We start from the raw sequence: 66,951 nt of genomic DNA, 5'->3' as shown, positions 1-66,951 counted from the left end.
AATCGTTTGAACGAATGAATCAATGACTCGCTCATTAAGATGGTCGCCTGGCGACACCTAATGGCGGTTTAGTGTTATGTTTAAAAGTATCATTTTTTTCAACGTGCACCATTATCAATGTCCGTGCGGACGTCCGTTTTTTATTTTCACTTTTATATTAGCGATTTAAAAGCACCCGCTCGTGTCACACGTCGATTAACCGATGGGAAAATATCCTCACAGTCATATACCTAATAATTTATATTTAAATACAATAGGCCTACCTAGTAAAACGTTTTAAATACTATTTTGATATCCTTTTGGACACAAGAGGGCAGTATAGCCCTATGTTTGCTTTTTTGTTGAACCAAATAGCACTAAATAGCCTGTTTTTAACTTTTTCAAACTTCTTGAATTGCAAAAACAGAATAAAATAGGTTTAGTTCTAATATTTGTATAATTTTATATAAAAATAAATGGTGTATAATTACATTTTTAGAAGTTATGAGATGTTTCCTGCTTCCTTTTTGACATTAATTTAATCCCTCGCCATAGCAAAACCGTTTGAGATATTCAATATCCGTTTACAATTTAGCATCATTAATATATTTTTATCATGTTGAAAAAGTTTGGTGGGAACAAAATAAACCTTTTAGGAGGAGTAACTAAAAACTCAGAGGCTGATTTAACAAAAAATCCATATTCAGACCAAAATATCTGACACCCTGTTGGTCGTAGCTAATAACTGTCAATTAGAAAGTTGTCCGGCTCGATGAGACCAATATACGTACTGATTTTTGTAATTGTGGGTAAAACTAACCCCCCCACTTTTGTCAAAAACATTTTGAAAGTGACACACTCCCTGTGCAAAAGACCCTGAAACCTTGAAAAACAGGAATTTTAAACAAATCTCACTCAAAAGACAAATCCCCCCACCCCTCACACACACAGAGACGCAGAGGCAGAGAGAGTGAGGGAGAGAATTCTCCAAAAAATCACATTCAAACCAAAATATCTCACTTCCTGTTGGTCACAGCTTATGACTATAAATTAGAAAGTTGTCCGGCTTGATGAGAACAATATACATAACGATTTTTGTGACTCTACTTAAAACTAAGCTCCCATTTTTGACTAAAGGTGGCGCTACTGAGCCCCTCACCGCGCCCGTTTCTGAAACTGCACATGTCTACTGGATAATAAATGTGATGTGTCTGTCGAATTTCATCCAATTTCAAGTATGTTAAGAGACTCAAAAGCATCTGAAAAGAATATTAAAGTTTGATGCGTTGCCACGGCAACAGTATTTAAGATATCAATAAACCTTTCACAGGTCTACATCTGCCGTGTGTCTACATTATACACATAAAGTTTGAAGCAAATCGGGTAAAAATAAGAGGGTGATTTCAAAGCATTTTGAAAGTGACACACTTCCTGCTGCCAGTTGGTGGCGCTATAACTTTGACTCACAATAGTCACATCCATGTGATCGGCCTCTTACAACGAACACACTGCTGAAGTTTAATCAAGATCAGTTAATGTATGCAGAAGTTATAACACACTTCCTGTTTCCATTATTCGCCATAAATTCGTGTCCTCGCCACGGCCAAACCGTTCGAGATATCAAAAATCCGTCCGCAATTTAGCATCCTCAATGTCTTGACTTCATGCTGACTGAGTTTGGAGGCGAATGGATGAGTTCCCTAGGAGGAGTACATTAAATTCCACAGCATGCGTTTTCAAACAACCCATAATAGCCGACTTCCTGTTGGGCTGGCGTAAAAAGTAAAAGTACGAAAGTTGTTTGGCCCGATGAGATCTATATGTGTATTGAGTTTCATATTATTACATGCAAGCGTGTCTGATTTATGGACCAAGTTTCCGGACCCCGTTCAAGGGGGCGCTGTTGAGCCCCCCTGCCACGCCCGGGTACCAGCTTCAGCCCGGCCCTGATGGCCGCAGGTTCTGACCTGTGTGCAAAATTTCAAGAGTTTTCGAGCATGTTAAAGGCCCCAAAAGTGCCCGAAAGGTTGACAGAAAAATAAGAATAATAATAAATATAGCTGCGAGCAGCGATTACGGGCCCAAGCCGGTGGCACCGCAATCCTGGTGCCAGGGTGGCGGTGCCGGCGGCTTTGGCCCTCCATCGCTGCTCGCAGCTATATTTATATTTATATATATATATATATATATACACACACACACATATATATATATTAGGGGTGTAACGGTACGTGTATTCGTACCGAACCGTTTCGGTACAGGGCTTTCGGTTCGGTGCACGTGTGTACCGAATGACTGAATGCAATATTTTGTGTGCGGAACATAGGTACATTTTCGTGTTTCCACACGAACATATTAAGTGGCGGAAGTCTCCGCGTTCAGCGCAAATCCCGCCCTGCAGCTGATTCTAATGTTTTTTCCTATTAGACATTCTCTGGTTTTACCCGTGTTTTACCCGTCGTCACTGTAACAATGAAATAGACTGCATGGCGAAAAAAAGCTTTTCCGCTTCGTGTGCGCCGCCGCACTCTCCGTTCCGTGGCTTGCGCGCGCGCGCGCGCGAGTGTGTGTGTGTGTGTGTGTGTGTGTGTGTGTGTGTCGGCCCGCTGCGCTCTCTGCTCAATGTTCGACTCCGTGTTTGCGCTGCGCGTTCTGCTCTGTCGTTAACGGCCCAAACACTCCAATCATGTACCGATCACGCACTGGAAAAGCAAAGTCCGCTCAAATAAGGTGAAATTTCTCAGTAGTAACTTAGATTTCTGTTTGCTGAGCTGGTATAGTCATGCTGGCAACAATGGTAAAATGACCTGCTCTGATCACATGCTCTGGTAATAATAGCTTTGTACTATAGCTTTGGACTATATTTTATTTTGATAATTATTAAAAAAGTGAAGAAAAAAAAAATCTTAAATTGATTATGTTGATTGATTATTGAAAAATAATAATACATTAATATATTTGTTTAATATTATTTTAATATAGGGCTATTTTCTGTTCCTGCACTGTAATCATAGTTATTTATTTATATTTTTCATTATATTTTATTATGTGATATTGGTTTGAGACTGAGAGTATTTTATTTAGTGGAGAACTTTGCAGCAGTATTTTATTTCTTATTCTTTTTTTATTTTATATCTATTTTATTATATTTTATTAAAAAGTGTTTAAAAAAAGTGTAAACAAATTGTTAAAAAAAGTTTATAGTAATAAACAACCTGCAGTTTAATGTTTGCATTTCTTTCCCTTACTGTACCGAAAATAAACCGAACCGTGACTTTAAAACCGAGGTACGTACCGAACCGTGATTTTTGTGTACCGTTACACCCCTAATATATATATATATATATATATATATATATATATATATATATATATATATATATATATATATACACACACACACATACATACATATATATATATATATATATATATATATATATATATATATATATATATATATAAATTTAAGGGACAAGACACAGATAATTTTACTTGCCTGACCTAATTAGAACAAAGAAAAAAATAAAATAAAATAATAAGTAGGGGATCACTAAATCGAGAGAATTATTCTGATTTTATGATACACTCAAAATATTCCACAACAAATCCTTTAAATGTAATGATATTCAGAACGGAACAAGAATAAAAAATTAAAAATAAACTATAAACAAAGTCAAAACGAAAAAATAAATATAATAAAAAAAATTAATTTCAAGCAATCCATGGCATGATTTATTTATTTTTTGGACTAAAACATTCTGGCTTTTTTTAAACTCAAACATAATTCTTAAATTGAATAATAATAATAATAAAATAATAAAATGGGGTTAGTTCTGATTTCGTTGAAATCGCTCGCTCTCCGTACCTAACTTTTCCTGAATACAATCACTATTGAAACTGTGACATTGATTTCATACAACAGGTTATTAACAGTTAAAATGAAGTCATTTACATTTTAGATGCAATATTGACTGTTTTTGTTCTGTTTCAGCAGCGGAAATAGTTAAACAAAGATCACAGAAGAACGCATCTCACAGGAACGTGTTTTCTCATAACTGAATGATTCAGCATTTTGAACGAATTGGTTGACTCAAAGATTGAATGATCAATCCATAAACATCTGTTTATGTTTATGGATTGGATGTTTATGGATCCATGTTTATGGATCTGTATGTTATGGATTACGAATCATTTGAACGAATGAATCAATGACTCGCTCATTAAGACGGTCACTTGGCGACATCTAATGGCGGTTTAGTGTTGTTTAAAAGCATAATTCTTTCCAACGTGTGTGTGATTTGTGTGTGCACCATTATAAATGTCCGTGCGGACGTCCGTATTTTTCTTTCACTTTTATATTAGCGATACAAAAGCACCCGCTCGTGTCACACACGTCGATTAACCGGTGGGAAAATATCCTCAGACACATACCTAATAAATGTATATTTAAATACATTATTGGCCTAGCTGGTAAAAAGTTTTATATATTATTTTGATGTCCTTTTGGACACAAGAGGGCAGTATAGCCCTATGTATGACTTGAATTTTTTTTTTAATTTACTGTTTTAAAATTTAGAATAAAATTAGAATAAAATTCTTTTTAAAAACAGAATAAAATGGGTTTAGTTGTGATATTTGTATACTTTTATATAGAAATAAATGGTATAAAATTACATTTTTAGAAGATTTGAGGCTTTTAGTGCCTTTTGGAGGCTGATTTTGCAAAAAATCCACATTCAAACCAAAATATCTGACTTCCTGATGGTCGGAGCTAATGACTTTAAATTAGAAAGTTGTCCGGGTCGATGAGATCAACATACGTACTGAGTTGTGCTACTGTAGGTAAAACAACCCCCCCAACTTTTGTCAAAAGCATTTTGAAAGTGACACATTTCCTGCTGCCAGTTGGTGGCGCTATAACTTTGACACACAATAGTTACATCCATCTGATCGGCCTCTTACCATGAACAAACTGCTGAAGTTTCATCAAGATCAGTTAATGTATGCATTAGTTATAACACTTCGTTTTTCTCTTTTCTCGCCATTAATTCGTTTCCTCGCCACAGCCAAACCGTTCGAGATATCAAAAATCCGTCCGCAATTTAGCATCATCAATGTCTTGACTTCACGCTGACCAAGTTTGGAGGCGAATCGATGTATTTCCTAGGAGGAGTACATTAAATTCCACAGCAAGCGTTTCCAAACAACCCTAAATAGCCGACTTCCTGTTGGGCTGGCGTAAAACTTAGAGCACGAAAGTTGTTCGGCCCGATGAGATCTATATGTGTACCGAGTTTCAAATTAATTCATGCAAGCGTGTTTGATATATGGACCAAGTTTTAGAACCCCGTTCAAGGGGGCGCTGTTGAGCCCCCCTGCCACGCCCGGCTACCAGATTCAGCCCCGCCCTGATGGCCGCGGGTTCTGACCTGTGTGCAAAGTTTCAAGAGTTTTCGAGCACGTTTAGGGACCCAAAAGCCCCAGAAACCTTGAAAAACAAATGAAAAAGTAAATCTCACCCAACTGACAAATCACCCCCACCCCTCACACACTCAGAGACAGAGAGAGAGAGAAATTTCTCCAAAAAATCACATTCAAACCAAAATATCTGACTTTCTGTTGCTTTGAGCTAATAAGTGTAAATTAGAAAGTTGTCCGGCTCGATAAGAACAATATACATACCAAGTTTTGTGATTCTAGGTAAAACTAAGCCCCCATTTTTGACTAAAGGTGGCGCTACTGAGCCCCTCACCACGCCCGTTTCTGAAACTTTGCCCATGTCTACTGGATAATAAGTGTGATGTGTCTGTTGAGTTTCATGCAATTTCAAGTATGTTAAGAGTCTCAAAAGCATCAAAAAAGAATATTAAAGTTTGATGCGTTGCCATGGCAACAGTATCTAAGATATCAATAATCCTTTCACAGGTCTACATCTGCCGTGTGTCTACATCATACACATAAAGTTTGAAGCAAATCGGGTAAAAATAAGAGAGTGATTTCAAAGCATTTTGAAAGTGACACACTTCCTGCTGCCAGTTGGTGGCGCTATAACTTTGACTCACAATAGTCACATCCATGTGATCGGCCTCTTACAACGAACACACTGCTGAAGTTTAATCAAGATCAGTTAATGTATGCAGAAGTTATAACACACTTCCTGTTTCCATTATTCGCCATAAATTCGTGTCCTCGCCACGGCCAAACCGTTCGAGATATAAAAAATCCGTCCGCAATTTAGCATCCTCAATGTCTTGACTTCATGCTGACTGAGTTTGGAGGCGAATGGATGAGTTCCCTAGGAGGAGTACATTAAATTCCACAGCATGCGTTTTCAAACAACCCATAATAGCCGACTTCCTGTTGGGCTGGCGTAAAAAGTAAAAGTACGAAAGTTGTTTGGCCCGATGAGATCTATATGTGTATTGAGTTTCATATTATTACATGCAAGCGTGTCTGATTTATGGACCAAGTTTCCGGACCCCGTTCAAGGGGGCGCTGTTGAGCCCCCCTGCCACGCCCGGGTACCAGCTTCAGCCCGGCCCTGATGGCCGCAGGTTCTGACCTGTGTGCAAAATTTCAAGAGTTTTCGAGCATGTTAAAGGCCCCAAAAGTGCCCGAAAGTTTGACAGAAAAATAAGAATAATAATAAATATAGCTGCGAGCAGCGATTACGGGCCCAAGCCGGTGGCACCGCAATCCTGGTGCCAGGGTGGCGGTGCCGGCGGCTTTGGCCCTCCATCGCTGCTCGCAGCTATATTTATATTTATATATATATATATATATATACACACACACACATATATATATATATATATATATATATATATATATATATATATATATACACACACACACATACATACATTATATATATATATATATATATATATATATAAATTTAAGGGACAAGACACAGATAATTTTACTTGCCTGACCTAATTAGAACAAAGAAAAAAATAAAATAAAATAATAAGTAGGGGATCACTAAATCGAGAGAATTATTCTGATTTTATGATACACTCAAAATATTCCACAACAAATCCTTTAAATGTAATGATATTCAGAACGGAACAAGAATAAAAAATTAAAAATAAACTATAAACAAAGTCAAAACGAAAAAATAAATATAATAAAAAAATTTAATTTCAAGCAATCCATGGCATGATTTATTTATTTTTTGGACTAAAACATTCTGGCTTTTTTTAAACTCAAACATAATTCTTAAATTGAATAATAATAATAATAAAATAATAAAATGGGGTTAGTTCTGATTTCGTTGAAATCGCTCGCTCTCCGTACCTAACTTTTCCTGAATACAATCACTATTGAAACTGTGACATTGATTTCATACAACAGGTTATTAACAGTTAAAATGAAGTCATTTACATTTTAGATGCAATATTGACTGTTTTTGTTCTGTTTCAGCAGCGGAAATAGTTAAACAAAGATCACAGAAGAACGCATCTCACAGGAACGTGTTTTCTCATAACTGAATGATTCAGCATTTTGAACGAATTGGTTGACTCAAAGATTGAATGATCAATCCATAAACATCTGTTTATGTTTATGGATTGGATGTTTATGGATCCATGTTTATGGATCTGTATGTTATGGATTACGAATCATTTGAACGAATGAATCAATGACTCGCTCATTAAGACGGTCACTTGGCGACATCTAATGGCGGTTTAGTGTTGTTTAAAAGCATAATTCTTTCCAACGTGTGTGTGATTTGTGTGTGCACCATTATAAATGTCCGTGCGGACGTCCGTATTTTTCTTTCACTTTTATATTAGCGATACAAAAGCACCCGCTCGTGTCACACACGTCGATTAACCGGTGGGAAAATATCCTCAGACACATACCTAATAAATGTATATTTAAATACATTATTGGCCTAGCTGGTAAAAAGTTTTATATATTATTTTGATGTCCTTTTGGACACAAGAGGGCAGTATAGCCCTATGTATGACTTGAATTTTTTTTTTAATTTACTGTTTTAAAATTTAGAATAAAATTAGAATAAAATTCTTTTTAAAAACAGAATAAAATGGGTTTAGTTGTGATATTTGTATACTTTTATATAGAAATAAATGGTATAAAATTACATTTTTAGAAGATTTGAGGCTTTTAGTGCCTTTTGGAGGCTGATTTTGCAAAAAATCCACATTCAAACCAAAATATCTGACTTCCTGATGGTCGGAGCTAATGACTTTAAATTAGAAAGTTGTCCGGGTCGATGAGATCAACATACGTACTGAGTTGTGCTACTGTAGGTAAAACAACCCCCCCAACTTTTGTCAAAAGCATTTTGAAAGTGACACATTTCCTGCTGCCAGTTGGTGGCGCTATAACTTTGACACACAATAGTTACATCCATCTGATCGGCCTCTTACCATGAACAAACTGCTGAAGTTTCATCAAGATCAGTTAATGTATGCATTAGTTATAACACTTCGTTTTTCTCTTTTCTCGCCATTAATTCGTTTCCTCGCCACAGCCAAACCGTTCGAGATATCAAAAATCCGTCCGCAATTTAGCATCATCAATGTCTTGACTTCACGCTGACCGAGTTTGGAGGCGAATCGATGTATTTCCTAGGAGGAGTACATTAAATTCCACAGCAAGCGTTTCCAAACAACCCTAAATAGCCGACTTCCTGTTGGGCTGGCGTAAAACTTAGAGCACGAAAGTTGTTCGGCCCGATGAGATCTATATGTGTACCGAGTTTCAAATTAATTCATGCAAGCGTGTTTGATATATGGACCAAGTTTTAGAACCCCGTTCAAGGGGGCGCTGTTGAGCCCCCCTGCCACGCCCGGCTACCAGATTCAGCCCCGCCCTGATGGCCGCGGGTTCTGACCTGTGTGCAAAGTTTCAAGAGTTTTCGAGCACGTTTAGGGACCCAAAAGCCCCAGAAACCTTGAAAAACAAATGAAAAAGTAAATCTCACCCAACTGACAAATCACCCCCACCCCTCACACACTCAGAGACAGAGAGAGAGAGAAATTTCTCCAAAAAATCACATTCAAACCAAAATATCTGACTTTCTGTTGCTTTGAGCTAATAAGTGTAAATTAGAAAGTTGTCCGGCTCGATAAGAACAATATACATACCAAGTTTTGTGATTCTAGGTAAAACTAAGCCCCCATTTTTGACTAAAGGTGGCGCTACTGAGCCCCTCACCACGCCCGTTTCTGAAACTTTGCCCATGTCTACTGGATAATAAGTGTGATGTGTCTGTCGAGTTTCATGCAATTTCAAGTATGTTAAGAGTCTCAAAAGCATCAAAAAAGAATATTAAAGTTTGATGCGTTGCCATGGCAACAGTATCTAAGATATCAATAATCCTTTCACAGGTCTACATCTGCCGTGTGTCTACATCATACACATAAAGTTTGAAGCAAATCAGGTAAAAATAAGAGAGTGATTTCAAAGCATTTTGAAAGTGACACACTTCCTGCTGCCAGTTGGTGGCGCTATAACTTTGACTCACAATAATCACATCCTTGTGTTCGGCCTCTGAAAACGAACACACTGCTGAAGTTTCATCAAGATCAGATAATGTATGCTGAAGTTATAACACACTTCCTGTGTCCCTTATTCGCCATAAATTCGTTTCCTTGCCACGGCCAAACCGTTCGAGATATCAAAAATCCGTTCGCAATTTAGCATCCTCAATGTCTTGACTTCATGCTGACCGAGTTTGGAGGCGATTGGATGAATTCTCTAGGAGGAGTACATTAAATTCCACAGCATGCGTTTCAAAACAACCCATAATAGCCGACTTCCTGTTGGGCTGGCGTAAAAAGTAAAAGTACGAAAGTTGTTCGGCCCAATGAGATCTATATGTGTACCGAGTTTCATATTATTACATGCAAGCGTGTCTGATTTATGGACCAAGTTTTCGGACCCCGTTCAAGGGGGCGCTGTCGAGCCACCCTGCCACGCCCGGGTACCAGCTTCAGCCCAGCCCTGATGGCCACGGGTTCTGACCCGTGTGCAAAGTTTCAAGAGTTTTCGAGCACGTTAAGGGTCTCAAAAGTGCCCGAAAGGTTGACAGAAAAATAATAATAATAATAATAATAATAATAATAAATAATCCTACCGAAAACAATAGGGCCTTCGCCCTTTCAGGGCTTGGGCCCTAATAATAATAAATATAGCTGCGAGCAGCGATTACGGGCCCAAGCCGGTGGCACCGCAACCCCGGTGCCTTTAGTTACCTAAAGGCACCGGGGATGGCGGTGCCGCCGGCTTTGGCCCTCCATCGCTGCTCGCAGCTATATTTATATATATATATATATATATATATATATATATATATATATATATATACACACACACACATATATATATGTATATAAATATCTATCTATCTATCTATATCTATATATATATATATCTATTTTATATATACACACACACACACACATATATATATATATATATATATATACACACACACACACACACACACATATATATATATATATATATATATATATATATATATATGACAGAAAAATTACTTGTCTTACCTTATTCTGATTTTATGATACACTCAAAATATTCCACAACAAATCCTTTAAATTTAATGTAAAAATAAAAACAAAAGTAAGCAGTGTTGGTCTCACGTAACCCTCTCATTAGAATCAAAATGTTTCAATATTTGCGATGTATTTGGATGCTAAACTATTCTTTATTTTAGGCTTTGTACTTCACTCGTGTTCCAATATCGATGGAAAAAAACATTCCTCTTCACAAGCGCAAAAATGTGCTTGTAAACATCACAGTGGAGCTCTGCTTACTGTGAATGGTACAAATTGTACTGCTGACTATTTAAACAGAGCAGTGTAATTCGTTTATGTTAGGTTGACTATTATTATTATTATATTGTATTAGGGCTATAATGAACAGGCTGCGATGTCAAGATTTTTTTATAAGATATTTAATAAGATGTTTTTGTTCTGTTTCAGCAGCAAAAATAGTTAAACAAAGATCACAGCAGAACCATCGCACATCTCACAGCAACTTGTTTTCTCATTACTGATTGATTCAGCATTTTGAAACGAATCGGTTGACTCAAAGATTCAATGGTCAATCCATAAACATCTGTCTCAATCATAAATGACTCAGTCATTAGAACAAATCGTTTGAACGAATGAATCAATGACTCGCTCATTAAGATGGTGGCCTGGCGACACCTAATGGCGGTTTAGTGTTATGTTTAAAATTATCATTCTTTCCAACGTGCACCATTATCAATGTCCGTGCGGACGTCCGTTTTTTACTTTCACTTTTATATTAGCGATTTAAAAGCACCCACTCGTGTCACACGTCGATTAACCGATGGGAAAATATCCTCACAGTCACATACCTAATACATTTATATTTAAATACAATAGGCCTACCTAGTAAAACGTTTTATATACTATTTTGAATATCCTTTTGGACACAAGAGGGCAGTATAGCCCTATGTATGATTGTTTTTTTTTTTTTTACTTAACTGTTTTTAATTTTAGAATAAAATTAGAATAAAATTCTTTTTAAAAACAGAATAAAATGGGTTTAGTTGTAATATTTGTATACTTTTATATAGAAATAAATGGTATATAATTACATTTTTACAAGATTTGAGGTTTTTAGTGTTTCCTTTTTGGACATTAGTTTAATCCCTCGCCATAGCAAAAACATTTGAGATATTTATTATCTGTTCACAATTTAGCATATTTAATGTATTTTCATCATGTTGAAAAAGTTTGGTGGGAATAAAATAAATTGTTTAAGAGGAGTGGCTAAAAATTCAGAGGCTGATTTTGCAAAAAAATCCACATTCAGACCAAAATATCTGACTTCCTGATGGCCGGAGCTATTGAATATAAATTAGAAAGTTGTCCGGCTTGATGAGAACAATATACAAACTATTTTTTTTTTTACTGTAGTTAAAACTAACCCCCCCACTTTTGTCAAAAGCATGTTGAAAGTGACACACTTCCTGCTGCCAGTTGGTGGTGCTATAAATTTGACTCACAATAGTTACATCCATCTGATCGGCCTCTTACCACGAACACACTGGTGAAGTTTCATCAAGATCAGTTAATGTATGCAGAAGTTATACCGCTTCGTGTTTCTCTTTTCTCGCCATAAATTCGTTTCCTCGCCACGGCCAAACCGTTCCAGATATCAAAAATCCTTCCGCAATTTAGCATCCTCAATGACTTGACTTCATGCACACTGAGTTTGGTGGGGATTGGATGAATTCTCTAGGAGGAGTACTTCGCATTCCACAGCAAGCGTTTTCCAAACAACCCATAATAGCCGACTTCCTGTTGGGCTGGCGTAAAACTTGACTGGGGAAAAGTTGTTCGGCCCGATGAGATCTATATGTGTACCGAGTTTCATATTAATTCATGCAAGCGTGTTTGATCTATGGACCAAGTTTTCAGACCCAGTTCAAGGGGGCGCTGTTGAGCCCCCCTGCCACGCCCGGGTACCAGCTTCAGCCCGGCCCTGATGGCAGGGGGTTCTGACTTGTGTGCAAAGTTTCAAGAGTTTTTGAGCACGTTAAGGACCCCAAAAGCCCCTGAAACCTTGATTAACAATATAAAAGCAATAGTCAAATCCCCCCCTCCCCTCACACACACAGAGACACAGAAAGAGGGAGAGAAAATTCTCCAGAAAATCCACATTCAAACCAAAATATCTCTCTTCCTCTTGGTCCGAGCTAGTTACTGTAAATTAGAAAGTTGTCCGTCTTGATGAGAACAATACACATACCAAGTTTTGTTGCTGTTGATAAAACTAACCCCCCCACTTTTGACTAAAGGTGGCGCTACTGAGCCATTTCACCACGCCCGTTTCTGAAACTTTGCACATGTCTACTGGATAATAAATGTGATGTGTCTGTCGAGTTTCATGCATTTTCAAGCATGTGAAGAGTCTCAAAAGCATCCGAAAAGAATATTAAAGTTTGATGCGTTGCCACGGCAACAGTATCTAAGATATCAATAATCCTTTCACAGGTCTACATCTGCTGTGTGTTTACATTATACACATAAAGTTTGAAGCAAATCAGGTAAAAATAAGAGGGTGATTTCAAAGCATTTTGAAAGTGACACACTTCCTGTTGCCAGTTGGTGGCGCTATAACTTTGACTCACAAATGTCACATCCATGTGATCGGCCTCTTACAACTAACACACTGCTGAAGTTTCATCAAGATCAGTTAATGTATGCAGAAGTTATAACACACTTCCTGTTTGAATTATTCGCCATAAATTCGTTTCCTTGCCACGGCCAAACCGTTCGAGATATCAAAAATCCGTCCGCAATTTAGCATCCTCAATGTCTTGACTTCATGCCGACCGAGTTTGGAGGCGAATGGATGAATTTCCTAGGAGGAGTACATCAAATTCCACAGCATGCGTTTCCAAACAACCTATAATAGCCGACTTCCTGTTGGTCTGGCGTAAAACTTAGAGCACGAAAGTTGTTCGGCCTGATGAGGTCTATATGTGTACCGAGTTTCATATTATTACATGCAAGCGTGTCTGATTTATGGACAAGTGTTCGGATCCCGTTCCAGGGGGCGCTGTCGAGCCCCCCTGCCACGCCCGGGTACCAGCTTCAGCCCGGCCCTGATGGCCACGGGTTCTGACCTGTGTGCAAAATTTCAAGAGTTTTCGAGCATGTTAAGGGCCCCAAAAGTGCCCGAAAGGTTGACAAAATAATAATAATAATAATAAATATAGCTGCGAGCAGCGATTACGGGCCCAAGCCGGTGGCACCGCAACCCCGGTGCCTTTAGTTCCCTAAAGGCACCGGGGTGGCGGTGCCGCCGGCTTTGGCCCTTCATCGCTGCTCGCAGCTATATTTATATATATATATATATATATATATATACCGTATTTTCCGGACTATAAGTCGCACTTTTTTTCATAGTTTGGCTGGTCCTGCGACTTATATTCAGGTGCGACTTATATATCAAAATTAATTCAGACTGAGATGAACCAAGAGAAAACATTACCGTCTACAGCCGTGAGAGGGCGCTCTAGTTGGCGGAGTTGTTCAAAAGCGACACCAAGGATGAAGAAAATGATGTGGAATGAGATTGCGGGAGCTTGGTGAACTTGTTTATTGGTAACTTGCTTGTTGGGCTCGCTGGCTTATGTTAATTTAGCCTATTCAGCCTCCCAGGTATATGTTCTTAATGTTATCGTGTAGCTGAATAACTGTTAATGTGTTGCGTTAACATACCGGACACCTAACGTTATTCAGCCTGTTGTTCTGTGTAGTTGAATAACTTGCCTTTCCAGATTAAATGTCTGTTCTTGGTCTTGGATTTTGTGAAATAAATTTCTAAATAAATGCGACTTATAGTCCAGTGCGACTTATATATGTTTTTTTTCCTCTTCATGACGCATTTTTTGACTGATGCGACTTATACTCCGGAGCGACTTATAGTCCGGAAAATACGGTATATATATATATACATACATACATACATACATACATATATATATATATATAGAAGACAGAAAATATTGTCTTACTTTATTCTGATTTTATACACTCAAAATATTCCACAACATTGATTAACGTTGATTAACCCGTTGATTAACCGGTGGTAAAATATTCTCACCGTCACATACCTAGTATATTTTTATATAGATACAATAGGCCTACCTGATTTTGAACACAAGAGGGCAGTATAGCCCTATGTATGACTTGACTTTTATGTGACTAAAGAGTACAATTGCTATTTTTAAACGTATAAGTAATTCTTAAATTGAAAAAAAAAAGAATAAAATGGGTTTAGTTGTGATATTTGTATACTTTTATATAGAAATAAATGGTGTATAATTACATTTTTAGAAGATGAGGCTTTTAGCGTTTCCTTTTTGTACATTACTTTAATCCCTCACTATATCAAAACTGTTTGAAATATTTAATATCTGTTCACAATTTAGCATATTTAATGTATTTTCATCGTGTTGAAAAAGTTTGGTGTGAAAAAAATAAACCAGTTAGGAGGAGTAGCTAAAAACTCAGAGTCTGAAATATCCCAAAAATCCACATTCAGACCTAAATATCTGACTTCCTGTTGGTCGGAGCAAATTACTTTAAATTAGAAAGTTGTCCGGCTCGATGAGACCAATGTACGTACTGATTTTTGTTACTGTATATACAACTAACCCCCCCACTTTTGTCAAAGGCATTTTGAAAGTGACACACTTCCTGCTGCCAGTTGGTGGTGCTATAACTTTGACTCACAATAGTTACATCCATCTGATCGGCCTCTTACCACGAACACACTGGTGAAGTTTCATCAAGATCAGTTAATGTATGCAGAAGTTATACCGCTTCGTGTTTCTCTTTTCTCGCCAAAAATTTGTTTCCTCGCCACGGCCAAACCGTTCGAGATATCAAAAATCCTTCCGCAATTTAGCATCCTCAATGACTTGACTTCATGCACACCGAGTTTGGTGGGGATTGGATGAATTCTCTAGGAGGAGTACTTCGCATTCCACAGCAAGCGTTTTCCAAACAACCCATAATAGCCAACTTCCTGTTGGGCTGGCGTAAAACTTGACGGGGGAAAAGTTGTTTGGCCCGATGAGATCTATATGTGTGCCGAGTTTCATATTAATTCATGCAAGCGTGTTTGATCTATGGACCAAGTTTTCAGACCCAGTTCAAGGGGGCGCTGTTGAGCCCCCCTGCCACGCCCGGGTACCAGCTTCAGCCCGGCCCTGATGCCAGGGGGTTCTGACTTGTGTGCAAAGTTTCAAGAGTTTTTGAGCACGTTAAGGACCCCAAAAGCCCCTGAAACCTTGATTAACAATATAAAAGCAATAGTCAAATCCCCCCCTCCCCTCACACACACAGAGACACAGAGAGAGGGAGAGAAAATTCTCCAGAAAATCCACATTCAAACCAAAATATCTCTCTTCCTCTTGGTCCGAGCTAGTTACTGTAAATTAGAAAGTTGTCCGTCTTGATGAGAACAATACTCATACCAAGTTTTGTTGCTGTTGATAAAACTAACCCCCCCACTTTTGACTAAAGGTGGCGCTACTGAGCCATTTCACCACGCCCGTTTCTGAAACTTTGCACATGTCTACTGGATAATAAATGTGATGTGTCTGTCGAGTTTCATGCATTTTCAAGCATGTGAAGAGTCTCAAAAGCATCCGAAAAGAATATTAAAGTTTGATGCGTTGCCACGGCAACAGTATCTAAGATATCAATAATCCTTTCACAGGTCTACATCTGCCGTGTGTTTACATTATACACATAAAGTTTGAAGCAAATCGGGTAAAAATAAGAGGGTGATTTCAAAGCATTTTGAAAGTGACACACTTCCTGTTGCCAGTTGGTGGCGCTATAACTTTGACTCACAAATGTCACATCCATGTGATCGGCCTCTTACAACTAACACACTGCTGAAGTTTCATCAAGATCAGTTAATGTATGCAGAAGTTATAACACACTTCCTGTTTGAATTATTCGCCATAAATTCGTTTCCTTGCCACGGCCAAACCGTTCGAGATATCAAAAATCCGTCCGCAATTTAGCATCCTCAATGTCTTGACTTCATGCCGACCGAGTTTGGAGGCGAATGGATGAATTTCCTAGGAGGAGTACATCAAATTCCACAGCATGCGTTTCCAAACAACCTATAATAGCCGACTTCCTGTTGGTCTGGCGTAAAACTTAGAGCACGAAAGTTGTTCGGCCCTATGAGGTCTATATGTGTACCGAGTTTCATATTATTACATGCAAGCGTGTCTGATTTATGGACAAGTGTTCGGATCCTGTTCCAGGGGGCGCTGTCGAGGCCCCCTGCCACGCCCGGGTACCAGCTTCAGCCCGGCCCTGATGGCCGCGGGTTCTGACCTGTGTGCAAAATTTCAAGAGTTTTCGAGCATGTTAAGGGCCCCAAAAGTGCCCGAAAGGTTGACAAAATAATAATAATAATAATAATAATAATAATAATAATAAATATAGCTGCGAGCAGCGATTACGGGCCCAAGCCGGTGGCACCGCAACCCCGGTGCCTTTAGTTACTTAAAGGCACTGGGGCGGCGGTACCGCCGGCTTTGGCCCTTCATCGTTGCTCGCAGCTATATTTATATATATATATATATATACATATATATAAAAGACAGAAAATATTACTTGTATTACTTTATTCTGATTTTATGATACACTCAAAATATTCCACAACATTGATTAACGTTGATTAACCCGTTGATTAACCGGTGGTAAAATATTCTCACCGTCACATACCTAGTATATTTTTATATAGATACAATAGGCCTACCTGATTTTGAACACAAGAGGGCAGTATAGCCCTATGTATGACTTGACTTTTATGGGACTAAAGAGTACAATTGCTATTTTTAAACGTATAAGTAATTCTTAAATTGAAAAAAAAAAAAGAATAAAATGGGTTTAGTTGTGATATTTGTATACTTTTATATAGAAATAAATGGTGTATAATTACATTTTTAGAAGATGAGGCTTTTAGCGTTTCCTTTTTGTACATTACTTTAATCCCTCACTATATCAAAACTGTTTGAAATATTTAATATCCGTTCACAATTTAGCATCTTTAATGTATTTTCATCGTGTTGAAAAAGTTTGGTGTGAAAAAAATAAACCAGTTAGGAGGAGTAGCAGCTAAAAACTCAGAGTCTGAAACATCCCAAAAATCCACATTCAGACCTAAATATCTGACTTCCTGTTGGTTGGAGCAAATTACTTTAAATTAGAAAGTTGTCCGGCTCGATTAGACCAATGTACGTACTGATTTTTGTTACTGTATATACAACTAACCCCCCCACTTTTGTCAAAGGCATTTTGAAAGTGACACACTTCCTGCTGCCAGTTGGTGGTGCTATAACTTTGACACACAATAGTTACATCCATCTGATCGGCCTCTTACCACGAACACACTGGTGAAGTTTCATCAAGATCAGTTAATGTATGCAGAAGTTATACCGCTTCGTGTTTATCTTTTCTCGCCATAAATTCGTTTCCTCACCACGGCCAAACCGTTCGAGATATCAAAAATCCTTCCGCAATTTAGCATCCTCAATGACTTGACTTCATGCACACCGAGTTTGGTGGGGATTGGATGAATTCTCTAGGAGGAGTACTTCGCATTCCACAGCAAGCGTTTTCCAAACAACCCATAATAGCCGACTTCCTGTTGGGCTGGCGTAAAACTTGACCGGGGAAAAGTTGTTCGGCCCGATGAGATCTATATGTGTACCGAGTTTCATATTAATTCATGCAAGCGTGTTTGATCTATGGACCAAGTTTTCAGACCCAGTTTAAGGGGGCGCTGTTGAGCCCCCCTGCCATGCCCGGGTACCAGCTTCAGCCCGGCCATGATGCCAGGGGGTTCTGACTTGTGTGCAAAGTTTCAAGAGTTTTTGAGCACGTTAAGGACCCCAAAAGCCCCTGAAACCTTGATTAACAATATAAAAGCAATAGTCAAATCCCCCCCTCCCCTCACACACACAGAGACACAGAGACAGAGAGAGGGAGAGAAAATTCTCCAGAAAATCCACATTCAAACCAAAATATCTCTCTTCCTCTTGGTCCGAGCTAGTTACTGTAAATTAGAAAGTTGTCCGTCTTGATGAGAACAATACACATACCAAGTTTTGTTGCTGTTGATAAAACTAACCCCCCCACTTTTGACTAAAGGTGGCGCTACTGAGCCATTTCACCACGCCCGTTTCTGAAACTTTGCACATGTCTACTGGATAATAAATGTGATGTGTCTGTCGAGTTTCATGCATTTTCAAGCATGTGAAGAGTCTCAAAAGCATCCGAAAAGAATAGTAAAGTTTGATGCGTTGCCACGGCAACAGTATCTAAGATATCAATAATCCTTTCACAGGTCTACATCTGCCGTGTGTTTACATTATACACATAAAGTTTGAAGCAAATCGGGTAAAAATAAGAGGGTGATTTCAAAGCATTTTGAAAGTGACACACTTCCTGTTGCCAGTTGGTGGCGCTATAACTTTGACTCACAAATGTCACATCCATGTGATCGGCCTCTTACAACTAACACACTGCTGAAGTTTCATCAAGATCAGTTAATGTATGCAGAAGTTATAACACACTTCCTGTTTGAATTATTCACCATAAATTCGTTTCCTTGCCACGGCCAAACCGTTCGAGATATCAAAAATCCGTCCGCAATTTAGCATCCTCAATGTCTTGACTTCATGCCGACCGAGTTTGGAGGCGAATGGATGCATTTCCTAGGAGGAGTACATCAAATTCCACAGCATGCGTTTCCAAACAACCCATAATAGCCGACTTCCTGTTGGTCTGGCGTAAAACTTAGAGCACGAAAGTTGTTCGGCCCGATGAGGTCTATATGTGTACCGAGTTTCATATTATTACATGCAAGCGTGTCTGATTTATGGACAAGTGTTCGGATCCCGTTCCAGGGGGCGCTGTCGAGGCCCCCTGCCACGCCCGGGTACCAGCTTCAGCCCGGCCCTGATGGCCGCGGGTTCTGACCTGTGTAAAAAATTTCAAGAGTTTTCGAGCATGTTAAGGGCCCCAAAAGTGCCCGAAAGGTTGACAAAATAATAATAATAATAATAATAATAATAAATATAGCTGCGAGCAGCGATTACGGGCCCAAGCCGGTGGCACCGCAATCCTGGTGCCAGGGTGGCGGTGCCGGCGGCTTTGGCCCTCCATCGCTGCTCGCAGCTATATTTATATTTATATATATATATATATATATATATATATATATATATATATATATATATATATATATATACACACACACACACACACACATATATATATATATATATATATATATATATATATATATATATACACACACACACACACATACATATATATATATATATATATATATATATATATATATATATAAATAACTTTAAGGGACAAGACACAGATCATTTTACTTGCCTGACCTAATTAGAACAAAGAAAAAAATAAAATAAAATAATAAGTAGGGGATCACTAAATCGAGAGAATTATTCTGATTTTATGATACACTCAAAATATTCCACAACAAATCCTTTAAATGTAATGATATTCAGAACGGAACAAGAATAAAAACTTAAAAATAAACTATAAACAAAGCCAAAACGAAAAAATAAATATAATAAAAAAATTAAATTTCAAGCAATCCATGGCATGATTTATTTATTTTTTGGACTAAAACATTCTGGCTTTTTTTAAACTCAAACATAATTCTTAAATGAAATAATAATAATAATAAAAGAATAAAATGGGTTTAGTTCTGATTTCGTTGAAATCGCTCGCTCTCCGTACCTAACTTTTCCTGAATACAATCACTATTGAAACTGTGATATTGATTTCATACAACAGGTTATTAACAGTTAAAATGAAGTCATTTACATTTTAGATGCAATATTGACTGTTTTTGTTCTGTTTCAGCAGCGGAAATAGTTAAACAAAGATCACAGAAGAACGCATCTCACAGGAACGTGTTTTCTCATAACTGAATGATTCAGCATTTTGAACGAATTGGTTGACTCAAAGATTGAATGATCAATCCATAAACATCTCAGTGTTTCCCCTATAAATTTTTCCAGCAGCGGTGCTGTTACGTGCCGGAGGTTGTTACCAAGCCGCTTGCGGGGGGTCCGGGGGCATGCACCCCCGGAAGATTTTTTTTTTAATAACCCCTTAAACCATGACTTCTGGCAAGTTTTGTGGATAGAAATGGACATTTTGAGACATACATTTTGAGGCTCAAATGTAAGAAAGGGGCACTATGTAAAAAAAAAAAAAAAAAAAATATATATATATATATATATATATATATATATATATATATATATATATATACATGTATATATATATATATTACGGCTGGGAATCGATTAAAAAAATAACTAATTAATCGCACAATTTGCTGTGATTAATCGCAATTAATTGAATTTCCTCCAAACTTGTAATCATCAATATTTAAATGTAGAATCACTAATTAAATCAAACACACAAAAAAGGGGGAAAAAAGAAAAATGTCCACACAAATTGGACAGAAAATAGCCCTATATTAAAATATAAAACATCAATATATTATTCTTCATTCAGTTCTATGCAACATACTAAGATTTAACAGATTTATTTTTGACTAATTATCAAAATAAAGTATAGTCATACAAAGCTATTATTACCAGAGTATGTGATCAGAGCAGGTAATTTTACCATGCATGGCTAACTTATACCAGCTCAGCAAACAGAAGTCTACTACTGAGAAATTTCACGTTATTTGAGCGGACTTTGCTTTTCCAGTGCGTGATCGGTACATGATTGGAGCGTTTGGGCCGTTAACCACAGAGCAGAACGCGCATCGCAAACATGGAGTGGAACATTGAGCAGAGAGCGCAGTGCGCCGACACACACTCACACACACACGGAACCGAGAGCGCGGCGCAAACACGGAGCGGAAAAGACTCGCACGTGAAGTTACTAAAACAAGCTGCGCGAGAATGAAACCTTATCGCCGAACACGGACGGCATATTTTCCATAGACAGTAAAAAAAATGGACACAGCGACACCATTATAGACTTCAACGGAGAAAAGTTCGTACCGCTTTCTCCTTTGCACAAGCGCTTGCTCGCTCTCCCGTGGCGTCTGTCGTTGCTATGCCAACCATGAACTGAGGCGCGCCTGAAAACCTTTTGATCTGTCCATGCTGAAAACGTGCGCACCGCTTTGCTTCTATTATGAGCGCACTTGCCGCGCGCCCACATTTGAAATATTTGCATGTGAACGTGAATGTGAACGGCCCCTTTTATGGCAACTTGTGTAAGTGAATGTCGTGATATTATTGATCATGTGAAGATTTTGCAGCGGCGCTGAAAATCCAGCGGCGGCGCTGCGCCGCTGCTTAATACATTGTAGGGGAAACACTGCATCTGTTTATGTTTATGGATTGGATGTTTATGGATCCATGTTTATGGATCTGTATGTTATGGATTACGAATCATTTGAACGAATGAATCAATGACTCGCTCATTAAGACGGTCACTTGGCGACATCTAATGGCGGTTTAGTGTTGTTTAAAAGCATAATTCTTTCCAACGTGTGTGTGATTTGTGTGTGCACCATTATAAATGTCCGTGCGGACGTCCGTATTTTTCTTTCACTTTTATATTAGCGATACAAAAGCACCCGCTCGTGTCACACACGTCGATTAACCGGTGGGAAAATATCCTCAGACACATACCTAATAAATGTATATTTAAATACATTATTGGCCTAGCTGGTAAAAAGTTTTATATATTATTTTGATGTCCTTTTGGACACAAGAGGGCAGTATAGCCCTATGTATGACTTGAATTTTATTTTTTACTTTACTGTTTTAAAATTTAGAATAAAATTAGAATAAAATTCTTTTTAAAAACAGAATAAAATGGGTTTAGTTGTGATATTTGTATACTTTTATATAGAAATAAATGGTATAAAATTACATTTTTAGAAGATTTGAGGCTTTTAGTGCCTTTTGGAGGCTGATTTTGCAAAAAATCCACATTCAAACCAAAATATCTGACTTCCTGATGGTCGGAGTTAATGACTTTAAATTAGAAAGTTGTCCGGGTCGATGAGATCAACATACGTACTGAGTTGTGCTACTGTAGGTAAAACAACCCCCCCAACTTTTGTCAAAAGCATTTTGAAAGTGACACATTTCCTGCTGCCAGTTGGTGGCGCTATAACTTTGACACACAATAGTTACATCCATCTGATCGGCCTCTTACCATGAACAAACTGCTGAAGTTTCATCAAGATCAGTTAATGTATGCATTAGTTATAACACTTCGTTTTTCTCTTTTCTCGCCATTAATTCGTTTCCTCGCCACAGCCAAACCGTTCGAGATATCAAAAATCCGTCCGCAATTTAGCATCCTCAATGTCTTGACTTCACGCTGACCGACTTTGGAGGCGAATCGATGTATTTCCTAGGAGGAGTACATTAAATTCCACAGCAAGCGTTTCCAAACAACCCTAAATAGCCGACTTCCTGTTGGGCTGGCGTAAAACTTAGAGCACGAAAGTTGTTCGGCCCGATGAGATCTATATGTGTACCGAGTTTCAAATTAATTCATGCAAGCATGTTTGATATATGGACCAAGTTTTAGAACCCCGTTCAAGGGGGCGCTGTTGAGCCCCCCTGCCACGCCCGGCTACCAGATTCAGCCCCGCCCTGATGGCCGCGGGTTCTGACCTGTGTGCAAAGTTTCAAGAGTTTTCGAGCACGTTTAGGGACCCAAAAGCCCCAGAAACCTTGAAAAACAAATGAAAAAGTAAATCTCACTCAACTGACAAATCACCCCCACCCCTCACACACTCAGAGACAGAGAGAGAGAGAAATTTCTCCAAAAAATCACATTCAAACCAAAATATCTGACTTTCTGTTGCTTTGAGCTAATAAGTGTAAATTAGAAAGTTGTCCGGCTCGATAAGAACAATATACATACCAAGTTTTGTGATTCTAGGTAAAACTAAGCCCCCATTTTTGACTAAAGGTGGCGCTACTGAGCCCCTCACCACGCCCGTTTCTGAAACTTTGCCCATGTCTACTGGATAATAAGTGTGATGTGTCTGTCGAGTTTCATGCAATTTCAAGTATGTTAAGAGTCTCAAAAGCATCAAAAAAGAATATTAAAGTTTGATGCGTTGCCATGGCAACAGTATATAAGATATCAATAATCCTTTCACAGGTCTACATCTGCCGTGTGTCTACATCATACACATAAAGTTTGAAGCAAATCAGGTAAAAATAAGAGAGTGATTTCAAAGCATTTTGAAAGTGACACACTTCCTGCTGCCAGTTGGTGGCGCTATAACTTTGACTCACAATAATCACATCCTTGTGTTCGGCCTCTGAAAACGAACACACTGCTGAAGTTTCATCAAGATCAGATAATGTATGCTGAAGTTATAACACACTTCCTGTGTCCCTTATTCGCCATAAATTCGTTTCCTTGCCACGGCCAAACCGTTCGATATATCAAAAATCCGTCCGCAATTTAGCATCCTCAATGTCTTGACTTCATGCTGACCGAGTTTGGAGGCGATTGGATGAATTCTCTAGGAGGAGTACATTAAATTCCACAGCATGCGTTTCAAAACAACCCATAATAGCCGACTTCCTGTTGGGCTGGCGTAAAAAGTAAAAGTACGAAAGTTGTTCGGCCCGATGAGATCTATATGTGTACCGAGTTTCATATTATTACATGCAAGCGTGTCTGATTTATGGACTAAGTTTTCGGACCCCGTTCAAGGGGGCGCTGTCGAGCCACCCTGCCACGCCCGGGTACCAGCTTCAGCCCAGCCCTGATGGCCACGGGTTCTGACCCGTGTGCAAAGTTTCAAGAGTTTTCGAGCACGTTAAGGGTCTCAAAAGTGCCCGAAAGGTTGACAGAAAAATAATAATAATAATAATAATAATAATAAAATATAGCTGCGAGCAGCGATTACGGGCCCAAGCCGGTGGCACCGCAACCCCGGTGCCTTTAGTTACCTAAAGGCACCGGGGTGGCGGTACCGCCGGCTTGGGCCCTCCATCGCTGCTCGCAGCTATATTTATATATATATATATATATATATATATATATATATATATATATATATATATATACATACATACATACACACACATACATATATATGTATATATATATATATATATATATATATATATATATATATATATATATATTATTGTTCAAAAGTTTGGGGTCAGTAAGATTTTTAATGTTTTTAGGAGAAGTCTCTTCTGCTCACCAAGGCTGCATTTATTGATTAAAAATACAAACAAAAACAGTAATATTGTGAAATATTATTCCAATTTAAAACAGCTGTTTTCAATTTTTAAATATTTTACATAGTAATTCATTTCTGTGATCAAAGTTGAGTTTTCAGCATCATTACTCCAGTTTCAGTGTCACATGATCCTTCAGAAATCATACTAATATGATGATTGATGCTCAATAAATATTCATTATTATTTTCAATGTTGAAAACAGTTGTGTACAGATTTTTTTTTTCAAAATGCTTTGATGAATGTTAGTTCAAAAGAACAGCATATATTTCAAATATATATATTTTTAACATTATAAATGTCTTTACTGTAACTGTTGATCAGTTTAACTCATCCTTCATAAATAAAAGTACTGATTTATTTTATTTATTTACCCCAAAAATAAAATTTTAATTATTACTAACCCAAAACTTTTGAGCGGTAGTGTTTAACGTTACAAAAGCTTTAGATTTCAGATAAATGCTGTTCTTTTGAACTTTCTATTCATCAAAGACTGTACACAACTGTTTTCGACATTTAAAATAATAATGAATGTTTCTTGAGTATCAATCATCATATTAGAATAATTTCTGAAGGATCATGTGACAGTGACGACTGGAGTAATGATGCTGAAAACTCAGCTTTGATCACAGGAATAAATAACAGTTTAAAATATATTAAAATAGAAAGCAGCTGTTTTAAATTGGAATAATATTTTACAATATTACTGTTTTTGTTTGTATTTTTAATCAAATATATGCAGCCTTGGTGAGCAGAAGAAACTTCTCTGTTATGTGCGCGCCACAGACTGCACGCACGTCCGCTTAGAGTTCCGCCTTTTGCCTTCCGTCAATATTACGTTATTAGAAAAAATTTTTTTTAGAGAATCGATTTTTTGACATTTGTGAATCGATTCAGAATCGTCCACGTCCGCATCGCGATGCATCTAAGAATAATTTTTTTCTCCCACCCCTAGATTTCATACAAATAAACAGTTACAATTAAGTCACTTACATTTTAGATGCAATGTTGACTGTTTTTGTTCTGTTTCAGCAGCGAAAATAGTTAAACAAAGATCACGGCAGAACCATCACTTATCACGTGTTTTCTCATAACTGAACGATTCAGCATTTTTAACGAATCGGTTGACTCAAAGATTGAATGATCAATCCATAAACATCTGTCTTAATCATGATCGACTCATTCGAACGAATCGTTTGAACGAATGAATCAATGACTCGCTTATTAAGATGGATGCCTGGCGACACCTAATGGCGGTTTAGTGTTGTTTATTCTTTCCCACATGTGTGTGATTTGTGTGTGCAACATTATCATTATTTTTCTTTCACTATTATATTAGCGATTTAAAAGCACCCACTCGTGTCACACGTCGATTAACCGGTGGGAAAATATCCTCAGACACATACCTAATAAATGTATATTTAAATTAGAGGTGGGCATAGATTAATTTTTTTAATCTAGATTAATCTAGATTAATTTTGAAATTAATCTAGATTAATCTAGATTAAAATGGCTCATTTGAATTCTGCCGAAGGCATTCAGAATATGTGTGCTACCCAAATAATGACTATAAAAGTAAGTCTTTGAGAACGGGTTTCTCAAGCCAGGTGGCACATTAGACCAGGGGCTCATCTCCTGTTTCCAAAATGCATCACAAACTGCTTGAGAAAGCTGTTCTACTCACAGACTGTAAAAGGTTACTACTGTACTGTTACCGTCCGTAGGCAACATTAGGTAGGCCTATGTTATTATCAACTACTATAGGCAATCAATTAGGGATGGGCGATATGGCCTAAAATCCATATTGTGATATACATTGCAGCCTCTTGCGATAACGATATTATAATAAAACCATTTCAGAACAGGTTACACAGACCCTGCTAAACAACTGCTAAATGTTTTTGTTTTTTTGAAAGGGTGTATGTAGTTTTGAGAACATATATTGTGCAAAACTGTAAGTATACAACATAATTTTGCAGATAAATAAAATTTAAGTACACTAGCTGCAGAGACTTAAGTAGGTCTAATGTTTATTATGGCTTGGAGCTTATGAAACCCCAAATTTAAAATTAGAATATTGTCTAACCGATGTCTTTTCAGTTAAAAAGAAACACAACAACGATTCTTAAAATCGGGCGCTTTTAATAAAAAGAGATTATGTGCTAACTTACACCACTCACTAAGATATATTGGGAATAATACGCGCGCGCTGGTATTCAGTGATGTGTTTCGTTTTGAATTTGAGGTGGTAGAACGGATTAGTCGTGTTAACTTACCGAATTGTTACACCACACAGTCTACGTCGGACGGCTTAAATCCGAACCAAGTCCAAATAATGGATGTTCCACCGATCTTTTACACCAGCTTTCACTTTCAGCCGTGTTTACTTAAGATGACGACGAATATGATGCGTTGCAGCCGGGTGTTCCTCGCGGCCGCGGGTAGATTGCGTCATCATAGCTTGTGTAGCTTGAGCCAGCTCCCAACCCAATTTGGAGAATAGATTAACGGCGATATTTTTTTTATCGCGCGATAAGAGTCTCGCGTTAACGCAGCGCGTTAACGCCGATAACGGCCCACCACTAATTTAAATACAATATTGGCCTACCTGGTAAAAAGTTTTATATACTATTTTGATGTCCTTTTGGACACAAGAGGGCAGTATAGCCCTATGTTTGCTTTTTTGTTGAACCAAATAGCACTAAATAGCCTGTTTTAACTTTTTCATTCTTCTTGAATTGCAAAAACAGAATAAAATGGGTTTAGTTCGATATTTGTATACTTTTATATAGAAATAAATGGTATATAATTACATTTTTAGAAGATTTTTAGTGTTTCCTTTTTGGACATTACTTTAATCCCTCGCCATAGCAAAACCGTTTAAGATATTTATTATCCATTCACAATTTAGCATATTTAATGTAGTTTCATCATGTTGAAAAAGTTTGGTACGAATAAAATAAATAGTTTAAGAGGAGTGGCTAAAAATTCAGAGGCTGATTTAGCAAAAAAAATCACATTCAGACCAAAATATCTGACTTCCTGATGGCCAGAGCTATTGAATGTAAATTAGAAAGTTGTCCGGCTTGATGAGAACAATATACAAACTATTTTTTCTTTACTGTAGTTAAAACTAACCCCCCCACTTTTGTCAAAAGCATGTTGAAAGTGACACACTTCCTGCTGCCAGTTGGTGGCGCTATAACTTTGACTCACAATAGCTACATCGATCTGATCGGCCTCTTACCACGAACACACTGCTGAAGTTTCATCAAGATCAGTTAATGTATGCAGAAGTTATTCCACTTCGTGTTTCTCTTTTCTCGCCATAAATTCGATTCCTCGCCACAGCCAAACCGTTCGAGATATCAAAAATCCGTTCGCAATTTAGCATCCTCAATGTCTTGACTTCATGCTGACTGAGTTTTTAGGTGATTGAATGAATTCTCTAGGAGGAGTACATCACATTCCACAGCAAGCGTTTTCCAAACAACCCATAATAGCCGACTTCCTGTTGGGCTGGCGTGAAACTTGACAGAGGGAAAGTTGTTCGGCCCCATGAAATCTATATGTGTACCGAGTTTCATATTAATTCATGCAAGCGTGTTTGATATATGGACCAAGTTTTCAGACCCTGTTCAAGAGGGCGCTGTTGAGCCCCCCTGCCACGCCCGTTTCTGAAACTTTTCACATGTCTACTGGCTAATAAGTGTTATGTGTCTGTCGAGTTTCATCCAATTTCAAGCATGTTAAGAGTCTCAAACGCATCCGAAAAGAATATTAAAATTTGATGCGTTGCCACGGCAACAGTATCTAAGATATCAATAATCCTTTCACAGGTCTACATCTGCCGTGTGTTTACATTATACATATAAAGTTTGAAGCAAATCGTGTAAAATTAAGAGGGTGACTTCAAAGCATTTTGAAAGTGACACACTTCCTGCCCATACAAAAATGTAATATATGGCCATGTACTTATATTTTAAATAGCATGACATATATCTATACATATATTTGACTTGTATGAGAACACAATATATGCCTGCAACATATATCTATACATATATTTGACTTATCTGAGAACACAATATATGACTGCAACATATATCTATACATATATTCGACTTATCTGAGAACACAATATATGCCTGCAACATATATCTATACATATATTCGACTTATCTGAGAACACAATATATGCCTGCAACATATATCTATACATATATTCGACTTATCTGAGAACACAATATATGCCTGCAACATATATCTATACATATATTCGACTTATCTGAGAACACAATATATGACTGCAACATATATCTATACATATATTCGACTTATCTGAGAACACAATATATGCCTGCAACATATATCTATACATATATTCGACTTATCTGAGAACACAATATATGACTGCAACATATATCTATACATATATTCGACTTATCTGAGAACACAATATATGTTCAACATATATCTCTACATATATTTGACTTATCTGAGAACACAATATATGACTGCAACATATATCTATACATATATTCGACTTATCTGAGAACACAATATATGACTGCAACATATATCTATACATATATTTCACTTATCTGAGAACACAATATATGCCTGCAACATATATCTATACATATATTTGACTTATCTGAGAACACAATGTATGACTGCAACATATATCTATACATATATTTGACTTATCTGAGAACACAATATATGACTGCAACATATATCTATACATATATTTGACTTATCTGAGAACACAATATATGCCTGCAGCATATATGAACATGTATGTGTCCAAACATGTGAAGAAAATATTTGAGTTCATCCATATATGATACCATATATCTGCATATATTACAGTATAGTATTGGTTTCTCGCATATATGGACAACATTAATTATAAATATGTGACATACATATTTGTTTTCAACATATTTAATAAATGTATGTAAACATACACTGTAACCCTTTACTGTAAATTTACAACGAATTTCTTACAGAATTGTAGGCTACTGTATTTCCATAATACAGTATTAAGCTGTATCTTTTACAGAACAGCTGTAAATATACAGCACATTTATGTTTTCGTCCTGATAAATTCGTTACCATCATACTGACTGAAAAGGCATTGCATTGTGGGATTGATTTCTTTCGCGCTCAATTCAGTTCAAATGTGACGCGTCATGCGAGCAGACAGTAACGTTAGGCAGCTACAACAGGCAAACTCGTTTTGTCAGCGGGATTCAACTGAACAAATAATCATTCCTGTTATCAAGATAAACAATGTCTGCGAATCTGTGAGCAATTTTAAAGCTTTTTTGAGGTTCGGTTCGGTTCGGTTCGTGTTTCAAACATTAGTTGCCTGTGACGCAGCAGAAAATGGACGACGTTAACGGTAGCAGCTACCTGAAGACGGATGGAAGAATTTGTCATTGAATAATCTAACCTGCGCGTGACGATAAGTGGGATTTAGAGTTTGAGAAGATGGAGAATTGTTCAACTGAGTGATACGGTAAGCCAATATATAAGTTTTTTTTTTTTTTTTTGCGTTCGCATTTCTACATTGTTTTCACGTATTTGGTTTGATTTTGCGAACGCGGTTTACTACCGTGGCCGCGCAAGCAATTCACTGACTCTGTTCCACCTGTTTACCAAGTAACGTTAACTTCGACATTTCATATAATAGACAACCTTTACCATGCTATTTGCATGACGTGCATTTGATATTTTTTTCGTTTTAGGCTTTGTAATCTGATGGCCATTGTTAATGTAAGTGCTTTTAAGTAGTGTTACAGTTATAGTCTATGTTGTAAAAAAAAAAAAAAAAATGCTGTCAAATTCTGTCAGTTCTGTGATCGTGCTTTTGAATCGTTGTCAGAATTTTGCTAGCACATGAAAATCCATGTTCCTAATGCTGTTTTCAAATGTAGTAGGCCTGTTCCTGATTGCCATCCCATGGTCCTACAACTACTCCCTAATTCAAAGAAGTTAGACGGTGTTATCCTTCAAGCAGATAAGTAGAGATTATTCAGCAAATCTCATTAATTTGTAATATGTTTTATGTTTTGGGTTCTGTTGATCAAGGTTGTGCTGTCCTTTTTAAAAATTGTTTCAGAAATTTGCATCGCTGATGTCCAGCAATCTACATTTGCCAGAAAGTCCACGACTTATTTCCTGGTATGTAAACATTAAAGGGGTAGATGAAACCTAAAATGAAAAGCCATCATTTACTCACCCTACTGCAAAATATGTTTTTCTTAATTAGTGTTTTTATTTTGTTTCCAGTCCAGATATCTACAATTCTTACATGAAGAAGCATTTATTAGACACGTAAAAATTGTCTTGTTTTCTGAAAGAATAAGTCAAAATTAAGTGAGTTTATGCTTAAAACAAACAAAATTATATGCCAGTGCATTTTAGCATTCTAACCAATTTTAATTTTTAGTTGAAAAATTTAATTCATAGAACTATGAATAGACAACTACATCGAACCACAGTGGAACCCACAGTAGTTATTTTAATTATTAATATTATTTATTTATTCTTTTTTTTTATTTTCTTTTTTATTCCATTACAGGTCAATCTCTAAGCAACCAGTGCTGGATATTAAGTTTGGAAGGTCAAGGTGTGTGTGAAGGATCACAGCCTCTTCATCACTGGCCTGGCAGCGCTGTTTGCCTCCTCCTATAACTTCAGCTTGCAGTACCAGGAAGAGGCAGCACCTTGAGTTTGGTCAGAGGTTAGTCATTGGCATATTTGCCATTCATATATATATATATATATATATATATTAGACTGAATTGTGTCACTAACCTTGACTTGACAGTATTTATTATGTTGACTACTGGTATGAACAATATGGCCCTGGTTTCCATACAGGGCTTAGCTTAAGCCAGGTCTAGGCCTTAATAAAATTAGGGTATTTAAGCAGCTTTTATAATAATGTATCATTAAAAAAAAAAAAAACATTACTGGTGTGCATCTTGAGATAAAACAGTGGCAGTCATATATTTTAAGATATATCGGTGCAAGTTGTTTTCAGTTGAAGGATTAGTGAAAATTCTGTCATTAATTACTCGCCCTCATGTCGTTCCAAACCTGTAAGACCTTCGTTCATCTTCAGAACACAAATTGAGATATTTTTGATGAAATCTGAGAGGTTTCTGAACCACCCATAGACAGCAACGTCTTTGCAACTTTTAAGGCCCAGAAAGCTAGTAAAAACATTGTTTAAATAATCCATGTAACTAGTGCAACCTTAAAGGAGAACTCCGGTCAATTTTAACATTGAGCTCATTTTTTTGTAAATTTGGAGTGCTGTCAATACAGAGAACAACGACAAAAATCGGTGTTGCCTACACCGTGTTATCCTCTTTTTAAAATTTGCACCCTGTTGACTTCAATTTTTAAACCTGCTTTTAGCCTCTTAACATCCTTGATGTGTCATACAAGTGCCCAGCCATGTGAGTGATTCCTTCAGAGTGAACACGGGTGAATCTGACTGCAGTAGATGTGAAAGATATCTTGTTGAAACATCTACAAATGTCCGTATATAGGTGAAAATGCCCCTTGAAATCAATTTAAGGTGGCAAATATATTACCCCTTAATAAAAAATGTTAATTTCTGTCACTGCTGTAAACTGACCACTGCATAGAATATGAATATCTTTGTCAGTCAGCTGTCAACAGGCCTAAACAAGCCATGGCACCAAGCACAGAAACACAATCCGTAAAATGTTATCTAATTATTATCAAGAAAACTTTGAAAATATCGATCGAGACATATTTTGTCAATATTGCTCACCCCTAATGCATGGTATTAATTTTGATTTCTTCGGGTCTTAAAAAGGTCTTAAAAAGCCTTAAATTTGACTTTAAAAAATGTGCAGAAACCCTGCTTCATAATATTTAGGTTGAACCACTGTAGCTATATATTTACCAATGTTTTTACCACTTTTCTGGGCTTTGACAGTTGCAATGATATTGATATCAATGGAAGGACAAAACTATCAGATTTCATCAAAAATATCTTCATTTGTGTCCCGAAGATGAACAAAAGTCTTGAGGGTGAGTAATAATGACAGAATTAAAATTTTTGGGTGCAAACATGCATTTAGTCTGGTAAATCATGTTGTCATATATGCAATAAACTTGCAAGGCTTGCAATTAAGTTAAATTATTTCTGTCACAAAGGTTTGGGCTGGATTCTGGCAGTGTGTGCTCTATATAAACGGAGAGTCTAAAGACTGCCTTTCCACTGATACTCTGATGGCACCGGATGAGGGCATGATATTGTTAATGAGCTGGGTGATGAGTAGACAAAAGTTGTAGAATAAAACTTTAAATCTGGCAACCCCACTTCCAAAAATTTAGTTAGTTGACAGTGTGCATGTAAACAGACACATTGAGTTGATGTATTTTACCAGGGCAGAAAAAATATCAGTTATTGATCACAACATCCAACATTGCATTTTTTTTTTCACAACATCCAACATTGCATTTATTTTATTTTTTTCATGTTGTTCAGTTTTAGACCGCTTTTGTGCTGTCTCTCTTTGTCAAAATATATACACTCAGTTAATAATATTTAATTGTTGTTTTTTTCTGCCTTTTAGACGCTTTCTTGACATCAATCCTGAACGTGGATCAAAAACAAAGAAAGGACAAGTAACTTCAAAGAAAACTGGCCAAGTTGTGCAAAACAAGAACACCACTGTAAGCCTACAGGTGTCCTCACTTCTGCGAAACCTTGCAGACTTTGAATGGGATTTCGTTTGCACTTTTATGGACTATGGTCGTTATAAAGCTTGGAAGAGCCAGGACATTTTTTAATAGAACTCTGATTGTATTCGTCTGAAAGAATAATGTCATATACACCTAGGATGACTTGAGGGTGAGTAAATCATGTGCTAATTTAAATTTTTGGGTGAACTATTCCTTTAATTAAGTGCTAACTGTTACCTGTTTAAGTGTTAAAATTGCATTTTATGTTTAAAAAGTAATTCAGCCAACATGTTCACAGAAGGCAATTTAACTAAATAAATGTTTTAAAACCCAGAAAATGTTTTCTTTTTCCTAGTGTGACTACTCTTATGAAACCTTAAAGTATAATATTTTAATTATGTAATAATAAAAGCAGTATTCCCTGTAAAAATACAATTTATTGCTGTCGACAAGTTTAATGTAAAATGTGGTATATGCTGTATTTGGTAATTACAGTGGAGTACTGTAAATGCTGTTTACTGTAGTAGTGTTGTAAAAATACAGTATGTGGATAGCAACCCAGCTGGCAGTATTTAACTGTAAATTTACAGTGAAAAGTTTTACAGTGTACATGCATGTGATACTGATGCATTTTTAAAGCTGTGGCATATGGTTATGGTACTTTGTGGATGTATTTGTCAAAAATGACAAAGAAAACACTGCATTATTGTATTAAAATACTATATTTGGTATTCACACAATAGACAATCTCCAACTATAGGCATTTAATTTCAAGGCATTCAGATATAAGGTTTGTATCCCTAATACATGTGAAAGTATGTACTATAGAAATAAGTACATATATGCATGTATAAATATATGCGTCATATATGCGTGTATACATATATGCGTCATATATGCGTGTATACATATATGCGTCATATATGCGTGTATACATATATGCGCCATATATGCGTGTATACATATATGCGCCATATATGCGTGTATACATATATGCGCCATATATGCGTGTATACATATATGCGCCATATATGCGTGTATACATATATGCGTCTTACATATATTTCACATTTATGTGCATATACGGGAAAATATATGGCACTTACATGAAAACGGCCATTTTTGATATATTTTGAAATATATGTTTCATATATGTATATGTGTTTTACATATATGAATTTTGCATATATTCTCATATATGCAGCAGACATACATGGGCACTAACATTATATATGTAATTTACATATATTGACATATATTACATTTCTGTATGGGTGCTGCCAGTTGGTGGCGCTATAACTTTGACTCACAATAGTCACATCCTTGTGATCGGCCTCTTACAACAAACACACTGCGAAAGTTTCATCAAGATCAGTTAATGTATGCAGAAGTTATAACACACTTCCTGTGTCCCATTAATCGCCATAAATTCGTTTCCTCGCCACAGCCAAACCGTTCGAGATATCAAAAATCCGTCCGCAATTTAGCATCCTCAATGTCTTGACTTCATGCACACCGAGTTTGGTTGTGATTGGACGAATATTCTAGGAGGAGTATTTCAAATTCCAGAGGATGCGTTTTTCAAACAACCCATAATAGTTGACTTCCTGTTGGGCTGGTGTAAAACTTAGAGCACGAAAGTTGTTCGGCCCGATGAGATCTATATGTGTACTGAGTTTCATATTATTATATGCAAGCGTGTTTGATTTATAGACCAAGTTTTCGGACACCATTCCAGGGGGCGCTGTCGAGCCCCCGTGCCACGCCCGGGTACCAGCTTCAGTCCGGCCCTGATGGCCGCAGGTTCTGATGTGTGTGCAAAATTTCAAGAGTTTTTGAGCATGTTAAGGGCCCCAAAAGTGCCCAAAAGGTTGACAAAATAATAATAATAATAATAAATATAGCTGCGAGCAGCGATTGCGGGCCCAAGCCGGTGGCACCGCCAACCTGGTGCCTTTAGTTACACTAAAGGCACCGGGGTGGCGGTGTCACCGGCTTGGGCCCTCCATCGCTGCTCGCAGCTATATTTATATATATATATATATATATATATATATATATATATATATATATATATATATATATATATATATATCAGACAAGTAATATTCTTTGTCTTGTCACTTAAAAAAAAAAAAAAAAAAATATATATATATATATAATGACCTTTTTTTGGATGCTAAACTATTGTTTATTATATGCTTTGTACTTCACTCACGTTCCAATATCGAAGGGAAAAATGATCCTCTTCACATGCGCAAAAATGTCCTTGGAAAATTCACAGTGGAGCGGTGCTTACTGTGATTGTACGAATTGTACTACTGACTATTTAGAGCAGTGTAATCTTTATATGTTAGGTTGACCATTTTATTATTATATTTTATTAAGTCTATAATGAACAGGCTGCAATGTCAAGATTGCAATGCTAGTGTGTGTGTGTGTGTGTGTGTGTGTGTGTGTGTGTGTGTGTGTGTGTGTGTGTGTGTGTGTGTGTGTGTGTGTGTGTTCATGTTTTTCTGTCCCGGTGGGGACTTTAACCTGAATGCACACAGACTCATGGGGACTCGTATCACAGTGGGGACCTAAATAGAGGTCCCCATGGGTAAACAAGCTTCATACAGAATGAGTTTTTTTGGAAATGTAAAAATGCAGAAAGTTTTCAGTGATGGGTAGGTTTAGGGGTAGGGTTAGTGTAAGGATATAAAATATACAGTTTGTACAGTATAAAAATCATTAAATCTATGGAGAGTCCCCAAAAAGATAGTAAACCGTGTGTGTGTGGGTGGGTGTGTGTGTGTGGCGTGGGCGCGTTTGAACAGTGGACACATAAAAACATACTCCGTCATTATACAGGACGACATTCAAACTGCAAAGTGTTAACTTATATTTGTGTACAGTCGCAATAAAACACAACATTGTGCTTTTGTAAAATAATTTCAAGCAATCAACCCCCGAAAGGCTCTAATTTTAAAATTAAACTAAAATGCTCATGGCTGCACGGGCATTCATAACGGTGCACATCCACGGCGAGGAACGAGCAGAACAGAGTGAACTTTTTCAGTTAATTCCTACTTCCATAGGAATTAATTTGAAACGCTCGCTCAACCACTATCAATGTCAGTGTGGACGAACATATTTTACTTTCGTTTTTAAGTTGGCGATTCAAAAGCCCCCAGCGGTGTCACACGTCGATTAACCGGTGGTAAAATATTCTCACCGTCACATACCTAGTATATTTTTAAGTAGATACAATAGGCCTACCTGATTTTTAACACAAGAGGGCAGTATAGCCCTATGTATGACTTGACTTTTATGGGACTAAATAGTACAATTACTATTTTTAAACTTATAAATATTTATTAAATTGAAAAAAAAAGAATAAAACGGGTTTAGTTGTGATATTTTTATACTTTTATATAGAAATAAATGGTGTTTAATTACATTTTTAGAAGATGAGGCTTTAAGTGTTACTTTACTTTAGTCCCTCACTATAGCAAAACCGTTTGAGATGTTTAATATCCGTTCACAATTTAGCATCTTTAATGTATCTTTATCATTTTGAAAAAGTTTGGTGTGAATAAAATAAACCAGTTAGGAAGAGTAGCTAAAAACTCAGAGTCTGAAATATCCAAAAAATCCACATTCAAACCAAAATATCTGACTTCCTTTTGCTCTGAGCTAATAACTGTAAATTAGAAAGTTGTCCGGCTCGGTGAGACCAATATATGTACTGATTTTTGTAACTGTTGGTAAAACTAACCCACCCACTTTTGTCAAACGCATGTTGAAAGTGACACACTTCCTGCTGCCAGTTGGTGGCGCTATAACTTTGACTCACGATAGTTACATCCATCTGATCTGCCTCTTACCACGAACACACTGCTAAAGTTTCATCAAGATCAGTTAATGTATGCAGAAGTTATAACACTTCGTCTCCTCTCTTTTCTCGCCATAAATTTGTTTCCTCGCCACGGCCAAACCGTTCGAGATATCAAAAATCCGTCCGCAATTTAGCATTCTCAATGTCTTGACTTCATGCTGACTGAGTTTGGAGGTGATTGAATGAATTCTCTAGGAGGAGTACATCACATTCCACAGCAAGCGTTTTCCAAACAACCCATAATAGCCGACTTCCTGTTGGGCTGGCGTGAAACTTGACAGAGGGAAAGTTGTTCAGCCCGATGAAATCTATATGTGTACCGAGTTTCATATTAATTCATGCAAGCGTGTTTGATATATGGACCAAGTTTTCAGACCCTGTTCAAGAGGGCGCTGTTGAGCCCCCCTGCCACGCCCGTTTCTGAAACTTTTCACATGTCTACTGGCTAATAAGTGTTATGTGTCTGTCGAGTTTCATCCAATTTCAAGCATGCTAAGAGTTTCAAACGCATCCGAAAAGAATATTAAAATTTGATGCGTTGCCACGGCAACAGTATCTAAGATATCAATAATCCTTTCACAGGTCTACATCTGCCGTGTGTTTACATTATACACATAAAGTTTGAAGCAAATCGGGTAAAAGTAAGAGGGTGACTTCAAAGCATTTTGAAAGTGACACACTTCCTGCTGCCAGTTGGTGGCGCTATAACTTTGACTCACAATAGTCACATCCATGTGATCGGCCTCTTACAACGAATACACTGCTGAAGTTTCATCAAGATCAGTCAATGTATGCAGAAGTTATAACACACTTCCTGTGTCCCATTATTCGCCATAAATTAGTTTCCTCGCCACGGCCAAACCGTTCGAGATATCAAAAATCTGTTCGCAAGAATTCATCCTCAATGTCTTGACTTTATTCTCACCGAGTTTGGTGGCGATCGGATGAAATCCCTAGGAGGAGTATTTCACATTCCATTGTATGCGTTTTCCAAACAACGTATAATAACCGACTTCCTGTTGGGCTTTTGTAAAACTTAGAGCACGAAAGTTGTTCGGCCCGATGAGATCTATATGTGTACTGAGTTTCATATTATTACATGCAAGCGTGTTTGATTTATGGACCAAGTTTTCGGACCCCATTCCAGGGGGCGCCGTCGAGCCCCCCTGCCACGCCACGGTACCAGCTTCAGCCCGGCCCTGATGGCCGCGGGTTCTGACGTGTGTGCAAAATTTCAAGAGTTTTTGAGCATGTTAAGGGCCCCAAAAGTGTCAAAAAGGCAAAAAAAAAAATAATGAAGAAAAAAAAAAAAAATAATCCTTACGGAAACAATAGGGCCTTCGCCCTTTCAGGGCTTGGGCCCTAATAAATAATCCTACCGGAAACAATAGGGCTCTTCGCCCTTTCAGGGCTTGGGCCCTAATAATCCTACCGAAAACAATAGGGCCTTCGCCCTTTCAGGGCTTGGGCCCTAATAATAATAATCCTACCGAAAACAATAGGGCCTTCGCCCTTTCAGGGCTTGGGCCCTAATAATAATAATAATAATCCTACCGAAAACAATAGGGCCTTCGCCCTTTCAGGGCTTGGGCCCTAATAATAAATAATCCTACCGGAAACAATAGGGCCTTCGCCCTTTCAGGGCTTGGGCCCTAATAATAATCCTACCGAAAACAATAGGGCCTTCGCCCTTTCAGGGCTTGGGCCCTAATAATCCTACCGAAAACAATAGGGCCTTCGCCCTTTCAGGTTTTGGGCCCTAATTATCAGAAAAATAATTATATAACAGTAAAACTTACTCCGAAATTGTGTCCTCGGCGGGATCAATTCGCTCTTCAAAATGCTGCCGTTCGTGCATTCGTGCAAAGGTGCATTCTTCCTCGCTGTCCAGAATCATCTGAAGGGCGGAGAAGCCGGAGAAGCGTGCCATACTCAAAATGCGATGAACTATCAGTAAGTCTGATGAAGAAACTGTGTTTTTATGGCATTGATCGGGGGGCGTATGCGATGCATATTAGATCACCTAACTATTTACATGTGAATCGCGCCGGGGGCGGGGCGGCCGCAGCTCATTTAGAGATAATGAAGGGAGAAGGAAAAACGGTACCTCTCCTTGCTTTCAAACGGATTACATGAGTTGAAAACATTTGTTTTTTATATAAATTGCTTCATTTAAAAGAAGAGATTTCAAGCTTCATAAAGACAAATATCACGTGTCTGTGTGAGAAGTATTCGCTGAGTTATGATTCATTTTCGGACGCGTTTCAGAATGGACTACACGGACAGAGAGAAGGAAGAACTCGCTTCGTGTTTATTTTTCTTTATTTGGCGAAAAGCACAACACTTTGTTTTTATTGTGAGTATACACAAAAATAATACACATTTAACAGAATCGATTGATGTATGAAACTCCTATGGAAAATCAAAGTCAACAGAGTATTTATGAGTTTCTTTTACACTGATAAAAAAAAAGCGAGCTGGTATCGCCGGCGATACCGTCGACCTTAGAGGGTTAATGTAGCACTAACGTCAGCGAGACATTGATTACAAATAGTTCTAAATAGTCCTACCAAATAGTGCTTCTTAAACGTAGATGTTCAGTTCAACGTAACACCACATACGTCTGTCATGTAGGCTATAATATCAATACGGCTTAGCAGGAAAAATACTAGCTAACGTTACATTCACAGCCTCAGGTAGTAAACTAAATGCTAAATGGCGCTGCAGCCGCCGACCTTTTTCCCCCTGAGGAGATGTTTGTTGTCCTAAGTAGCTAGCAGCTAGCTTGCTAGTTCAGCATGCAAAAATGGCAAATACCGGTAATACTAAGTGTTACATTCAGTCAAATCCTACCACATTAATCAGTTACGTATCATATCAAACCGGCTTAGCTCGTTTGCTAATGCTTACCTGAGTGTCGTTCTTCTGTTGGTGCTAACGTTACATGCTTCTTGCACTGCTGTTTTGAGGCATGAGATCATCGATGTGATTATGACACTGCACCTGCGTGAATCCACGAACTAATTGAAGTTCAGAGACTACTTGGGTGGCTCGCTGTAATTCAAAGCAAGCCCACTATGGCGCTTTATACATGGAACTTGGACAGGGCCAGGGCACACAGGGCCAGGGCACACAGGCCACTGGCCGTACGATGATTTTTTTTTCACGGGGCATGAAGGCCAAAGTGTAGGGCAACGGCGGCCATGGCTGCGTGGCCGCGGTATAATTCCCACCCTGTTGTACAGTATCTTTAACAATGAACAATCATAATGACCAAGAAAACAATCATGGGTTTGCATACATCATAATATGAGATTATATACACAGGAAAAAATATCTTTGAATAATTCATCATAATACATCTTTTTTATTATTATTATTATTATTATTATTATTATTATTTTGTTATTTATAAGCCTGATGGATGAAACAAGAGTTAAATTCCACAAGAAAAAGAGGAAAACAAAGGAGATTTAAGGCAATTTCGCTTGTGGGTGAAATTTTTTGCATACAAAATAAATAAATTAACAACATATTCTAGATATGACAATTTGGGGTTTTCGTAATAAAAATGATATCTTTAAGGATAAAACTGTGGGTCACATAAGTAGGGTTACAAATATAAGAACTTAAATCAAACCAAAATGTATTGGTTATACTACAATCACAAAATAAATGGGCTGTTTCTTCAACAATACTACAAAATGAGCAAGTTTCATCAATATCAGTATATTTACAGATAGATTAATTAAAACTGACGCTCATTTCTTTTAAGTTGTTTGCGCTTATTATAACGTCAACATGTCAGGATGTCCGGATCACATTTATACCTTACGCGATCAGCAGGCCCGGGGTGGGTAATCGGGAGAATCGGGACAATTCCCGGTGGGCCGCTTCACTTTTGGGCCGGTCGAGGAATTTTTTTTTTTTTTCACATTTGTCACGTTAGTTACAGTAGGCTACACACGTTCCGCATTCTGACACCACAGCGCGCAGCCTCTGCATGGGTTGTACTATGTGAGGGAGTTCTCCCCTCCCCTCCCATAGAGTTGGTTGGGTCCATAGCCTGTCTTTTCCAAAACGTGTTCTCAGGTAGGCTACCGCGCCGCGGCACCGCCGGCGCCTACCGATAGCTGGGCCGGCCCTACCGTAACGGTACGCGTCAGGGAGGATGGATGGGAGGAAGAGGCCAGGAGGTATGGAAGCTTGTTTCCGCCACAGAATAAAACATTTTAAAAGATAATTGCGAATTTTTATCTCACAATTGCGAGTTTACACGCAATTCTGACTTTATATCTCGCAATTCTGAGAAATAAAGTCAGAATTGCGAGATATAAAATCAGAATTGCGTGAAATAAAGTCGCAATTGCGTGTTATAAAGTCAGAATTGCGAGATATAAAGTCAGAATTGCGAGATATAAAGTCGCAATTGCGTGAAATAAAGTCGCAATTGCGTGTTATAAAGTCAGAATTGCAAGATATAAAGTCAGAATTATGTGAAATAAAGTCGCAATTGCTTCTTATAAAGTCTAAGTGAATTATTATTTAACCTTTACATTATTTGTTGAACCATGGTATTAATACAAACTACACAATAGTAAGAGCTGAACTGTTGCTTCATTTATCCAATTTGGAAAAAGTGCTAATTTGGAATTCCACCATGGAAAAAGTGGGCTGGTCTTGGGCCTGAAACTCCCGGGCTGAAAAGTGGCCCCACTCCGGCCGCGGCGATCAGGCTATATAGTACCTATAGCTATACCTATAGTAACCTATACCAAACAAACAATGTCTTATACTGTATTCTTCATCTCTACCTTCAACCTCACGGCTTATATCCTTCTTTTTCCTTTCTTACAATGACCTTATTTTCTGATGCACTGCCAATGCTATCATCAGTACTTTCTTGAAAAGGTGCAGCTTTTCCTATCTGTCTTCAAAAAACTTACTAACATCAACCTAAAACACAGACAAAGAGGCTTTTATACTGCCTGCCAGAACTGAACAATAGTGCAGAAACACAGAAAATATGTGTTAAAGGATTTTGTCATTTATGCATAACTCACATATTTTTTGGTCGAGTTATTGTTTTTACTAAAAGTGCATGAAATAAATGACCAAAAATATTATAAAGCACATCTGGATGTACAATGGTCTTTTTTAATTTAATTTATATTTCCTAGTCAATAATGAACTCACAATGGAGCCTTGACAGCATGTGACCTAACATGGGCTAATGTCAAGTCAAGTCAAGTCATCATCATTTATATAGCGCTTTTAACAATGTAGATTGTTTCAAAGCAGCTTTACAGAGATAAACGTATAATTTAAGGTAACAGAGATTGTTTTGGCTTTATAGCAGTTCTTTAATAAAGTTATTTTCCAACTAAAGTTAGTTTTGATTGATTCGCTTCCATCGCAACGATCATTTGTTATTAAATTAGGGGCCTCTAAGACGACAGCATTCTCTCTACACAGACTTTAAACGCGAACCTGTGATAAACGCTGATGGCGTTCACATGCGCATTAAGATTTGGTTCTATAGTTATGTGCGTTTGAATATATTTTTATTTTATTTTTTTATTTAACATTTATTTTACCAGGTGGGCCGATTGAGAACAAATTCTCATTTACAACGGCGACCTGGCTAAGATAAGGTGAAAAATGTGCAAGACAACATAGAGTTACATAATAAGTACACAAAACACAGGAGTGCAAATTTACAAATTACAGTGAAACACAATAAGACAATACAGGGTCAAGAAAACAGGATAGGGTATATGTGGTTCTGTTGAGTAACATAGTTAAAGGAGAACTCCGGTCGATTTTAACATTGAGCTCATTTTTTGGTAAATTTGGAGTGCTGTCAGTACAGAGAACAACGACAAAAATCGGTGTTGCCTACACCGTGTTATCCTCTTTTTAAAATTTGCACCCTGTTGACTTTTAGCCTCGTAACATCCTTGATGTGTCATTACAAGTGCCCAGCCATGTGAGTGATTCCTTTAGAGTGAACGCGGGTGAATCTGACTGCAGTAGATGTGAAAGATATGAATAAAAATGATGTTATTTCAGCCAGCGCACATACATGTATTTACATCCTGTTTTCGGTTGAAGTCCACAGTAGCCGATTGTCGAGTTCACGCGCATAGGTTTAGTACGTACACTCACCTAAAGGATTATTAGGAACACCTGTTCAATTTCTCATTAATGCAATTATCTAATCAACCAATCACATGGCAGTTGCTTCAATGCATTTAGGGGTGTGGTCCTGGTCAAGACAATCTCCTAAAGTCCAAACTGAATGTCAGAATGGGAAAGAAAGGTGATTTAAGCAATTTTGAGCGTGGCATGGTTGTTGGTGCCAGACGGGCCGGTCTGAGTATTTCACAATCTGCTCAGTTACTGGGATTTTCACGCACAACCATTTCTAGGGTTTACAAAGAATGGTGTGAAAAGGGAAAAACATCCAGTATGCGGCAGTCCTGTGGGCGAAAATGCCTTGTTGATGCTAGAGGTCAGAGGAGAATAGGCCGACTGATTTAAGCTGATAGAAGAGCAACTTTGACTGAAATAACCACTCGTTACAACCGAGGTATGCAGCAAAGCATTTGTGAAGCCACAACACGCACAACCTTGAGGCGGATGGGCTACAACAGCAGAAGACCCCACCGGGTACCACTCATCTCCACTACAAATAGGAAAAAGAGGCTACAATTTGCACGAGCTCACCAAAACTTGACAGTTGAAGACTGGAAAAATGTTGCCTGGTCTGATGAGTCTCGATTTCTGTTGAGACATTCAGATGGTAGAGTCAGAATTTGGCGTAAACAGAATGAGAACATGGATCCAACATGTTACCACTATGCAGGCTGGTGGTGGTGGTGTAATGGTGTGGGGGATGTTTTCTTGGCACACTTTAGGCCCCTTAGTGCCAATTGGGCATCGTTTAAATGCCACGGCCTACCTGAGCATTGTTTCTGACCATGTCCATCCCTTTATGACCACCATGTACCCATCCTCTGATGGCTACTTCCAGCAGGATAATGCACCATGTCACAAAGCTCGAATCATTTCAAATTGGTTTCTTGAACATGACAATGAGTTCACTGTACTAAAATGGCCTCCACAGTCACCAGATCTCAACCCAATAGAGCATCTTTGGGATGTGGTGGAACGGGAGCTTTGTGCCCTGGATGTGCATCCCACAAATCTCCATCGACTGCAAGATGCTATCCTGTCAATATGGGCCAACATTTCTAAAGAATGCTTTCAGCACCTTGTTGAATCAATGCCACGTAGAATTAAGGCAGTTCTGAAGGCGAAAGGGGGTCAAACACAGTATTAGCATGGTGTTCCTAATAATCCTTTAGGTGAGTGTACGATCATGCGCCCGAACTCGACAATCGACTACTGTGGACTTCAACCGAAAACAGGATGTAAATGCAGGTATGTGCGCTGGCTGAAACAACATCATTTTTATTCATATCTTGCACATCTACTGCAGTCAGATTCACAGCGTGTTGACTCAGAAGGAATCACTCACATGGCTGGGCACTTGTAATGACACATCAAGGATGTTAAGAGGCTAAAAGCAGGTTTAAAACTTGCCCCATTTAAGTCAACAGGGTGCAAATTTTAAAAAGAGGATAACACGGTGTAGGCAACACCGATTTTTGTCGTTGTTCTCTGTATTGACAGCACTCCAAATGTACAAAAAAATGAGCTCAATGTTAAAATTGACCGGAGTTCTCCTTTAACCTGTTAACCGTTGCCAGTGCGTCGGCGCACTGAAGCGTTTTTTTTTTTTATAGTTCAAAGTTACTATAAGATTTAATGTTATTACCTTGACAAACTATACATCATTAAAAAGATATAAGACTCACGTTTCAGTATTTGACCACTATTGTATTCTGAGAAATTTATATTGACAGTTATGTCTTAATTTGTGTCAGGAGTTATGAAATGCAAAAATGAGTCGATACCTTTAATATGAATTATGAGCGTCAGACGCTCCCATTCATAAAAAACTCCTGTGCTGTCGTCATGAAAGCGATTCTCAAAACAACGTCCCTCACGGCTTTTAGCTCAAAAGTGTGCAGATTTGGAGAAATATTGATATATTTTTAGTTTACATCAGATTTCTATTGACAGGAATAATATTTTATTGAATCAGAACATACATTCAAGGGTTGCTGAATTTGACAAGCCCTGATCTCAAGCTGAATTTTCTTATTTGTACAATCGCATAGGCCTCCATAGACAATACATTGCAGACCAGCACATGTGCATTTCCCGATGCAATTGTGTTTTTGTAAATTGCACAATTTGATTTCTCTGAATCCATTGCAGTAAGGCCAGTCAGGCTCACCATGATTCACAGGGAATCAGAGAGGAGACACAGGAACAGGGAAACGGAGAGGAGGAACAGGGAAACAGAGAGGAGGAAACACAGGAACAGGGAGACAGAGTGGAGGAAACACAGGAACAGGGAGACAGAGTGGAGGAAACACAGGAACAGGGAGACAGAGTGGAGGAGACACAAGAACAGGGAAACAGAGAGGAGGAAACACAGGAACAGGGAGACAGAGTGGAGGAGACACAAGAACAGGGAGACAGAGTGGAGGAAACACAGGAACAGGGAAACAGAGAGGTGGCACAGGAACAGGGAGAGGCTCTACCAATGAATAAACTTAGGAAAGCAACTCCCCACACTGTGGACTCTTGGGGATTTGATTGGCTCCGCTATGAAGTAAAAAACAACATGATTACAAAAGTCTGGTGTTGCATTTGCAGGGATTACTACAGCAAAAACCCCAAATCTACCACACAGTGCCCTGAAAGTCAAGTCAAGTCAAGTCATCTTCATTTATATAGCGCTTTTAACAATGTAGATTGTTTCAAAGCAGCTTTACAGAAATAAACGTATCATTTAAGGTAACAGAGAATGTTTTGGCTTTATAGCAGTTCTTTAATAAAGTTATTTTACAGCTAAAGTTATTTTTGATTGATTCGCTTCCGTCGCAACGATCATTTGTTATTAAATTAGGGGCCGCCAAGAAGACACCATTCTCTTTACACAAACTTTAAACGCGATCCTGTAAGAAACGCTGATGGCGTTCACATGCGCATTAAGAATTGGTTCTATAGTTATGTGCATTTGAATATATGTGTGCAGGTTTGTTATTCCCTACAAACCAAGCCTAAACAAATTACTGGTGTTTCCTTATAGTTTTGATTCAGAATTTTATTTTATTTTATCAATTCGTGGTAGATACGCAAATTGAGTTTTCCCGACGACGCTTTATCTGTAGAGTGGTAAAGGGATCCTCCATAGGGAGAGACTCGTTGGCACTTCAGCACTGCGTTGTCATCGGGTCCAGGCGAAGGGCCTTCGTCGGATCTGGATACGGCCTGGATCCGGCAGGCTGCGGGAAGACCTCGGGATAAACAAAGACACTAAAATTAGCGTAGATGCCATTCTTCTCATGATGTAACAAGTACATCAGGATTTATGGGAAGTGTTCCCGGTTCCGGCTGACCTAATCTATGCAGCCTAACACTGAATTATAGAAGTCTATAATGTATTATGTGAATGCTATGTCAAAGAGATGTGTCTTTAATCTGGCTTTGAAATGACAGAGTGTGTCTGCTTCCCGGACAATGTTAGGAAGATTGTTCCAAAGTTTTGGTGCTAAATAGGAAAAGGATCTACCGCCAGCAGTCAATTTTGATATTCTAGGTATTATCAACTGGCCGGGATTTTGAGATTGCAATAGACGTGAAGGACTATAATGCGTTAAGAGCTCGCTCAAGTACTGCGGAGCTAAACCATTTAGTGCTTTGTAAGTCATCAGCAATATTTTAAAATTGATGCGATGTTTAATAGGGAGCCAGTGCAGTTTTGACAGAACTGGGCTAATATGGTCATACTTCCTGGTTCTGGTAAGAACTCGAGCTGCTGCGTTTTGAACCAGCTGTAGTTTGTTTATTAAGCGTGCAGGGCAACCACGCAGTAGAGCATTACAATAATCTAGCCTTGATGTCATGAAAGCATGAACTAATTGTTCCGCATTTGTCAATGAGAGCATATGACGTAATTTAGATATATTTTTTAAGATGGAAAAATGTGGTTCTCTTACGAGAGGTTCTCTCGTATTGCGTAAGCTCTGCTTACGCAGCGGGAAAAGCCTTCTTTTCTCGAGATACTGAAACCAAAAATTATCCTTAATTTCATATATTGTCAACGCAGTGCAGCTGCAGGCAGCTGAGCTAGAGCGGCATACTGCGCGCTCATTGGCTGCCGCGCGGCAACTGCTTAAGCCTACCAGTGAGCCTGGCGTGACGTCACGCCCAATGAGGGCGCACGCGACCTAGCGCGTCACAGCCCGCCAGAATGGGCGGCGTCAGAGCGTATATAAGGAAGGCTCGTAGGCTATATTCTCTGATTTCTGTCTTTTCAGCGAAGCACTCGCATCGCTGATCTCTGAGAGGAAACCGTCGCCGTGGCCTTCTTGGATCAAGCTAACGAGCCAGCTTAGGACAGCCTGAGGAAGCCGGACGATCTCTTCGCCGCCTTCAGCCTGCCGTGCCAGCTCAGCTATCCGGCGATACATATCCTTCCGTGATAAGCTCTTTTTTGCGTGTATTGCCTTTTCTCCGCAGCACTCTAAAAGAGCACGAGGCGTTGTTGCAAATGCCTCGCACCACGTGCGGCTCATGCCGCTCACCGCTCAGCGACGGAGACCGCCATCTTCTCTGCGCTCTCTGCCTGGGACGGGATCATGCAGCCGTCGCGTTTTCCTCGAGCGGCTGCGAATTCTGCGAAGAGCTGCAGATGTCGACCCTGCGGGCTCGACTCGCCCTCTTTTCAGACACCGCTCCTGCCGTTGCTGGGCCGCGTAAGAAAAAACGCCGCTCACAACGCCCTCCGGAGCCTGAGACATGAGCCAGGGCCTCGCCGGAGCCTCTCCCGCGAGCCTCGCTCTCTCCCTCTCCGCCCCCGCTCCCCGACGCGCAGCCGACGGCTCTCGCCCTCGATGCCGTCGACACAGCGGATGAAGCGGACGACAACGATCGGCTGGACACGTGCTCCTTGTTGGCGTCGGACAGCGAGGTTTGGTCCGGCTCCGCCCGATCCACCTCCTCCACCAGAGCTTCCAGCAGGGCTCCCGCCGGGGTGGAGGCCGAGCTTCTCCGCCTCCTCACTATGGCGGTCGAGCGTCTGGGCCTCGAGTGGTCTACGCCGGAGGTACCCCCGCCTAACAGGCTTGATGGATGCTTCCTGACCACCAATCGCCAGGCTCCAGCGTCTAGACCAGCGCCGTTTCTGCCTGAGCTTCACGACGAGCTTTCTAAATCGTGGAACGCTCCAGTTTCGGCCAGACTCCGTTCTCCAGCCTCATCGACTCTCTCCCGCGTGGACGGAGCCACAGAGAAGGGGTATGACCGGATTCCACCGGTCGAACAGGCGGTTGCAGCGCATCTTTGCCCTCCATCCGCGAGATGGCGCTCAAAGACTGCCCTCCCGTCCAAAGCCTGCAGGACTACTTCGGCGTTCGCCAGCCGCGCTTTCTCCGCCGCTGGGCAAGCCGCCTCAGCCCTGCACACAATGGCGGTCCTTCAAGTTCTCCAGGCGGACCTCCTCCGCCAGCTCGACGAGGGAGAACTGGACAGATCGGCCTTAACCAACCTGCGCAGTGCGACGGACCTTTCCCTTCGCACGACCAAGACAGCGGCCCAAGCGATAGGACGATCCATGGCTTCGCTGACCGTCATTGAGCGCCACCTTTGGTTAACTCTCGCCGATATGGGGGAACAAGAGCGATCCGTCTTCCTGAACGCCCCGCTCTCGCCTACTGGTCTCTTCGGCCCGGCAGTGAGCGGCCTCGTGGACCGTTTTTCTGAGGTTCAGAAAGCGTCACAGGCCATGAACCTCTTCCTGCCCCGCCGCTCGAGCTCCGCTGCAGGCCGCTCTAACCAGCCTCCTGCACGCAGCTCCACACAGCGGCCGTCTCGACCCCCAGACTCTAAGCAGCGCCAGCGCGGCCGCCCCAGGTCCCGCTCCACCAGCCAGCACAGGCCGCCGCCCCCGCGTGGGCCTCGGCCTAAGGTAACGCTGAAGCCCGAGCCTGCTAAGTCCTCCTAGCACCCGTCGGGAGGAAAAGACGGGCGGGTCCCGCCGTGGCCGGACCGCCGTCAAAACTAAGATATATCCCTCTGCCAGTCCCCTTGTCAAAGGCTACTGCAGTAGTGCCCACAGCAGCCAACGAGCCAGTTTTTCAACTCTCTCGCCTGCACACAAACGCCGTTTTTACGGCGACCCAGATAAATCGAATAAAGAGTGTAATATCTGGTCAGACGGCTCACGCCGTCAGTGTTATGAGTGTAGTAAGCTTGCCCACTTCCCAGTGCTCATCACTACACACAAGCACAAATCCCCCTGTGTACCCCACAGAGTGCAATCACATAAAGCGCGCTACGGCCGCTCGAGTGATAACTGTAGGTCACGTGCCCACACTTCAGTGCTCACACCTACACAGTGCTCGCTCTGTCTCACACGCTTGGGTACCGGAACATTCTGCCACTGGCCGCGTGTTAATAAAGAGCCCTGTGCCCGCTACACAGCACGCACACTCTCAGATAAACATGCACGAGCCAGCCACCGGCTGTGTGTTAATAAAGAGCCCTGTGCCCGCTACACAGCGCGCACACTCTCATGTAAACACGTACAAGCCAGCCACCGGCTGTGTGATAACAAAGAGCTCTGTGCCCGCTTTACAGCACGCACACTCTCCGATAAACATGCACGAGCCCGCCCCGCTTCTGCGCCGCGAGCCGTCTCACAAAACGCTCTCTCACAGCGCTGTTCAGCCGGCTGCCGCCATCTGCGAACCCCCGTTCCCCCTCACTGCCACTGTGCGATTCGCGCTTACACCGCCACAGATTCCCCGTCCCGCGCTGTGCGGCGGGCGAGAGTCAGAGGCGATTCGACCCCTAGCTATGAGTGCGAATGCATGGAAAGCTATCCAGGGTGTGTCGAAGTGGGTACTGAACACAGTGATAAAGGGCTATTCGCTTCAATTCGCTCGCCGCCCTCCGCGCTATCGCGCTCGGGCCGAGACTACAGTGAAAGCGGATGCAGCGCATCTGCTTCACACAGAAATAGCGAATTTGCTGCGCAAAGGGGCGATAGAACGGGTTCTCCCTCCGGGTTCCGAGGCAGGCGTATACAGCCGCTATTTCCTCGTACCCAAGAAGGGCGGAGCACTCAGACCTATATTGGATCTGAGATATTTGAACAAAACGCTTATGAAACGGCCGTTCAAAATGCTCACAACCAGTCAAATCCTCGCGCAGATTCGCCCGGGGGACTGGTTCATATCTCTCGACCTGAAAGACGCGTACTTTCAGATTCAGATTATACCCCGTCACAGGCCATTCTTGAGATTCGCCTTCGACGGCCAGGTATATCAGTACACCGTCCTGCCGTTCGGCCTATCCCTGGCACCCCGTACATTTACGAAGTGCATGGATGCGGCTCTCGCACCCCTGAGATCGAGGGGAATGCGAATCCTGAACTATCTGGACGATTGGCTCATTATAGCGCACTCGGCGGAGGAACTAGTTTCCCACAGAGAAGCGCTTCTCGGTCACCTGCAAAGCTTGGGTCTTTCCGTGAATTGGGAAAAGAGCTCTTTAGTCCCCAGCCAGTCTATCACTTTTCTGGGTATAGATCTGGACTCGGCGGCAATGACGGCCAGACTGTCCGCACAGCGCGCGCGCTGTGTTCGACACCTCGCCGCCTCCTTTCAGGAGGGAAAAGTTTTTCCATTAAAAACTTTTCAGAGGTTGCTGGGCCACATGGCATCAGCAGCAGCTGTCCTGCAGCTGGGTTTACTCCGAATGCGTCCACTTCAACGCTGGCTAAAAACGGAAATGCCCCGCAAAGCATGGATTTCGGGCCGTGCTCCAATCAGAGTGACTCAGCGCTGTGTTACAGCCCTGCAGCCCTGGCTGGCGGCCGAATGGTATCAGCGGGGAGTGTGGATGGGAACCATCGCACACCGCAAAGTGATCTCGACAGACGCGTCCAACATGGGTTGGGGAGCGACTCACGAAGGCAGTCCGATTTGCGGCCCGTGGTCGAATACGGAGAAAGACCTTCACATAAACTGTCTAGAGATGCTGGCGGTCGAGAAAGCGTTGAAGCACTTTCTACCGCTTATACGGGGACACCATGTGCTGGTTCGCTCGGACAACATGTCAGTGGTGTCGTACGTGAACCGCCAGGGCGGAATCAAATCCAGAACCCTGTGCGCGCTCGCAGAGCGCCTCCTATCCTGGGCTCAAGGCCTCAAGGCTCAGGGGAATGGTCTCTACACCGCCAGACGATACAGACGCTTTGGCGTCGTTTCGGCGAAGCGAAGTTCGACCTCTTCGCCACGAGCGAGAACGCTCAGTGCCAGAGGTTCTTCTCGAAACGGGAGGACGCGCTGGCCCAGACCTGGCCCAGCGCCCCGCTGTATGCGTTCCCACCGATCTCGATGCTACCTCAAGTGCTAGCGAGGATCAGGAGTTTGAACTGCGCAGTGCTCCTCATAGCCCCGCGCTGGGAAAACCAACCATGGTTCCCCGAGCTAATGAGTCTGGCAGACACAGCCCCATGGCCGATTCCGGTGAGGAGAGATCTCCTCTCTCAAGCCCGAGGCTCGATTCTGCATCCCCATCCAGAGCACTGGTCTCTGCATGCGTGGATAATCAACGATTACTCGTTGGCCTGCCAGAAGGGGTAATTAACACGATCACGCAGTCCAGAGCCCCCTCGACGAGGCGGCTCTATGCGTCTAAATGGTCAGTGTTTAACAAGTGGTGTGTGAATACGGGTTCTAATGCTCGAACCTGTGGAGTTCCACAGGTACTGAAATTTCTCCAAGAGATGTTGGACGCGGGCAGGTCCCCCTCCACGCTCAAGGTTTATGTCGCGGCCATAGCAGCGTTCGCTGAGTCGGCGCGCGGCCGTGCACTGGGCAGAAATGAACTCATTACCCGCTTTCTACGCGGGGCCAGGAGAATGAACCCTCCGCGGCCCCCGACGGTTCCTATTTGGGACCTGTCCCTGGTCCTGGAGTCCTTAAAAGCGCATCCCTTTGAGCCTTTGGACTCCGTGGAGTTGAAATACTTAACGCTTAAGACCGTTTTTCTGCTAGCTCTGGCTTCAGTTAAACGTGTGGGAGATTTACACGCGCTGTCCATCAGCGCGTCGTGCCTCGAGTTTGGACCTAACGACTCGTTAGCTATTCTCAAACCGAAGCACGGCTATGTCCCCAAAGTGTTGGGCACTCCCTTCAGGACTCAGGTCGTCACCCTATCGGCTCTGCCGTCCTCTAGCAGTGAGGAAGGGGTTAACTGCCTTTGCCCGGTCAGGGCGTTAAGGTGTTATGTGACGCGCTCTGCAGCCTTCAGGTTCTCAGAGCAGCTTTTCGTTTCGTTTGGCGGGCGCACCAAGGGTCGCGCCGCTTCGAAACAGACTCTGTCCAGATGGATAGTAGACGCAATTGCAGCAGCTTATGCGTCAAAAGACCTGCAATGTCCGTTAGGCATACGGGCCCATTCCACCAGAGGCATGGCCTCATCGTGGGCATGGTCCAGTGGGATTTCCATTGACGACATTTGTAGGGCGGCGGGCTGGGCGTCCCCCTCCACATTTGTTAGGTTTTATAACCTGGAAGTTCCCGCTATGCAGGCTAAACTTCTGTCAGTCTAGTCGTGATTCTTGTCCTGCCCAAGGGTCAGGCTGTATTACCGATTAGCTTGTCTGTTGAGCTGCACGCTCAGGGTATCAGTTAACATGAACCGGCAGTGCCGTTCTGTGTTTTCCCTATGTGTGCTTATGAACATGTGTTGGCCCGCACCGCTGGCCACCTGTTTTATCACCTCTATGTTTTTCTATGAGTCATATGTGATTGTTAGGCTCGCTCGAGAGAACCTCTCGTAAGAGAACGATACTTGGTTACTTACGTAACCTCGGTTCTCTCTAGAGAGGGAACGAGTATTGCGTTCCCTGACCGTGCTGAGCCTATCGCTCGTGTCGCTTCAGTCGACAGAAAACAGAGAATATAGCCTACGAGCCTTCCTTATATACGCTCTGACGCCGCCCATTCTGGCGGGCTGTGACGCGCTAGGTCGCGTGCGCCCTCATTGGGCGTGACGTCACGCCAGGCTCACTGGTAGGCTTAAGCAGTTGCCGCGCGGCAGCCAATGAGCGCGCAGTATGCCGCTCTAGCTCAGCTGCCTGCAGCTGCACTGCGTTGACAATATATGAAATTAAGGATAATTTTTGGTTTCAGTATCTCGAGAAAAGAAGGCTTTTCCCGCTGCGTAAGCAGAGCTTACGCAATACTCGTTCCCTCTCTAGAGAGAACCGAGGTTACGTAAGTAACCAAGTATCGTTTTACAGATACTAGACACGTGACTTTCAAATGAAAGATTGGTATCAAAGAGCACACCCAGGTTCCTAACCGACGACGAAGACTTAACAGAGCAGCCATCAAGTGTTAGACAGTATTCTAGGTTATTACGTGAGGAAGTTTTTTGTCCAATAATTAGAATCTCTGTTTTTTTCAGAATTTAGAAGTAGTAAATTACGAGTCATCCAATTTTTTATATCAGCTATGCATTCTGTTAATTTAGTGAATTGGTAAGTTTCGTTAGGTTTTGAAGAAATATAGAGCTGAGTATCGTCAGCATAACAGTGAAAGCTAATTCCATGTTTCCTAATGATATCTCCTAATGGTAGCATGTACAGAGTGAACAGCAACGGTCCTAGTACTGAGCCTTGTGGTACGCCATACTGAACTTGTGATCGATGAGACATCTCTTCATTTACTGCTACAAATTGATAACGGTCAGATAAGTATGATTTAAACCATGCTAGTGCAATTCCACTAATGCCAACATAGTTTTCTAGTCTATTTAAAAGAATGTTGTGGTCGATAGTGTCAAATGCAGCACTAAGATCGAGTAACACTAATAGAGAGACACAACCACGATCGGATGATAGGCTCATAAATCATTTGTGACTCTAATGAGAGCAGTCTCAGTACTATGGTACGGTCTAAATCCTGACTGAAAATCCTCGCAGATATAATTTCTTTCTAAAAAGGAACACAGTTGTGAAGATACTGCCTTTTCTAGTATCTTTGACAGAAAAGGTAGATTCGAGATCGGCCTGTAATTGACTAATTCTGTAGGATCAAGTTGCGTTTTTTTAACAAGCGGTTTAATCATAGCCAGCTTAAAGTTTTTTGGTACGTATCCTAGAAACAAAGACGAATTAATGATATTAAGAAGAGGATCTATGACCTCTGGAAGCATCTCTTTCAGTAGCTTAGTCGGTATAGGGTCTAACATACATGTTGTTGATTTAGATGATTTAACGAGTTTAGTAAATTCTTCCTCTCCTATAGCAACGAATGAATCAAATTTTTCCTCAGGGAGACTACAATGCACTGCCTGATGCGATACTGTAGTAGACGGTTGCATAGTTATAATTTTGTCCCTGATATTGTCAATCTTATAAGTGAAGAAGTTCATAAAATCATTAATTGAGCGTCAGCGTCAGTTCTGGCAGGCCAGGTAGTCAAGACGCTGCTAATGCTGTTTGCTAACAACACTGTCCCGTCAGCTGATCTGCATTAGCTCGTTAACTCCCCTCGCTGCTCAATGGCCAAAGCTCAAACAAGGCGCCCTATTTAAAGCACATTCAGTTGCTCATACATGCTTGCTGCTCGCTTCTGCTGCCCGCCACCTCCCCAGCTCCTCCTTATGCATAACGTGGCATTTGCTTTATGTCATGTTGCCTGCTCTGTTCACAGGGGGGATATTTTAGCTCTCACAGTCCTAAACTGTGTGAGCGTTCCCTAATGCTGCTGCTGCTGCTGTCCTCTGGCTCTCTGCTATTTCATGGTGCTCATGAAAGGTCAGAGGACTCCCTGAACAGAGCCATACCGCCAAATTTCAATTCAGGAACATCAACCTGTTTGCAATCTATTCAATATAAATTCTTTAATTATTTTTATTGTCTGTGTTCTTGACTTAATGGACCTGACAGAACTGCTGTGCTGCTTGGAAACATCTGTGTTTGAAGCTTTCTTTTTCGTTAGTTTAGCCACTGTTTCAAATAAAATCCTAGGATTATGTTTATTTTCTTCTAATAGGGTTGAAAAATAAGCAGATCTAGCAGCTTTTAAAGCCTCTCTGTATGCAATCGAGCTCTCTTTCCATGAAATGCGAAATACCTCTAGTTTTGTTTTCTTCCAGTTGCGTTCCATTTTTCTGGCTGCTCTCTTAAGGGCCCGAGTGTGCTCGTTGTACCACGGCGTTGGATTATTTTCTTTAATCTTCTTTAAGCGCAAAGGAGCAACTGTGTCTAAAGTGCTGGAAAAGAGAGAGTTAAAAGTTTCTGTTGCAATATCAAGTTCTTCTAAGCTATCTGGGATGCTGAGATGATGAAACTGATCAGGAAGATTATTAATAAAGCAATCTTTAGTGGCAGAAGTGATAGGTCTAACATATTTGAAACACGCAGTCGGCTTTGCAGCCTTGGCTAAATGTAATTTACACGAGACTAGATAATGATCTGAGATGTCATCGCTCTGCTGCAGAATTTCAACGGCATCAACATCTATTCCATGTGATAATATTAGATCTAGAGTATGATTACGACGATGAGTAGGTCCTGACACGTGTTGTCTAACTCCAATTGAGTTTACAATGTCTTTAAATGCCAAACCCAATGCATCTTTTTCATTATCGATGTGTATATTAAAATCACCAACAGTTAGTACTTTATCTGCAGCCAATACTACCTCTGATAGAAAGTCCGCAAATTCTTTGATAAAGTCTGTATGGTGCCCTGGTGGCCTGTATACAGTAGCCAGCACAAATCTCAAACGTGATTTATCATTTAGAAAGACCTATTCACAGCGAAACAGTACATCACAGGAACAGCAAATATAAAAAAGGATACAGCCAACCACCATGGAAAGTCCAAGTCTCATAATGCAGCCTTTCAGGCACTCACCACTCCACCACCAGAAGTGTCTGACACAGTTCAATCTCTTCAAAGGCTTAACGATAGAACAAAAGACAAGATGTTGAAATTGTTTGATATTGCATACAACACGGCATATTCTGAGCAGCCTTTCAGACAGTTCCGAACTTCAGTGGGAATGGAAAAGAAGCATGGTGTGGATCTAGGAGCTACATATCAAAATTCAAAAGCCTGTCAAGTTTTTATACAACACATCGCTGGGACGATGAAAGACGAGCTCCATGACCTGATTACAAAGAAGCCGTTCTACTGCTCTTTGTTATTTGATGGGACCACAGACAAAGCAACAATGGAGAAAGAGCTGATCAGCATCAAGGTTATTGAGAATGGCACACCAAGAATAAGGCTGCTAGGGTAAGTAGTACCCATGTACTTCATTTGTGTCAATTTATGCACCTTGCTTTTGCATAATTGGATTTAGTATATTTTGGATTTATAGAATATAAATTGTTTATCAAATAACGCAGTCGTTTCTCATTTCACCCAAAGCCAACATATGACTCAATTTAAATGACTTGTAAAAAGAATGTTTTCTTTTATGTATGTTTTTCTTTCAAAATTTTAGAGCCGGATACCTGTGATGCTCGGGGGATATTTAATGCTATATTGCAGAAATGTCAAGAAAACCAGCTCAACCTTAGCAGCTGTCTGACTGCAACAGCAGCAGATGGAGCCAGTGTCAACTTTGGCAAAAAAAACTGGTGTCCTTACACAAATCCAGGAGCAGTTAGCCCCATGGATGATAAGGGTTCATTGCAGCGCTCACAGGCTTGAGCTCTGTTTGAAGGATGCTTTCAAAGACACCTACTTCACCCAGGTGTGTTAAAATACAATGCGACCCTTTCTTACAGTATACACACTGTCACAATATGAATAATTACATGTCATATGTTTGTCCATTTATAATTGTGTTGGTTAAAAACTGTTAATATGAAGAAATTTGTAGCTTATTTTTGCTTGTTTGTGCGTGTGTGTTTGTAATCTCCCCTTCAGATTGACGAGTTGAATGCGCATCTGCTCCCTTTACCGACGTTCATCCAAGAAGTGGAAGGAGCTGAAGGCGCTTGGAGAGACCCTTGAAGAACATGTGGTGAAGCCAACACGCTCTCAAGGCACAAGGTGGATTAATCACAGGAGGAAAGCCTTAGCCGCCCTTGCCTCCAACTACCGGTGTGTCATAGCCCATCTTCTAAAAGAGCAGGAGGAGTCTGGACCAGACAAGGCAAAGCTGAAATCTTACTGCCGTCAACTGACTTCATCAAAGTTTGTCCTCCATGTAGCTGTCTATAAAGATATACTGGCGGAACTGGCAGAACTGTCACTGGACTTTCAGGCAGACGAGCTGTCCCTTTCCTCTGTCAGGAGTAGGGTTATGGCGTCCCAGACTGCTCTGCTCCGACTGAGGGAAAAACCTGGTCCCTATCTCCGTCTGCTTTCACAGACACAGCCAGTGTTGGTGTTTTCCAATACAAGGGAGTCGACATCAACCACCAGTCAACAACCTCTGAGGCATTCCGTCACCAAATGGTTGACATCATTGACAAAATCATAGAGTGCATCACTTACCGCTTTTCAACCTTTTCCACAGACCCAGTGCTCCTGGCTGCAGAGATCTTTGATCCAGTTAACATGCCAGAGAACATCAGTGCCATCAACACATATGGGGACATTGAACTACAAAGGCTCTGTGAGCATTTTGAGCCATTGCTCGTAACTAATGGCTGCAATGTGGCAGAGGTGGAGCGAGAGTGGCTTAGGGTAAAATTTGACATCGTTCAGCATCACAGGCGGGAGGCTTTCCTTGTGCTGTGGAACAGGATGCTCAATGAGAAGGAAAACATCTACCCCGACCTGCTTCACCTTGTCAGGATTGTTCTCGTGTTCCCTGTATCCACAGCCCAGGTGGAACGGCAGTTTTCTACGATTAAGAGAATGCAAGGAGACTGGCGCTTGAGACTGAATTTGTCCACAATTGAGGATCTTCTTTTCATAAAGTCTCAAGGCTGTGATCCCTTGGAGTATAATGGTGAAAAAGCTGTGGAAAGGTGGTGGAGAGCTTGCCTGAGGAGACCAGGCGTTCGTCCATATGGGTCAAGACTGAACTCCAACCCTGACCCGGAGTCAGATTCTCTTTCAAGTGATGAGTCTGATTGAAATAATCCACTGCATTCCCTCACTCTCTCTCCCTCACACACTGTCTCTCTCTCTCTCTCTCTCTCTCTCTCTCTCTCTCTCTCTCTCTCTCTCTCTCTCTCTATCTATCTATCTCTCTCTCTCTCTCTCTCTCTCTATCTATCTCTATCAATCTCTCTCTCACTCACACACATTCTCACATGATGTAATGGACTGAATGAACTTTTTGAATGCTTTTATTGGCATTTGTGTTGTTTCTGAATACTTTTATTGGCATTTATGTTGTTTCAATTGTTGTGAGGGTGTATACCTTCTGGATGAAATGGTTCTCTCTCACACACTCACATTCTCACATGATATAGAGGACTGAATGAATATTTTGAATGCTTTTATTGGCATTTGTGTTGTTTCTGAATGCTTTTATTGGCATTTATGTTGTTTCTATTGTTGTGTGGGTGTATACCTTCTGGATGAAATGGTTCTCTCTCTCACACTCACATGATATAGAGGACTGAATGAATATTTTGAATGCTTTTATTGGCATTTGTGTTGTTTCTGAATGCTTTTATTGGCATTTGTGGTGTTTCTGAATGCTTTTATTGGCATTTATGTTGTTTCTATTGTTGTGTGAGGGTGTATACCTTCTGGATGTAATGGCACGCTCTCTCTCTCTCTCTCATTAAAAAATGTTTTTTTTTATTTAAAAAGTCATAATCCATGTCTTATTCCAAATTAGGATGTTCTGGTATCAATCTGAATGGGAAAACCATCGAATTGTACTCAATGGCCTTTGTGCCCTGTCATATGGCCTTGGTGCCCCTAAAAAAAAAAAAAAAAAAAGGTGGAGGCCAAATGACCTTGCCCCTAAAATTACATAATTCCCACCCTGGTGTACAACCATGGTATCTTCCCCTGATCTTTTATGTAAGGCAAGGCAAGTTTATTTATATAGCACATTTCATACACTATGGTAATTCAAAGTGCTTTGCACAGAAAGGAATTAAAATACAATAATATAAGCAGTTCTGCAATAACAAAAATATATGAGTGATGGGTGCACTAACACCTCGTAACATCAGTAATTCCACAACCCTACCTAGAATGGTTTTATTCAGCACTTGCAATGTTTGCACAAAGGAGATGGGCAGCTGCTCAAAGATCTCACCTTTGGAGAAAAATGTAAGTATCACTCCTTAAAATTAAGAGTACCCCAGAATGAATTGCATTACTAGCCAAAACTAGCAAAATGTAATGTTTTGTCATATGACATAGATATGCATGAATACACACTAGATAAATGCAGAGAACAAATCTCAATTTTCAGTCAAGCAATGAATTAATGCATAAATAAATTTTATTTTATTTTATTTACTGAAAACAATAAGAAACATAAATAAAACCATCACAATAAACAAATGCATATACTCAACAACCAGTGTTGGGAAGAATACTTTCAAAATGTATTCCGTTACAGAATACAGAATACATGCCCAAAAATGTAATTTGTAACGTATTCCGTTACGTTACTCAATCTGAGTAATGTATTCTGAATACTTGGATTACTTCCACATTGAATTGCATTTAATAAGTGTCGGCCATCAAATCCTGCTTAATAAACAGGCCTATTCTTGTGATGTGGGGGTGCGGTGATGCTGTGGTGACGCGTATGCCAATAAAGCACCTAAAAGCTGTCACAAAGAACCGGCAAAAGTAAAAATCATGAATATGTCAAATATAGAAAGGAGAAATTGTAATTGTTTATTAATAAACAAGTGTTTTCGGTAAACACTTTAGAATACTGTATCTTACTTACTGCATAACTAATAATTAATTATTGAAGAACTAATAGGTAATTATTCATTAACTACTTCTTCACTACTGTTAACTACTAAGGAAGATGTGTTAACTAATCAGTATGTAATATATTTTTTATGATTGTGTTAAGTAACAGTTAGTTAATCAATAAATAATGAATTCTGTCATAACTCTTGAAGAACTACTACTAATTATCTACTAATTAAGGTTCAAGAAAAATAACTAAGAAGTAACTACTAATGAACAGTCATACAAAGCTAACCTCAGATTAGTTTTTATATTTTATATACAGTACTGTGTGTGTCTGTTTTCCTCAGCATAGAATGCCATTGAGTAAATTCATGTTTGAGGCTATGACTGAGGGAAACTGAAAATATAGGGAACTTATTAGTAATTCATAAATAATTATCAAATAATTCTGCAGGAATTACTTGGAACCTGGAACAGTATTCTAAAGTGAGAATATAGGGAACTCATTAGTAATTAATAAATAATTATCAAATAATTATCCAGGAATTAGGCTACTTATAACCTGAAACAGTATTCTAAAGTGAACATATAAGGAAATTAATTGATAATTAACAAATAATTATTAGATAATTCTTCAGGAATTACTTGGAACCTGGAACAGTATTCTAAAGTGAGAATATAGGGAACTCATTAGTAATTAATAAATAATTATCAAATAATTATCCAGGAATTAGGCTACTTATAACCTGAAACAGTATTCTAAAGTGAACATATAAGGAAATTAATTGGTAATTAACAAATAATTATTAGATAATTCTTCAGGTATTACTTGGAACCTGGAACAGTATTCTAAAGTGAGAATATAGGGAACTCGTTAGTAATTAATACAGAATTACCACATACTTCTGACTCAAATCAAACTTACTGTAAAAAACACATTATTAACGGTATTATCTAAACCTTTGTAAAATAGATAAGTTATCATACATTATGATACATTTTGCTAATTAAATAAAAAGTTTGCTTATTTGCAGATCAATATATAGCCTAGTAAGTGTCTGCACTTATCTTTCTTATTAGTGCTGAAGAATGACTAAAACTGGCTAGAAAATAAAATAAAAAACATTGATCAGTGCGTTTTACTTTTCAAGTAATTACCTTTGTATATTTACTAAGGTAATTTTGAAAATGAATAGGCCAATAGTTTATCATTTTACTGGAGTAATATTTTATTGGGTTATCTGTACTTTTCCTCAAGTACTTGATTTGTGTACTTCATCCACCACTCCACTGCAAAAATAAAACGGTTTATTGTAGTAACCACTGTGTATGACTGTTCATTAGTAGTTACTTCTTAGTTATTTTTCTTGCACATTAATTAATAGATAATTAATAATAGTTCTTCAAGAGTTATGACATAATTCATTAGTTATTGATTAACTAACTGAAACTTAACACAATCATACAATTCTATTACATACTAATTAGTTAACACATCTTCCTTAGTAGTTAACAGTAGTGACTTAAGTGTTAATAAATAATTATCTATTAGTTCTTCAATAATTCCTTATTAGTTATGCAGTAAGTAAGATACAGTATTCTAAAGTGTTACCGTGTTTTCTTTGTCAGTGTCGGCCGCGATCTTTACCCCGGTCTTAAAATAAAAAGATGACTGTGGAAAAAAAGCAGTATTTAATTAAATACATTTATGATGGTATTACTACATTTTATTTAATTAAATGCATTTATGGTGAAATTACTACATTTTCAGCTCAATCTGTGTTAATTTTGACCACGAAACATGCGCTGTCACTTTAATTCAGCGTTTGCAGCACAGCAGAAATAGACTCGGTGCGGAAACGATCTCTGCACTGCTGTATACGCAACGCAACTGGGACGGATAAACGGACCGCAGTGTGAAAGCTCTAATCTGTTAACATGGGTACGGAGAAGAAAAAAAAAAAAAACGCACTGCAAACAGAGTAGGCTGTGAAACGGGCGTTGATTTATGAGACCAGCACCAGGTCACGCGCTGGCGCCTCCGTGTCCTGATTATCTTTTGTCTGCTATATTTACTTCTTATTTAATCCAGATACAATTAATACAAAACGAAATTCACTTTAAAGAAAGGCTTTGTGCTTTTTGTTTGAGGTCTCTGTGAAAGTTTTAAAGCAGTCTTTTAGTGCTGCGTTCAGAGCGCTCACGTCCGTAACGGAGAACTGTCACGACCTAACATTGTTTTGTTTTTTTCTCATAAATGCAAATAGAAAAATAAAATAAAATAAATATTTTATGTTCTTTGGAGAGCCAACCCTTCTTCATCCGGTGAGTAGTATTACTTTTGGTTTGCGCAGTGTAGCCTAATTCACAGAATAACAAAATATATTTTGCCACCTAAAAGTTAAAGATTTTTTGCGTCACGCATGTTTATTTCCCTCATATTAAATTTAAAACGCATGTAGACCGATATTTTTATAACGGTCTGGACTCCTTTATTAACAGACGTTTCACTATTGGTATTAATGCATTTTCTGAGAATTTATATTTCAAGTTTTGACTGCACGTATTTGAAAAAAAAAACGTAGGCCTACTTTAAGATGCTTCTTCAGATTTGAGGTGGAGTCTTTGGACGCTGAAAGGAGGTTAGTTGCTGGCAAGCAGAGGTTGCACTGCACAGTTATATTTCGTTCTCCCTTCTCTTTCTTTAATGTGAAATGCTGTTTGAATTTCCAAGATATAACGCATTCTTGCCCTGCTCTGTTGTTCCGGCTCCTTCTACCTCTAGCTCCCGCTGTTCCTCTTCCGACTCCATTAATGGATTGTGACTGGTCACGCAAACTGCGCATTTTTTTCGTTTTCATATTGGGGCTTCTGGGAAATGCATGGAGTTGCCTTAATTTATTTAGAGAGTGAAAAAACTCGTGAAACAGAGAAGTATCGTCATGTAATCCATTGATTTCAACAATGTAACTGTATTCTAAATACCAACTATTTAAATTGTAACTGTAACGGAATACAGTTACTCATAATTTGTATTCTGAATAAGTAACGCCGGTACATGTATTCCGTTACTCCCCAACACTGTCAACAACACATGAAACAAAGCTTTATTTAAACTTATTGTTCTAACAATCATGTATTTACAGGCGGTGTAAATCCTACACATCCTACTGCCATCTCAACACAGCTGTTCTCATTCTGTGGCTTTATTCTGATGAAACACTGTGCCCACCTTGACCTGTCTCTGATGTCCATCATATGCCCCTCATTGCTGCAGTCAGACTGGAATCTGATCATGGATGGGGAAGGGACATTGAGGCTATCTTTGCCTGAATGCACCATTTGCCTCATCACCTCATACAGAGAGCCTGTACTGAACCCTGTGAGGCTCGTCTCTCCCCACGTGAGAAACACTCCCGTGAACCAAGCATATAGAACAGCGAGCCTTTGACATGCTGACTACACACTGGTGCTCTATTTTCATCACGGCCAGAGGTGAGCCATGCCATTGTGCCTGCGCTTGTTGCGTCCTGCGCTGTGCTTCACAATCTGAGGCAGGTGGAGTGATGGAGGGTCTCATAAGGACAGGTGGAGTGATGGAGGGTCTCACATAGGCGTCGATTTCGGTGGGGACGGTGGGACCCACCACTTTTTTGGGATTAAGTGTTACATATTACTCATGTACATATTATTATGCATATTATTGCTCATCATAATAATGACATTAAAACTGTCAAAAAATCTAACCAGAAATTTGGTGATCACTGATCGTTGTTTAGGTAGCCTACATTTAACCGTTAAGCTTTTTCCTACAAGCCTCAATGAAGCAGAAACGCTTAACCCTCTGGGGTCTGAGCTGTTTTCTGGGCCCTGGAGGTGTTCTGACATGCTCTGACATTTGTGCTTATTTCTGTTACTTGTGACATTTTCATGGCTAAAGTCTGATTACACTGTATTCAGCACAAACTCTGCTACAATAATATATCAGCAGCATGTATGTAAAAGTTTGTAGTTTTGAAATAATGACATTTATGCGTGGTTTGTGAAAATACAAAAAAAAAAATTCTCACTGAAATAAGGCCATGAAACCCATACTGATTATTTCTTCACAAGACTTTTGAAAATTGTATCACGTAGCCTAGAATATTTGCTCCAAAACTATGTGAAAATCACCCTGACTGCTCATTCAGATAAGACAATATATTGATTTAAAATTTGTACAACGTGTTTTGTGTGAGAAAGCTTTATGCGGGGGAGCTTTATACGTGATCACATCATTAATATGTAATCAGGCCCTATCATTCTGAGCAACCTTGCACAAAGAATGAGGAGATTTAAAAAAGAATGGCTTTTTGATTGTTTGGATTTATTTACAACACAACATAATCCAAAGATACAAAACAAATGACAAAAAAGCACTTATTGAAAACAATGATCCAAAGACAGAGACCTTTGTGCCATTCCTAAAAACATTGTACATGCCTTTCATTTCCAAGGTGTTTGATTTTCACTTTACCATGTTCATGTACAGAGACTCATGTGAATGTTGAAGTCAGCAGGACTCAGTGGTATCTGGGCCCTGAAAGAAAAAAAAAAAAGTGAACATACTGATATCAAGAGAAAGGCCTGCACGATTTTGGGAATAAATTTTAGATTTTTCTGGTTAAAATTGCTTTTTTAAAATTCACAGAATACACATACACATACACACACACACAAATGTTTCCAACAATATATAATATAATGAACACCAGGTTTGTTGTGCCTTGTAGGCATAGGCTATGCGCAGTGCTGCATAAAATAATAATAACAATAACCTATAGCAGCCTATAAATCTTCCAAAAGATTTCAGTAACAACTAAGCTAGAGAAAAATATATTGATTATCATATGTTCACTTCAAATGTTTCCATTCGTTATGATGATATGAAATGAGATAATAGTAAAAACATGAAGCCGTTTGGTGCGTTTTGCTTTTCAAACGCGATCGCGCTCCAAAATATGAAACATTCAAACGCACAGTATGCTGCAAAATATGATACATTCAAACGCACAGCATGCTCCAAAATATGAAACATTATGGTTACCATATACATATCTACGTTTGAGCAGATATCCACAAACACAGTAACAGTAAACACGGGTCTAAATATTATAATATTCACCATATATCTAGCAACAGTTCAACTGCAATGTGAAATTTATGCAACATTAACAAACTAATATGTAAGAATTTCTTACCTTACATCTTTCTTGTCTTCAAATCGCGTTCTTCTACTTCTGAGGTAAATCCAATGTAAGCTCACGGCGCGTCTTTCAAACTCGACGAAAAGCAGAGACTTGTGAAGTTTTTTTGTGCTTTGTTTTTGAGGTAACGAGCACGTTCGCGTTCCATGTGGAGATTTGCATGTGAATCTCTTTTGCGCGCAATAAAAAAATAATGAGCAAGCGTTTGAGATACTGGACATCTTGTTGGTTTTATACAAATTACTTAAACAGAGAATATTTGTTTTCAGTTTGAATCCGATCATTTAAAAGTACACACTTAAATGTTTATAAAGGTATATGGCTAATAAATGTGTGACAAGCATTCGCTGAGTTTGGTTTCAGTTTATAGACGTGCTCAAGAAAAAAAAGTTCACGGAGAGGCAGAAAGCACACCCTGTTTATTTTCTTTATTTTACAAAAGCACAATGTTTTGATTTGATTGTAAGTGGACACATACAAAAGTAGAAATATCACAGATTATTTTTTTATATTTCTTTTTTCTGTATGACCATAAATGACGGAGTAATTTAAGTTTATTGTGCTACAATGTGAAGAAAATCCAGCAAAACGCGCGGGGGCGTTTGCCGACCCCAGAGGGTTAATGTCAGATAACATCCATTATAATTGGACTTTGGGTTAGATTTTTTGACAGTTTTCAGTGGTTATGAGGAGCAATATGAGAGAGAAAATTTGGTGATCCGGTCTCATGAGGGCAGGTGGAGTGAAGGAGGGTCTCATGAGGACAGGTGGAGTGATGGAGGGTCTCATAAGGACAGGTGGAGTGATGGAGGGTCTCATAAGGATAGGCTGAGAGATGGAGGGTCTCGTAAGGACATGTTGAGTGATGGAGGGTCTCATAAGGGCAGGAGGAGAGATGGAGGGTCCCATAAGGACAGGTAGAGAGATGGAGGGTCTCATAAGGACAGTTGGAGAGATGGAGGGTCTCATAAGGGCAGGTGACTTTCTATCAGAGTTAGTACTGTTTGCAGATAAAGTCATAATTGTTGGTGATTTTAATATACAGTGGGGAGAACAAGTATTTGATACACTGCCGATTTTGCAGGTTTTCCTACTTACAAAACATGTAGAGGTCTGTAATTTTTATCATAGGTACACTTCAACTGTGAGAGACGGAATCTAAAACAGAAATCCAGAAAATCACATTGTATGATTT

At 39.7% G+C, this 66,951-nt stretch overlaps 1 long non-coding RNA gene across 1 annotated transcript; it reads left to right on the top strand.

Annotated features, from left to right (window-relative positions):
• The first annotated feature begins 29,599 nt into the window (after window positions 1-29,599).
• On the top strand, window positions 29,600-33,943 carry LOC307145058. Its single transcript, XR_013818876.1, has 5 exons — window positions 29,600-30,389; window positions 30,619-30,646; window positions 30,808-31,054; window positions 31,455-31,616; window positions 33,493-33,943. It is a non-coding gene; the product is annotated as an uncharacterized lncRNA (long non-coding RNA).
• Window positions 33,944-66,951: the final 33,008 nt, after the last annotated feature.

Source organism: Squalius cephalus, assembly GCF_949319135.1.
Source record: "Squalius cephalus genome assembly, chromosome: 17".
Classification (NCBI taxonomy): domain Eukaryota; kingdom Metazoa; phylum Chordata; class Actinopteri; order Cypriniformes; family Leuciscidae; genus Squalius; species Squalius cephalus.
Note: the sequence above shows the minus strand (reverse complement) of the source record. Positions and strands in the feature narration are given on the sequence as shown.